The 60,948-nt window shown below is 40.2% G+C and overlaps 4 protein-coding genes and 1 long non-coding RNA gene across 5 annotated transcripts; 2 read left to right on the top strand and 3 right to left on the bottom strand.

Moving 5' to 3' along the window:
- Positions 1-2,212: 2,212 nt before the first annotated feature.
- Positions 2,213-6,482, bottom strand: LOC104444104 (probable lysophospholipase BODYGUARD 3). Its single transcript, XM_010057711.3, has 4 exons — positions 5,330-6,482; positions 3,801-4,138; positions 3,057-3,256; positions 2,213-2,727 (listed from the first exon to the last, which is right to left on the bottom strand). The coding sequence occupies exons 1-4, from the start codon at positions 5,910-5,912 to the stop codon at positions 2,403-2,405; spliced, it is 1,446 nt and encodes a 481-aa protein (XP_010056013.2). The 5' UTR covers positions 5,913-6,482; the 3' UTR covers positions 2,213-2,402.
- A 7,625-nt stretch (positions 6,483-14,107) lies between these two features.
- LOC104444105 (protein CANDIDATE G-PROTEIN COUPLED RECEPTOR 7) lies at positions 14,108-15,844 on the top strand. Its single transcript, XM_010057713.3, has one exon. It carries the CDS (start codon positions 14,251-14,253, stop codon positions 15,559-15,561), a length of 1,311 nt encoding a protein of 436 aa, XP_010056015.1. The 5' UTR covers positions 14,108-14,250; the 3' UTR covers positions 15,562-15,844.
- A 10,224-nt stretch (positions 15,845-26,068) lies between these two features.
- Positions 26,069-26,811, top strand: LOC104444107. The gene is made up of 2 exons (XR_005547575.1): positions 26,069-26,343; positions 26,438-26,811. It is a non-coding gene; the product is annotated as an uncharacterized LOC104444107 (long non-coding RNA).
- A 10,011-nt stretch (positions 26,812-36,822) lies between these two features.
- LOC104444108 (NAC domain-containing protein 43) lies at positions 36,823-39,349 on the bottom strand. Its single transcript, XM_010057715.3, has 3 exons — positions 38,944-39,349; positions 38,564-38,832; positions 36,823-37,838 (listed from the first exon to the last, which is right to left on the bottom strand). Exons 1-3 carry the CDS (start codon positions 39,113-39,115, stop codon positions 37,080-37,082), a joined length of 1,200 nt encoding a protein of 399 aa, XP_010056017.1. The 5' UTR covers positions 39,116-39,349; the 3' UTR covers positions 36,823-37,079.
- A 16,681-nt stretch (positions 39,350-56,030) lies between these two features.
- LOC104444109 lies at positions 56,031-56,925 on the bottom strand. Its single transcript, XM_010057716.3, has one exon. It carries the CDS (start codon positions 56,761-56,763, stop codon positions 56,131-56,133), a length of 633 nt encoding a protein of 210 aa, XP_010056018.1. The 5' UTR covers positions 56,764-56,925; the 3' UTR covers positions 56,031-56,130.
- Positions 56,926-60,948: the final 4,023 nt, after the last annotated feature.

The raw sequence follows: 60,948 nt of genomic DNA on the forward strand, positions 1-60,948 counted from the left end.
AATCGGTCCCTAGTGGAGTCATCAAGCTGTTGCAACCTACCCCTCGAAGAAAGAGAATAGGTTTAGGGCGTTGCCTAAAAGACGGGCGTATGGTCCATGATATGGGCTTGGGCTCTCCCAAGCCCATACCTCTAGCGACATTGGGGTATTGTGAAGGATTTCACAAGAAGTAGCTACTAACTTATTGGGATCGGCTAGAAACCAAGTGAGGTATGAGAATGTACCTCATTTCTTACGCAACCAAAGAATTTAGGGTTGGGGACTTGGTTACACTAATTAACCAATTAGTACCATTTCAATATCTAATCTTGTTCATTTTAAAAGAAAATATTTTTGTCCAGCAATTTTGATTGATTTTATACCTATCCACTAATATGTGAGGTGATCATGCATGTGTACAATCATTAAAATAATAATTATAGCCACCAATATCCTAATTATAGTAAAATTGAACATGTGCAATTAAACACTTGCAAACGTAATTAAATATACAAATTAAACATACGATATAATCAATATACAAGCAAATAAAAGCCTAATTACACTAAGAATGCAAGACATGGAAATTCCCAACCAAACCCTGTATTTTTTAGATTTTCGATTTTTTTTTTTAGCCGAGCTGGGTCGGGTCCAATTTGACCCAACCCGGGTCTAACCCGTTCGGGGCGAGTCAGGTCAGACTCGCTCGGGACTGAATTGGTTGGGACAAGCCAGATACTCACCTGAGAGGACCAAGCCTAACCAAGGGTGGTCGGGCCTTTGCCTAATTTGGGATTAGGCCCAACCGACGGGCCCAACCCCTTTCTTTGCAAAAGAGAAAGGCCCCTCCCGCAAACCCACGTGAAGAAGGCCAAGTGGGCCAGATTTGTGATCTAGCCCAACCTAGCTTGCACCCCTGTCTAGCAGCTAACCGGCCGCAACGGGAAGGACGAGGATGGCGGGATGCTCGGGCGGCTTCCAAGAGGGAAGGAGGCGGTGGCCAACATCGGACAGTCGGCTTGTCGAGGCAACAAGGGGTCGGTCAAGGGCGATGCTCTACCGGACCGCGACCCCTACACTACGACTACCTGGTCGCGGGGAAGGTGGGGACGGCGAACGGCGCGAGAGGTGCCCAACTAGGGCACAACGATTGTGCTTTGGGTTCGACAGGAGCATAGCCCGGCTTCCAACCAAACCACAACCCCACTCCTGTGTCTAATCATCCTGGCTAGGGATTAAATGACGAAGCTGAGCATGGGCATTGCATTACATCAAACAGGTGGAGGGTGTTCCGGGAAACGGGGGCTTTGAGCTTAGTCGAGGCCCGAGCGCAAGTCAAGACTGCCAAGGATGTGTGCCAAAGTAACAAAGAATGTAGCAGGGGATAGGTGGTGGCTGGAGCTCGCTCAAAAGGGTTGAGGTGAGCTCCGACCCACAAGGTTTCACCACACGCACACAGGCGCTCAACAGAATGCCTACTTGAAGCTCCGGAGGAAATGGAGGCGATCGACGTCAAATGGATAGCTCTCCGACGGTGGCAAGGCATCTCAGAGGCTCTCAACTCCTTGGCTTCCCTCTCCACCAGCTCCTATTTCACTTCCTCCCTCTCAGTTGCCCTCTCTCCTCCCTCCCTGTGTTCTCTTCTCTCTCTCTCTCGTTTCTCTTCTCTTCCCTTACCTTCTCTTCTCTTCTTGCTCTCATCTTGCTCTACTCTCCCATCTCTTGCTCTGCTCTCCCATCTCCTGCTTTGTTGCTATCTTTTCTATTGTTGTCTTTTCTGTTGCAGGTTCCGCGCGTGAAAATAGGCAGGAGGAGGAAGATAATTGGGGCACAGGTTGGGCCGAAGGGAGAGGGAAGCTGGGTCGGGCCACGGATGCGCAAGAGAGGAAAAGGGAGGGGCAGGTTGGACCGAGGCCGGATTTGGCCCAACCCGGCCCCCTTAGTGCGTTTTTTTCTTTCTTTGTTTTGTTTTGTTTTGTTTTTTTTTAAATAGTTGTCAACATTGGTCTAGTAAATCAATTTTGCAATACATATAAGAATCACGAATACTTATCCAGAGAACAAGATCGCTAAGCAAAAAGTAAGATAAAGAGTAGGACTTGCGTTTGCCACATTTGATTATTTCATGGCTGGCACAAATCCAACTGACCAAGAAAGAACATAGAGGAAGTGAGAAGAGAAGTTTGTGAGCGCAACATTTGGAAAATATGAAGATTTCGAATGCGACGTTTTGCTCAGATCTCATCAACTCCGTTAATATATGCAATTGATCGTATTTCACACATCAAACAATAGGGGCCTGAGGCCTATCCAATTTCGAGCAACTTCAGTTCCAATTTTGATTTTGGTAGAACATCTATCGGTAACGAATGATCATGTACTCCTCAGCTCCTCCGTGGCGACTAAAGACTTAGAGGATCGATTCAGCCGCTCGATTTCCTCCAAATCTCCTCGAGCTCCCGCGCAAACGCCCGCTGCCTCCCGACCACGATCGTGATGTGGTCCTTGTTCTCGATCACCTTCACATGGGCTCGGCGGACCCTCCTCTGGACGCTGTAGCTACACTCAACGGGGATGAGCTTGTCGTCCTTGCCGTGGAAGATGGTCACGTCGCACCTCAGGTGGTCCCGCACCGTGTCTAGGTAGCCGTCGAGTTTGCCGGCCATGCCGCAGATGACGTTGTGGAGCGTGTGCCACGCCGCGTTGTGGGTGTGGCAGAAGAACCCCTCAAACAAGAACGTCCTGATCCTGTTTCAAATGTTTTTCGGATGTTTACAAAATTTGGGTCTATTCAAATTAATCACAATTCATAAATTATCATTCATTCCTTTAGACAAGTCATTGTATATTGTACATTCAAACAGAAAAGACTTCTATAAAGAGCAACTCAACAATAAACAGATGAGGGTCGTTTAGCTCCCTTTCTATGGTCAGACCAGCATTGGCATTGCCAACAATTGAAAAAGGAAATGCCAGTGAAACACGCAATAGCAGCATGAATTTCGGTATTCCCAGTTTGAATTAGCATATGGTCGTGTGTTATGTAAGGTTGGTGAGAACGGACGAGAAGGACGCACCTGTTTCTGGTGATGATTTTGGTGAGGAGCTCCCAGAATCGGTGGTTCTTGCAGGCGAGCAGGCACCATGCCCGGGTGATGTGCTCGTACCAGCATGCGAGCGATGCGCCGAACGTGATGAGCGGCCACACCCGCCGCGGCGCCACCCTCCTCATCACATACTGTGCCGCCTGCACGCCTTTGGGCACCGGGTAATAGGGCTGCATCATGCGTCCATACACGACTCAGGCTCATCGAAGAAAGGAAAAAAGGCAACCTTCGAATGCAACATGCCATCATGTTTTTATGTCCAAAATAACGTTGTAACTCTAGATAATTCACAATGAAGAGCATATATACGCGATATAAGTGATTTTGAGTATATTCGCCGTCGATGAAAAGTGTTTTTTTATTCTTGTCTCCGGCTGTAGGCACACGCGTTGCCGAATAATATGCCAATAATCATTCATTAATTTTTCATTGACCATCTACAAAAGATAATTAGTAACAGATAATCACAGTTAGCCAAAGATAGTCTATGGTTAGCATTTCTGTATATAAACTAATAATTACGGAGGCAAACAAATAATATAGCCATTCGAAAATATGTTTCACAAAAGTAAGACATTACAACAGCACTGATTACTCTAATACCATGTTGAATTGAGTATGCAAGCTATCATATTTTAGAAGCATAATAAAATATCGTCAAGCAGCTCAATTCGAATTTTTTGTCATCTATACTGAGGCAAAGAAAGAACTGACCGGCGCGAGCAGGGTTAGGGACTTGACTGAGCCAGGGTGCTTGACGGCAAGCGCGAGGGCCAGGATGCAGCCCAAGGAGTGAGCCACGATGTGGAAGGACTTGACCTTGTAGGGCTCGAGCACCGACTGCTCGATCATGTCCAAGTGCTCCCTCAGCGTGTAGAGCGAGTCGCTTGGCTTCGGGCTCCGCCCAAACCCGAGCAAATCCACGGCGAAGAGCCGGTATGCGGACTTGGCCGAGTCGGAGAAGTTCGGGAACAGCGTCTCCGTCCAGAATGCAGAGGATGAGATGAAGCCATGAATGAAAAGCACGTCTTCACGGGGTTTTTCTGACATTCCTATAAACAGCAATGCATCAATCGATGATATTCGCATTTCATCAACTAAGATTTCATTACAAAATGTGGATGGCCAAAAGAATCAATTTCCCCTGTTTGCGCTAGAAGAAATTTTGCGGATCTACATTAGAAAATTTAAAATGCAATTTGCCCCAGGTTATAAAAAGATATGCAATTTCAACCTCGTGGTGGGGCCGTGCGCATTGCTCCCCGCCCTTTCTAATTTCTTACAATTAGATCCCGCCATGAACTCTTCTTGAGGCCAATGCAACAAAAGTACCATTGTCATTCCATATCAGCTATAGAATTTTGACGGGGGTAAAGACACGTTTGGAATGTTCGTTCACCATAAAGAATGACGTACCCAAGTGAAACACTCGATGTGATGGTTCGAGTTTGGTGGGGATCTCTTCCTAACTCATGATCTTCCATTTTTATCTTAAAATATGTAAGAAGCTTGCGATATGTCCCACGTTTTCCAAAGGGTACGTTGATTTCGGATGAACAAATAAATTCTTTATGGAGATTTGCAACAGCCCAAAGGGTTATGATGAGGACCCTCTTGTCTTCATTATAGCATCTTATTGGTATTTCAACAATCTTAATTGTTGATGCCTAATTTAGAATCAAACCCCAAAATATTTTTTCTCCGTATATTTAACTAGATTCATAGGATCATCATCTCCTAAGTTACCTCATTCTAGTGAAAAGAACGGGCATGCAAATTTGGAAACTCTTAGTATGGAAATGCGCTATGACCCGTAATTATAAGAGTTGAGATACACATAACAATTGATCCAACAAAAATATTAACTTAAGATAAACCTTGTGAGAAAATAAAATGAGATGCCCTAACATTGTAAGTCGAACATGTTCCAAAAACTGTCCACAACTTAATTCGATCTTCGACACCTCCTCAGGTCAAAACACATACTAGGGACTCTCTGAGTTTGCCCTCTGTGTAAAATCTGTCAAATTTTCTCTACAGCCTTTAGTAGAAATGCTTGGTTTTCATATGATTTTGTGCAAACATAACAATTACATCAGTCGATATAATTGACATTTTGTCTATATAAATTCAATATTTTCCACCCTGCAAATATGTTTAAACATAATATCCTTAAAAAAAATGATATATTAAAGATTGGTTTTAGTCCTTTTATTTGAACTCACGAAAAAAAAAAATCATACCTTTAGCTCCGGCGACTTTGACAAAGAGGCTCCTCCTCCTCCGCGATGCCCACGACGTGCAATCCTCGCAGTCGCAGTCTGACCACCGACGGATCGGATGCGGCTGCTTCCGCACCATCCTCCCCTGCAGCATCTCCACCACAGCGGAGTCCACCGCGAACATAGTCGCGGCCTTCGCCGCCCTTTCCTTCCCCCTCTTCTCGTACAACCGCTTTATGGACTCTGAGACCTCCTGGAGTTTCGAAGGCCTCGTGTAGAGCGTGTCGGATACCTGGTCGAGCCGGATCTTATTGACATTGCCACTGCCGCCCCCCGAGCTGAGGCACACGATATTGGACTCGCCGCGCTCGGAGACCAGGATCTCGCCACCAGCAGCGCCGTGGATGGCCTCCCTGGCGGAGGAGGCGGAGCAGTAGCAGGGCTTCCACTCGGCCTCGGCGAGAAAGTCGGAGACCTTGAAGGCGAGGCAGAGGGCAGCGTCCAGCAGGTCCAGGAGAGAGAAGACGAAGAAGCTCACCACCTCGTTCATGAGCCTCCCGCATAAAGAGAGCACCCTTCTCGATCTCGCTGCTACTCCGTCCATATCCTACGTGAAATCCCGCCACTGCCTCAGCGGTCACCTTCGCTGCAAAACGTCAGCGAAGGAGCATTCAGGGCTTCGTTCTTTCTACGGCGGCACTTCTTGCTTCTGGGAACTCTTTTTTTTTCCCCTAATGCTGAGTTTTAGAAATGCTATAAGGAGGAAAGGGAAAAGCGTTTGGGAAGTGGGGTTTCTTGTGGTTCTAAGGATTCTTTTGGTGGTTCTTGATAGTGTTGGGCGGGGGGATCAAACGGACCACCAGACCACCATGTACATTGAACCAACTTCTAAACTATGGATGTTCCGATGTTGTTTGGTGGTGGCTTTATTATTAGCAAAAGCGTGTGGGAAGAGTAATGTCCATGTTAGAGAGAGAGAGAGAGAGAGAGAGAGAGATGGAGCAGACTAAAAGGAGGAGCAGATAAATGAATTGATGGTATCCATTTAAGCATATGGGGAGATTTAGAGAGGTAGGTGGTGGTTGAACCCACTCAGAGATTCAAGAGAGGGAAAAAAAAAACATTGGACCTCTGCAATAGTCCTCCATGGACTCTCTAGTCTCTCTCCACATATGCACCGAAAGATGAGAACACATTGAGAGAGACTTAGTTTAAAGCTTCCATCGAACATCTTCTTCACCAATATAAGAAAACCTTGTACGGAACGGTTGTTGGCACTTTTAAATTTTTAGAGTCTCCAGAAATTCTGACGAGGCATTTTCTAAGGTTTTTGTCCATTTTTTTCATCTTCTTTTTTTCTTCTAAAAAGGTTAACAGCTCATCCTAAATGGGTCAAGGGAAAGTTGCCTATACTCATAAATGAGAAGAGTATTCAGGAACCCACCCCTCAAAGCCTCCCGTCCATTTATTGCAGGCTCTCTTCACCACATGACTCCCATTCCTCTCTTAGCTAGGGTTAGCAGCTGCATACCCCACCATATTACCACCGTCCTCGGATCCTGCCGATGTCTCTCAAGATCCATGTGCTCTCTTAGCCGTATAACGATTCAACTAAGGAGTACATAGCGCATGTAGTACATCTAAGCATCTGCTGTCGAAGTCTTTCAGGCTTTCAGATGGATTCCTTATGTATGGCGAGTGATGGACTAAGGTTCGAGCGCGATGCCAAAGAGTTCTAGAGCAATTGCCAATGCAGTAATTGTACAGTAATCAAAGATCAGAAAAACGTAGTGATATTGAAGGGTTTCATTGCCTTGTGCTGTGTAAGATGGTGCACTTTATTAGCTTGTTCATCACTATCGCATACAAACAACTTGTTAAATAAGATCTGTCTTTTTTCACATCACTCATTTGATATATATCTATGCATATGCTCTTACGACACATTTCTTCATTCTTCCTTACCGATGTTAAGGATCTTCCATCACTTTGTCTATGGAACTTAAATAAGTTTTATATTCATATAGTCTCTCTCTCCACTATAAACATAAGAATTGGGATTGGATCCTCCAACATGTTTCCAGAGTCAAGTTTCGCCCCAAGCTTACTTCCCTTGTGAGACCCCTCGCTATTCTCAATCTTGCACGTGAGTGGAGGAAGAGCAGGGAGGAGCCTCATTGCTAATGGATCGCGTTTACAAGAGGATATGTGTTTGTTGTCTTATATTCATTTGATCTCCCTCCATCTATGTATTTATGTTAGAATAATTAAATACTAAATCACACTTTCATCTAACAACTTAAATTTTTAAAACAGTTCACAATGACCTCACGAAAATTCACATGATAATAGAGTTGGAGATTCTGAGTTCAAATCTTTCTAGATCCCGTTTCTTTCCCTAATTAAATATGTCCACACTTAGTATTAGGTAAAAAGACCAAACTTAAGCGTGAAGGAGAGTATTTTTTTTTTTTTTTTGGTAAAGCGTGAAGGAGAATATTAGATAATTAAATATTAAACAATGTATTAATCTAATAGTTTAAATTTTTAGAACAATCAATAATGGTCCCACGAAATTTCACGATTCAAACTTTTGGATTTGATCGTTTGTCCAACGAAATCGCAGCATTAAGAAACCCTGCGCGTTCTCCTGGAGACAATGCTTTGCGAGGGAGACGTTTGATTCGTTGGGTTTCCATCGGCCCTCAAAGAGCTTTGGTACATCATCCCGTGGCTGTGGGGAGCTCTGATGGCTTGGACCGATTGGTGCAGAGCCCCTATTGCCAACCAAGAGGACACATGTCATTGATGGCCCACTTGAAGGTTCCTGAGGTCTACGCCTGCAGGATTAGAGATATGTGCATTTATTGTGACCATTTATGGACTTTCCCAAACCTCGTGTTTGGATTTATTTTTGGCAATAGCAAGCGACCGTCGCCCCCCGCGTAGAATTAATATTGCCCCATCGGCATCAAGCTATTTTTTTTTTTTTTTTTATGGTGCTGGAGGAACCGATTTACAACCGACAGCCGCGCCATAAACCCTAAGTGACACTTAAGTAGGATGACCCACCACCCCTGAGTCACACTTAATACACCTAGCGCCTCCCTGGGTTTTGAACCCTTCACCTTTTAGCTAAAGATCAGCAGGGCCTTGGCCGGTAGTTAGCATCAAGTTGTTGATATGCAATAAAATATTGTTCTTTGTTTTTAATTTTTGGTCATTCGAGTTTGCATAATGTTTGTTTAGATTGAAACTCGTTAACTTATCGTGAGGGCATGCATTTGGAAGATGAAGTGTTTTTTATACATGAGTGTCATTCTCTTGTATGGTACGAATTCGCTATATTTTTTTTCTAGAGAAAATGCAAATATTAATGTGGACTAACGCGTTAGTGTCACGTCAACATTGATGGAAGAATTCAATATTCATAAATTTCTTTAGAAAAATTAAACTCTAAGAATTTTTTTTTTTGTCAAAAACCCTAAGAGTTAGAGAAAGGAATGAGAAGGCGAGGCTATGGAGGCCGTCACTCCCCAGTCCCCAGCCATCACCTAGCAAAGCGAGGTTGTGCGACATTAGGCCTCACCAAAGCAAGTCACACAACCGGAAGCCAGATCTAGTATGAGGCAAGCCGCAGACCATCTCCCTCCCTTGTCATCTTTTTTTTCTTTTGCAAATTCCCTTATTTCTCATTTTTAAAAATTTTAATTTGTTTTGTGTATTTTTCAATTGATGTATTTTTTAGAAAAATACCACGTCAACATTCAACCATAATCTAATAGTAATTAACAACTTTGTTCATAATTTTGATGGAGAAGTCCATTTGAACCAAAAAGTGTATATATTTTAGACACCCAATTGCGCAAAAATAAATTGAAGGGATCAAATCAAACGATTTAAAAAATTCAGCGGCCTCTAATGTTGTTATCCCATTACTGATACAAAGTTGCATCTTCCTCCAACCGGAGAAAACCTTTTAATCAGTGAATCCCAAATATAAAAATTATTCATATTAATTTTTGGATTAATAGCATGAAAAATCCTAAATTAACACATGCGATAAATTTATTTGAAACTAATCTTTTAACCGCCAAAAACTCCAAAGTAGTACACCTATGATAATTTTATACTCTATTAGTTTTCATTAAATTTTATTATCAAATTACCGAATTGAATGATACATGACAATTAACGAGTATGCTAATTTGAATTTTATAATCAATTAACGAAAATTAATATAGGATAAATTTGTCATAAAAAAATTTTAGTGGTTAAAAAAATAGTTTATAATAAATTTATTATAAATATATTAGTTTGGAATTTTTCGTAATAATAATATTATTTTATATTCATATGTAAACCATCAATTAAAGGTAGAGATGCACGGAAACCTTAATCTTGCTAACATGCCCTCGAAAGTGCAAATTATCAAATTCAACGGTACTTTCAGATTTTCTTTCTTCTTTTTTATTGTGTTATCTTGCTTGCAGTCGTCTGGCAATGGTACGAAACATTGGGCCCAGGGATATTGACCAAGGGCGACAAAAATCATAAATGCACCTGATGATTATTAATTTTAAACGGTGGAAATTCACGAATGACTATTAAAGAAAAAAGAAAAAAAAAAGTGTTGGGGAACATCATGATACCGCGAGGGATCAAATTGAAGCAAAGTCCACGGGGGGAATTGAATGTTCTTCACAAAATCGGTGCTCGTAATTACGTACCGCAGCAATGAATTGCTTGCCGAGGCATCATGATACGATAGGCATTCAAAATTTTGCCATTCGATTGGTTATGTCATGAGTATGTGGTCGGGACTCATGATGATAAATCCTTAGATTTAATTGATCTAAGTACAAAGATATTTAGTAAGCTCGTGATCAGCGTATTGTCATTGAGCGTACATTCTCCCGAATCCAATGTGAATTGGACTGGAAGTGATGACCTATCTTGAATTCAAAATAGTTTAGGTTTTATTATTGTTTTATCAGAGTTAGGTTTGGCCTCTATTTAATTCCCGAATATATCCACCCATTTTCATTGAATTCCACGTGTAATTCCTAATTCAAATCGTACGTGAGGGGCGTTAAAATATGCCACTCTCCCCCTCCCTTCAACGACCTATCGTGGCTATTGCACCACCGCCATGTTCCCCTTGTCTCTCACGTCGGCCGACATCTCTAGTGCGTGCCCTGTTGCCACAATCCAAGCCAACACCATGCCGTAGGCTCAATGGAGAGAGAGAGGGGAACTAGGGTTTCTCCTGTTTGTAATTGTGGGGGCAAAAGTCTATCACTATAGATTCTTTTCAGAGTTTAAAAATCTCAGAGTTGGTTGGAGGAAATTATGAATCACCCGATCCAAAATATGTCAATACACTTGCAACACTAGATATGGACACAAACTATATCAAATCAAATCAAGTAAGTTCGCATGAAGAAGGAGGAGTGGACATTGAGTGACTGTTGAACAAACATAAATGAAATCCACAACCAGGATCCAACGTTGTGCGGCAGCAATCAAAGGTTTTTCTTCTATAAAATAATCAGCCATCTAGGTGGGAGAACAAAGGTTGGATGTTGAGGAAGGAGGTTCTCCCAAATTTTCACCACATTAAATCTCTGCAACCACAAATTTCAGAACCCACAAAAGTCAACGCTGCGTGTTTATTAGCTTCTGCTCAAGCAAAAACAGAAGTCAAACAAACAGCTAGCTCTCTCCCTGTAGATCTCTCTCTGCAATGAGCCCCTAGATTTCCTACCCAGTGACATTTCCTCTCTTCAGCGCCACAGCTTACCTTTCCCTCCGTTCGTGAACTCCACGTGTGACGTAGAAACTGAACCGATGGGAGTCTCGAGGTTTGACCTTCCCCCCCAAGACAGTCATCACTCCGTCAGAGTTTTCCCTCGCAAGGCATCATCATGGATAGCACAGTTAAAAACTGTTGAACTTTCCATTTGGATTTCGCCATATACGATGGGGTTTAACATTCAATGTCACTGGTTTCAAGAGCAACAAAAAGAAGAGAGAGAGAGAGAGAGAGAGAGAGAGAGAGAACTTCTTGAGGCGTTGACTCCCATTGAATGAAGCAGCAATACACGATGAGCTATGGCCGAAGCTATTGTTCAAGGCTCGGTTGTCTTTTTTCTGCTCTGCATCAACCAACAGGATGATGGGATTTCTTTTGTTCAGCATCATAAAATCTTATCTATTGAATATGTCAGAATTCAGAAGTAATGAAGACCCTTCGAGCATGAGCTGTGTTGTCATATGGACACGTTAGAGACAGAAGAGAGAGAGACTCCAGCATCTTCTTGAAACTCTGATCGCATCATGTGGTGGTTAGCAGTTGGTAATGGCAAACTGTCTGCAACTATAGTTTTCAAGCTTTGGTAAGAAAAAAATTTGGAAGAAGAAAAAATTCTCAACATACTACTTTGTGCTTCTTCTTCTTCTTTTTTTTGGTCATAATTGTCATAGATGATTTCTCAGATTCCATCATGCCACAAAATAACGACAACGAGATATGGAAAATTGAGCAGTTGAGAACCGACAATAAACTTTATACATGGTCCAAACCCAACTCAGTTTTGCTGCTAATTACTGATACAAGGTTTAAATCAGGAGAGAACAGAAACTTCGCTTAACCTTAGCTAAAAAGTATTATATTCATAAAATTTGCACCTAATGTACGCAATATTTGAGTGCACCTGATTGCTGTGAGCGGAATGCATATTGGCAATCCTATATGGAGCCTATCAAATTTGGCACCCCTGAGTCACCGTGCTGGGGTGAACCGGATGCATCTAATGGTTTCTCGTTCCGAAATAGCATACCTCGTTGAGCCCGCCTAGTGCTCGGGCTCCGCCGGGCTAGATCGGCTCAAACGACCTACTCGGGCAAGCTTCAGAAGGCCATTCTTTACGTAGAAAGCACGACCAGGCACGTCCAGGTTTGGAGCACGCCTCGGCCCGACTCGGCCGGTCGAATTAAGCCCCCAACGTATTTACTTCTCAACAAATTCCGGCACCTTATAACTTGGACATCTGCATTTGAAACTCTCATGGGGCTAACGAACGTCGGATCACTCTTAATAAAGGGACCCGATCAAAGGCCCAAAGTTGAAGAGTAAAGCCCAATCCAACCGGTCCTCCTTGAACACATGGGCCTCGGCCTCTTCACCAGGATGTATTGCGATGAGCCCAATGTATTGCAATTCAACTCGGTAGACTTTGAGGCCCATTTGTGCTCCATCTCGAATCTAATCTTGCTCCTAGATTAAGCTAGTGTAAAAGTTCGATTGTTCAAATCAGCGAAACTCCTGTTAAAAAAAAAAAAAATCAGCGAAACTGTTTTCTAAAAAAAAAGAAAAAAAATATAGAGAGAAATGATTCTGTGAGTATTTTTAATTTACTGTGAAAATAGCAATTTATTCAAAACTATGAAAACTAAGTAACAAATAATTATACCACCCACCTGGGTAGCGCTGCTGGCGGCGAGCTTCTCCCCCTAACGCAAGGGGAGGAGTTCGATTCCCGAGCGTCGCAGGGTGACTTATCCGGTGGCACGTGTGTGGTGGCTAGCACGTGTTGTCCCTAAGGTTTATTCCCCGTTACCTCAGGCATTTCGAACTGTCCGTGTTGGTATGGTGTGTGGGTTCTCTGGGTCACAAAAAAAAAAGCAACAAATAATTATAAATTATTATGGGGTTTACTCAAGAAATTTTTTGGTCAAAAACTTTTTCAAAAATTTGTGACTTAAAACAAACTATTATTCATATAGTTACTCAAAAATTATAATACTAGCAAACTCTAAAAAATAAAAATCAGTAAAACTAACCCGCGGGCTTGAGGGACAGGAAGAAGCACTGAAAAATGGTGGTCTAGACTCTAGCTAGCCTCGCCTTATGTGAAACAGGACATATTGAAGCCTTTTGCTCATGCACATCCCAGGCAACGCGCGACTTTGTCCTTGTCGGGATGATCACCATGTATTGTCCTCGACCTTGTTACAAAAGGTTTGCTGTATTCATCATTGGTTCTCGATCAAATGGAGTTCACCTCCATGCAAAAATATGATGGTGACCATGACGACGACGACGAAGAGTCCATCCTCACCAATATGTTTGATAAAAATATGTAAAAATCACAAGACTAGCGATAAATGCATACGCCACTCTCCAACAAAATGTCACTCAAACATTATCTTGTTACGACATATCTTTTATGAATGTATTATAGCTGTTGTCGTCGTCGTTTGTTCTTGTAATCATCCAAAATATAATTTCCTACCATTTATCATGATCTCACTTGTAAAAATATAATATTCAAGAAAAAAGAAAGAAATAATTATTGCGAGAACCGGACTAAACTAAATTCCCAATTAAATTAAAGCTGTCATTGACCTCATCTTGTTGCTTATGGTCAGGACGGTAATTAAAAGACAGAGACTAATGACCTAACTAAAACGTAAATCTTGTACCATAAAAACTCAGATTCTAATCCAAATCAAGCTCGGATTTCTTAACCTAAAAGGAACTCGAAGCCCCTCCCCCACGCCCCGCCAGCGTCGGTCGCCCGTCATTCCAGCGAAATCCCGAGACCGCCCTTCCCTCTGGCGGGGGCAAGGCCGCGATTCCGGCGAGCCACGTGCCCAGGAACGTAAATTCGCCCCTCCCCCAAGTCGTCGCCCCGCTCACTGAGAAAAGTCGTCACTAAATTGATTTTTAATTAATTTTAAATTATTTTCTCTCTTTTTTTTTGGGGGGGAGGAATAAATCCAGTCGTCTTCTTCCTTCCTTCTTCCTCCTCACGCCCTTCGCAGATCGAAAGAGAGAGAGAGAGAGAGCGTCGCCGTCTCCGATCCGAGATCCGATCTCTCTCTAGAATCCCCAGATCCGGCGTCGCCGCCGCCGCCGCCGCCGCCGCCGCCGCCGCATGGCGATCCCCGCCGCGCTCCGCCTCGCGGTCCTCCTCGGCGTCGTCCTATCGGCGGTGGTCGCCGAGATCCGGTTCTCCGAGATCCGATCCGACGGCCGGGGCATCATCCTGCTCGACGAGTTCGGGTTCACCCACCGGGGCCGGCTCGAGCTCAACGTCTCCGGCGTCGCGCTGTCGAAGACCGGGCTCGACCTCGCCGGCGTCGGGTTCTTCCTCTGCACCCGGGACTCGTGGTTCAACGTGCGGAAGCAGCTCGAGGACGGGGAGATCACCTGCGCCCTCCAGTCCGACTCCGTCAGGCAAGTCCTCACCTTCGACAAGCTGGGGCAGAAGACGAGGTACGATACGGAGTACAAGCAGGACGACGCGAACCAGTACGCGCTCGTCTTCGCCAACTGCCTGCAGGAGCAGCAGCTCCGGGTGTCCATGGACGTCCGGTCCGCGACGTACAACCTCGACGGGAAGAGCGGCCGGAGGGACTACCTCTCCGCAGGCAAGACCGTCCTCCCCCGGGTTTACTTCCTGTTCTCGTTGATTTACTTCGTGCTCGCTGGTCTCTGGGTCTACTTCTTGTATAAGAAACGGTTGACCGCGTTTAAGATCCATTTCTTCATGCTGGCGGTCCTGATACTGAAGGGTTTGAATTTGTTGTGTGAGGCGGAGGATAAGTCGTACATTAAGCGGACGGGGAGCGCGCATGGATGGGATGTGCTGTTCTATATATTCAGCTTCTTGAAGGGGATCTCCCTCTTCACTTTGATCGTGCTGATCGGCACTGGGTGGTCCTTTTTGAAGCCTTACTTGCAGGACAAGGAGAAGAAGGTTTTGATGATCGTTATCCCGCTCCAGGTTGTTGCGAATATCGCTCAGGTAGTGATCGATGAGACCGGGCCTTTCAGTCAGGACTGGTTCACTTGGAAGCAGGTGTTTTTGCTTGTCGATGTGGTTTGCTGTTGTGCGGTTTTGTTCCCGATTGTCTGGTCGATTAAGAACTTGCGTGAGGCTGCCAGAACTGATGGGAAGGCGGCAGTGAACTTGATGAAGTTGACTTTGTTTAGGCAGTATTACATTGTGGTTATATGCTATATCTACTTCACGCGCGTAGTGGTGTATGCGTTGGAGACCATTACTTCGTATAAGTATCTCTGGACGAGCGTAGTGGCTGCAGAGTTGGCGACACTGGCATTCTATGTGTTTACTGGGTACAAGTTCAGGCCCGAGGCTCATAATCCTTATTTTGCTATTGATGATGAGGAAGAAGAGGCAGCAGCTGAAGCTTTGAAGCTTGAAGACGAGTTTGAATTGTAAGCGACAAATTAAGGGCTTTCGAGCGGTGAAGCAGCTGGCATAGTGGTTGATTTGGGATATTTGAGGTAGACATTTAAGTGTTCTGAATATTTCATAGTCTAAATCATATTAGGCATGCTTGTGTATTAAAAATGCGTTTTTTTTCTGCTTTCCTGTTTCCATACTTGTAAGATGGTACATATTGTCAAATTTACATCTGCCCATTGGATGATATTGTAAGTCATGATACTAAATTTTGCAATAATTTTGTGGAGCAGTTATATGTGCATTTCTTCTTTGCTCATTACCTTCCATTTTCTTAACTTCTGTTTGGAAAATTGACTGTGATAATGGTTCGTGCATGAACTGAGCCCCTTCCTTTGTCATTAATAGTTTTTAAGTTCCGTTATCTGAACTAGTAGTCCTGGAAGTGGGAATTTATTTTGGGCTATTACCCTGGTTTACTCATCCTTGATATCTACAGAACATTTGAAATCAATAAAAACAGCCTATGTTCTATCTTAGAATATACAATTACTTATTCCCTATCTTAAGCTTAAGTTTATGGCAACATGAATTGTTTGTCTATTCATGCATATCTTACTTCCTTCAAAAGGTGTCTAACACTTGACTAGCACTTCTTTTAGGGGACTTTTCGAGCATACTTTTTTGGTGCTGCTTGGCTTTGCCAAGGGTCATCAGATCGTGGTTTAACTTAAACATATGATGAGGCTATAGTGCCAAAACAAATTAGTGTTCTTCTTTTTTTGCTACTATTGATAGCATAATTCCTACTTCACCTTGTTTAGTTAGATTTAGACATCCACGTGAAAAATCAACAGGGTGGTATCTTATTAGGTGTGGTATCTTATTGGTATTGAAAGCAGTGTCTTTGTTGCTGAAACCATAATACTGAAGCTTTTCTGTGGCTGTCGGAAAACACAGAAGCTTGAGTTGCATCCGGATATAGTCAGAAGTCAGAACTACTTGATTTAAGTAATATGTCAGTGTTATTGTTATAATGTCAGTCACAGACGATGGGCAAGTGGAACTTGGTTTTCGTAGAGGTTAGACTGAGTGGTTTATTTGTACTTTTCTGAGAAATTCATATCCTTGTGGTCATTACTCTGTACAGTAGGTTCTATTTAGTGCTTGGTGTGTGAGAACTCTTTATTAGATTGTTTTGTTTTTCAACAATGACCACTGAGGAGAATCCCTGAGGCAAACCGAAATCACCTCTAAACAATCTTATAGTTACAGTCTTTATCAATTGGATGATTAATTTATATCCTAAACCTTTTCTTTTGGACATCCTCAACCTATGCAGAAATTCTCGTTGTCTCTGAAGAACTAAACCTGATGGTGAGTGATGCTTTTTTTCCTGCTAGGAACAAGTGTAAATTTCATTTCTAAATAACAGGTGCATTATGGAGGTTTCATGTTCACATCAACAGCTTACAAAGTTTTGTCGTCAGTTTTTGGTTTTTACATGGTTTCTGTGTTAGAGTTTGGAATCTTATTTTCCTCTGGTCTCCGCATTAATAGGCACATATTCATGAGTTGATAACTTTTCATTTCATCAGTGGTAATTGCAACTCTCTCATTCTATCACTACGGGATCTTCCTTTCTATGATAAGCATATGAAGGTTGCAACTTGATTCCTTCCTCCTCTCCTTTTTGTATCTAAACCTAGACTTTGCATTGTTTTCCCCCTCCTATTGGTTGGGATGAGAGAGGGGAAGCGGTTTATTCTCCTTTAGTTTTTGGTGTTGTCAAGGATGATGTGCAGGTGATTAGGGAACTGTGATAAGTTCTGATATGTAGGAGAAGTTTTGTGAGAACTAGTTTTCACTTGGATTGTTAGTCTTAATTAGCGGGTGGTGGTCATGTTCACTGTTCAGGGATGGTGGGCATCAGTTTGGTTGTGTGTTCTCTCTATTGATTTCCTTTCCTTTTCGCCTTCCCAGAAGAAAAACAAACTAATCCTTATCTTATGTTGCTTAACGAATCATTTTCCCTTTCCTGGCCATCTGTCTCGGAATATTTCTCTATAGGGCTGAGCGTATAGAACCACCTGACCAGACTGATTTATTTTTTTATTTTTTATTTTTAATTTCCTAAAGAACAGCACAATCACCCTCGTATACACAATCCCCTCACCCATGTTCACTGGGGACAGAACCGGGAGCAGGGAGAGACAGAAACCCATCGCAAAGCCTTCGCTAAACCACTCACGGCCACTAGGAGTGTCAAAAACTGAACCAAACCGAAAAGTTCGGTTTTTTTCTTCGGTTTTCATTAAAAATCAAAAAAATATTAACCGGTTCGATTTTTGTCGATTTGGTTAAACGAACCAAATCAATAAAATCTAAAAAAAAAAAAAAAAAATTAAAAAAGATTTTTTTTTTTTTTTTTTTTCCTTTTCTTTCTTTTTCTTCTTCTTATTCATTGGCCGGTCACCGGCCAAGGTAGGCAAGTTTGAGCTTGCTTGATGCCAGTGTTGGGCAAGCTCAGCCTCGCCACAAGCCAGCAAGGCTCAACCTTGTCAGAATCTGGCGAGCTAGAGCCTCCTTGCCTTTTGGCTAATCGCCACCGGCTGCCACTGTGGCCGACGACAAGCCAATGTAGAAGGAGAAGAAAAGGAAAGAAAAGAATAAAGAAGAAAAATAATTAAATTTAAAAAATTAAGTTTTCAAAAAATTATTTTATTTTGAAAGGGTCGCATGTAGGAAAAAAAAAAAAGTAAAACCGAACCAAACTGAATTATTTTGGTTCGATTCAGTTTCGATTCAATAAATTAATTTATTGGTTCGGTTTTTTTTTTTTTAATTGAATTGAACCGAACCATTTACACCCCCAAAAGCCACTGCACATTCATCGTCAAAACCTAACCGAACCAAACCATTTACACTCTTTATGGCCACTGCACATCCATCGTCCCGCACCTACTGCCATTCATTATCCTCGGCCAACACTCCTACCGATGCGAGGAGCATCTGGTCCAATCTCTAGCCGCACTGCTTTGCGTCTCAAAGACTTAGTCTGTCGCTCCGCCTCCGCCAACGAAGCAGCTTAGCAGGTCCGGTGGTCCCGTAGTCCTGTGGACGTGCCCCTACAATGCAGCTACGTCCAGCCTTCCCCATCGCCGCCTGCATCTTGTCATCGTCGCCCATCATTACCAGCGTGTAGCTGCGTTTGCCCATCATTACCAGCGAGTAGCCTTCCCCATCGCGGCCCGCATCCTGCTCTCGTGCCCAAGTCTCCGTCCACTAGAAGCCTTCACCGCTGCCATTTTCAGTTTTCCTGAGCTGCCCTTGTTTTTCTGTCTTTTGGCCGGGACAGCCTGAAGTGCTTCATCGGTTCCAATGGACCGCCCAAGAACTGGACTGGATTGGTCGATCTGGTTCGAGGGATAGGTGGTCGTATTTCCAGTTTCAGAGAATGAGGAACCAGTTCCACCGGGGAACTGGTCACTCCAATTTAGATAGCCTCGACAGCTCGTTAATGATCTCAAGTATGTCCTCAATGATCGGACAGCGAGCGTGACCATATGGCCTTTTTAACATTCTGTTTTCCACTGTGCTGACGTTAAATTATTGGGCAGTCTTGGATTTCTAATGGTTGTTCGACAGAAAACCTCCAAAATCTCGAAGTTCCGATCGGGATCTTGAATTTTCTTTTGCTGGTGATGCTGTGTCTGAGCTTGGGGAGAAAGAAAGAGAAAAAAAGTGGGGGCGGATTGGTTGTTTGTTGGGATGCTGATCAAACCAGCTTTTCCCTCTTCCTTCTTTCCTCGAAAGTGGGTGCTCTCTTCCTTCGTTTCCATAGCGTTTCTATGCTTTGACGGCCGAGAGTCACAACCTTTTCAGTGGGAGCTGGCTTTGCCTTCTCTCATGATGGCTATTTTCTTCCTAAAGATTATCGAAGAACCTCCGTTGACTCGATAGAGGTCGTTTCTCGAATGTGGTGCAGTGCCGTAGCTTTCCCGATCAGGCTATGCCTTGGTAAAATACTGTGTGCGGATACTCCTGCTCTCTTTGGTTTTCCTCTTCATGTTCTGCATGCATGGTTGGTAGATCTGCTAAATAAACGGATGGGTTGGGTTTGGATCAGATCATAAACAGTCCCGATCCAAATTGGCCCATTAATCCATTTAAACTATGTTTATTCCATAGAAAACGAATGATTTTAAAAAATGTTTTCCTAAAGAGTCGTCACTTGTATCGCATGAAATAATTAACCGATGAAAGATATCTTTTTTGTTTATTCATTTTTCATAAGCAATACAAGTAATTACTTTTAGGAAAATGTTTTTCAAATTATTCATTTTCCGCGAAACAAACGGAGCTTTATTCATAAAACGAATTATCTAATCCATACTCAACCCAACATATATCATGAAACACTTCAATATTTAATCCAATTTAAGATAACTTGTCTTTCATATATATTGTCAAAACACTTCCATACAATACAAATATACTAATAATAAATTATAATTAAAAAATAATTTTTTTCCTTTTTTTTCCTTATTCATTCAATGAGGGTCATCGATCGACGAGGAAGCAAGGCCTGGCAACCCTTGTTAGCCATTGAGTAAGGGTCGTAAGGCCCTCGCCGTCCCTCACTAGTCATGAGATAAGGACATCATAAACGATCATGATTAATTTATGCGAGCCTTTCTCACCATCTTTAACGATCTTAAATGACCCTTCCTACCTTCGTATTGAATATCGATTGCGTCATCTTGTTTGCCATTTAGAATTCTAATCGTGTTTCCGTTTCACTCATCTTTACTAAGAAATCAATGGAATAAGAATTTCAGAAGTAACATAACTTTCATACAATACTCATTTAAGTATCATAACTTATCTTTTGACCACTTAAGTGCCATAGCCTAAAAGAAACATTCATTTGAGTACCTTTTAATCAATAACTAGAGTGTCATAATTTTTTAAGAACGTCAACCTAATCGCCGCATATCCGAAAGCCCATATCAATAGTTCAAACGACCTCTCATCGGTCGAAAGATGTATCCTCTATCCCCCAAATCGAAAATCTCTAGTAGCTGATTAATGCACTTTCTATTTCTTTATTTTTTTTTCCAACTCTACACGTGTTGAGGAAGTCACATGTTGGCGAAGTCACTATACTATGGTTTTTCCAATACGATGCTGGTCATGGGCATGTGGAAGCACATGATCCCCCTTTAATGTAAAGGACCTTAGGACATCGGATTCCTCCCCCTTTTTGTGGCGCCATCATGGGCATCCTCGAGGGAAAAAGCTCGAATCCGCATGTGAGCATGACAACTCTTTTTTTTTTTTTTTGGCTTGCGGTCGTTTAATTTTGCAACCCCTAACATTTGACACGATTTCTGAATCGCATGATCCTCCTCACCAGGGAAATTGCAAAAGAATGTAATTTACTTATATACATATATATTTATATACATTCTTAATATTTGTAAATAGGTTTTCTAATATTGTTGCGATTTTCTCTTAACATGGTCGAGACGATAATTTTCCTTCTTTTATTTCGAAGTAAAGTACTTTGTCATCCCGTCATCCTCATTTTATTGTCAGTTGATATTATAGATAGAATAAAAGGGAAGCTCTCAAGAACTCCTTAACCGAGATCAGTATATTGCTGGAGACAATAAAATGACGAATTTCGATGTATCGTCCCACCAAAAGCATACCTAAGTCAAGCTTAAATAATTGACCTAATAACTCTTGCAAGATAAGATACATAAAACTCAGCTAAGGTTCACCGGTCGGCCTATGCGACCGCTCTATTCATTTTCCCCCTAGAGTCCATTAGTAATTGCATAATTATTTCTATATGCCCCCCAAATTCGCTAAAAAAAATTGGAAATATAAATATGGATTTATATATAAGAAAAAGGAAAAGGAATAGAACAATAAAAAGGGCCATTTTAATATTATGGCGGGGGAATGTGGGAGCAGAAGATTGTAGGGTCCTCCATGTTCGCCTAGAGTGTCCTTCCTCTTGTCCACTTTTTTCCTTCTTTTTTGAGGAATTTTACACTTTTGAGTTGGATATTTAATGCACTCCTCCTTGGGCAACCTCTTCAAAAATATGGCTTGGATGGAGTGATTAGAAAGAAAACAAAATTCTTCGAATAGCCATGAGGGAAAAGAAGAGAATGAATTTGAAGGAAGTGAACTATAATGTTGTTTTGGACACTAGTGAAGGAAAAGAAAGAAATAAACGAATGCATTATGACGTATATATCATTTATGTACTAATGAATAATTGTAAAATAAAGGTATAAGCGAGAAATACGTAGAAATCTGTTTTTTAATACACAAATCCCTCCTAATCCCTTCAAATCCGGAGAAATTCATAAGGATTTAAAATATACATAAAATTGACTAGATTAGCCTACCTACTCTTTCCAAATTCCTTCTATCATTTTCCTGTCTCTTTCTCTTCATTCAAACGTCATCGTGTTTATAAATCCTTTCTCTTCCCTCTAATCTCTTCCAACGGACGTGGTGTTGGGATTGGAAATTACAGTGGTGACAATTGCACGACTTTTCATGAACAAGTTGATTACAACTCGTTGAAAGATCGTCCTGAATTTGAAAAAAAAAATCAAATAAATAACCAAAGTGTTGAACAACACATGATGAATCACATAGAAATAACGTATCAAATGAAAGTCATAGAACATTAAAAAAAAAAAAAAAATAGCTACATTGATGGGTGGCCCACGAACCAAACCGGACCTTTAAATTCGATTCGACTCAGTGATTTGAAATGCGAGTTGCTCACCCTTGACCAGCATCTAGCAACCCTTCTCATTCAACCAAAGACTAGGCTTAAATTCTCTGTTTACGACACGATATAATGCTTTGCTGAAGAGACCGGCACGTAATAATTTTGCTTTCTATGCAATAAATGATAGCCGGAGAAGGGAACCTCCAAACTTTAGTGTCGGTCCAGCAGGAAAAATTAGGTGCCCCCTATCCTATAAATGAAGTGTGGGGGCGGGACATTATTCTCCATTGATTTAACGACAGAGGACGTGGCGAATGCATGTGTTGGGATAATAAATATATTGCTCATCTCAAAAGGTTGGAAAATGTGGAAACCCCTAAATTGAGTAGAGAGAGAATCTAAGCAGATATCAAACCAAGATACAAGGTCATATTTATTTGCGTCTACTTAATTAAAATTTATTTTCTTGGGTTAATACCCTGAAAAACTCCAAACCGGTACACCTGTGATAAATTTACCATAAACTATATTTTTTATAAATCCCCCAAACTAGTACATTTGTGATAAATTTACCCTTTGTTAGTTTTTGTTAAATTTTACTGTCAAATTATCAAGTTAAATGACATGTGACAGTTGACTGGTATACCAATTTAGGATTTTACGCTCTATTTGTCACAGTTTACAATTTTTGTGATTTTTTTTGTGGTATTAATCCAATTTAGCGAAGAGTATATTTGTTACAAATTTATAAGTTTTGGATTTTTTCGGTCAAATAAATTAGTTTGAGATAAATTTATTATAAATGCACTAGTTTATGGTTTTTTTTGTCAGTCGGGGTAAATTTGTCACAGATGTACTAGTTTGGGGTTTTTCAGGATATTAACTCTATTTTCTTTGCTATGTATTCAATCTCATTTAATGGCCATAACTTACTTAGGTTAGCATCCTCATCGTCTACAAGATATAATATAGTTAAAAAAAAGGATCTTTATAGATGAGGTAGTCCTTATATAGAGATGAATTACGTTTTAATTATGTAATAACAAAGTTTTTTGTAGGTGCTGCGGAAACAGTACATGAGAATAGCTATTCAAATGAGAAAAAAGTACCCTCTTGGTACGCCAAGACCAATCTATAAAAGCCTTGTTGAAGGACATGATGGCATTTGTGAACGAGCATTTCACTTAGTAATCCATATCCCACATTGAATAAATTATCTATCAAATTACTTTGGTACATCAATTATGTAGTTCGATTTAGACACGACTACCATCATTCATATATTGATGGACCGGCGGGACGGGACGGGTACATTGGATAAAACGGCAGGGGAAGAAAGCGCACCTTCAAGGGCACCCCTACACACCATTAATAACCAAGAGGCAGCATGTGATCGTATCCTCCATTCCAACACCAACTTTTCTTTAAAAGTTACTTAGTTTTTTCTTACTAACACATGATTTTTCAATTCAAGCCAAGCCTCCCTAGTACAATCAAATTCCATGGCCCCTCCCTCCCTGCTGCTTTCATGATCCCCATCACCCCCAAAAATCACTCATCATAATTCTCAGCCCGAAGAAAGGGGAGACTGAAAGAGATCGACAGAGGGAAAAGAAAGACAGGGAGAAAAAGGCAGCAAAAGGGGAGGCGGCCCTACGAAAGGAAGCGGAAAAGGCTTCTCTAATTAGAAAAGAGGAGCTACCCAGAAGGAGGAAGGAGAGGAGTGAAGGAGAAGGTGGAGGAGGAGAAGGAAGGACCATGGAACGTGAGGAGGAAGAAGAAGAGGATCAGCTCCTAATGATGACGATCAGTCGCGGCATTAGCCCAGAAGATCAAGACCACCCCACATTCGAACCGAGCTGGAAACTTTACGAGAACCCGTTTTTTATTTCCCCGCACAATCATCAGCCTCATCACCAACACCATCACCATTCATCAGCTTATCATCATCGTCATCTTCTTCATCTCCCTCTGTCTAACTCTCGCAAGATTGCTTCTCCTTCTTCTTCGATCTTGGATCTCGCCTTCTTGAGAGCTTCCATGGACTCCGAACTCCAGCTCCTCCGCGCCCAGATCAAGGAGGTGAGGTCCGAGCTGGAGCACGAACGCAAGGCGCGCAAGAAGGTCGAGCACGCGAACAAGAAGCTGGGGAAGGAGCTGGCCGAGGAGAGGCGGGGGCGCGAGGCTCTCGAGCGGGTCTGCGAGAAGCTCGCGAGGGAGGTGTCCTCCGACAAGGCCGACATCGACCGGATGAAGCGCGAGATGGAGGAGGAGAGGAAGATGCTGCGGCTGGCCGAGGTCTTGAGGGAGGAGAGGGTCCAGATGAAGCTCGCCGAGGCTAGGGTTTTGCTGGAGGAGAAGATTCAAGAACTCGAGAGAGCTGGTCGTTCCACCAAGAACGGAGGGCCAAGCGATTACGAAGATGATCGCGTCGAGTTGGTGTCGAGGAAAATCGGCAGGATCTTGTTATTCGGAGAGCGGTCGAAGAGCCGGCTGGTTCTGAGCGAGAAGAAGTCGACTTGCAGCGACGACAGAGTCGTTGGTCATTATCCTAACCATGCGACTACGAGAGAGAATTCATCGTCGGGCCGCGGCGCGGCTTCGACGAGAGAAACATCGTCGGGCGACAACTGTGACCGTGGGTCCAACGCCAAAGAGCCTGGCAAGGCGGGCTCGATCAGCGGGAAAGCATGCGGCGATCACGACAAGAACGGGGCGGTTTCAGCGGCGGGAGCGGGTCACCGGAGGCCGTCGCCGGAGCCGGAGAACCCGCACATAAAGCGAGGGATCAAAGGGTTCGTCGAGTTCCCGAGGGTGGTGCGGGCGATCGGGTCGAAGAGCAGCCGGCATTGGGGGACGAAGCTGGAGTGCCAAAAGGCTCAGATCAGGATTCTGCTCAAGCAGAAGAGTGCACCAGCAGCTGCTGCTGCTAGATCCAATAGTCTCATCTGGAGTTAGACCATGATGATCAAAACGCATAATTGACCAGGGTCAGATGATTGGGGTAGATTTGATGAATTTTGTTTCATACTTTTTCTCTTTAAAATTATTTTTCCTTGTACAAGATTTGTTGTTTTGGGTCAGTTGATCTGCTGAAGGTGGGGTTACTCCCGCAACTGTTGAGAAGGCTGTGGTCAATGATGAATGTGAATACTGTTTTGCTTCGTTTCTTGGAATCTTGATCGAAAGCAGGCATTTATGTGGATCTGCATCGTATGGACCCAATTACAGGTTCTGTGGTCTATGATTGAAGGATGTGAAAATTTAAATAAGAGAGAATTCACTTTGGCCACCCCCAAAATTAAAAAAATGAAAAAGAGCCCTGAGAAATTAATTTGATGCAGTAGGTGTTGTGTTGGGTACCGTTCCTGAAACATGAAGACAGCTGCACATGATTGACTAGTTGACTTCAGAATTTCTCTTAGTTTTTTCTTCATAAGGACTTCATAATTTAGTTAGATTTCTTTTTGACGCCATAGACTTTTTTTTTTTCCCGAAAACATGATTGATATTAATTACTTAACCAAATTCGATGAGTAGAGATCAAGAGCATCAACACATAATAAGTCGAAAAAGAGCAGACAGGGGATTGATGACCCAATTACTAAGGAGACTATTCATCCATTGGGCTTTCTCTAACCAATTTGTTAATTTATTTGTTTCTTTGCTGCAATGGGCCAAAGTGAGACCTGAAAATTCTTCTATAATGCTCTTGGCCTAGTCCATCAAGGGTTGTACTTCCCGGATGAAAGCATTTAAAGTGAGAACGCTTCGCACAAATCTGCTATAGTCAGAGAGTACTTGCATCTTCGAGTTAGATTTAGGCAAGAGGAAAACTAGGGTTTCAACAAGTGCCAAGGCTTTTGGTTGTTCCGCCAAGTTGGCTACGATCGATTTGGAGAATCCGTCTATCAATTTGCCGAGGCAACCTCGACAGATGTAGGTGATCACTCCTCTATTTGAGTTGGTTGCAAAGGATGCGTCAATGCTACCTACGAAGGAGGCATCTATGTTCATCTTGAGCGTTCCAGGGTTCGGAGGTCACCATTTTTGAGGTGGCTCTTTGCATCTTGCCTTTCCTTTTGATTTCCGGTTCCAAGTCGCAAAATTTTTATGTAAAGCTAAGGTCCTAGACACTGTTTGGTGCAGGTTCAGGGGATGTTTCCCGAGATGGAATGGTTCTATCCTTCTAGATGCATCAAAGGGTCATCGCAATTTGGTTGAATTATTGTGAGCTTTATGGGTCTTCTTTCAAATTATGTAGCCACTCATCAAATTGAGTCAACCCCACTCTTCTTATTCTGATTTGCAAGGGATCCTCACTCCATATCTGGGATGTCCAAGGATAGAGTAGCAAGGTGTGCTCGATCATTTCCACTTTCTGATTGCATATAGGGCATATGGTTCAGGTGCTATCTTTCTCTTATACAAATTTTACAATGTAGGCAGGGCATTTTGACATGTGTTCCATAGGAAAATTTTGACTTTGGGGGTTGTTTCTAATTGCCATATACATTTCCAAAGTTCTAGTTTAGCCTGGTAGGATGATGTTGCTGTTGTTGTGTGTGAGCTGGCTGTTGTATCTATGTTGCTGAAGTTGGATTAAATTGGGTAAAATGGTCATGTTTTGGGAAGTTGGCCAAAATTAAACAATGCATTTTCAAATTGGGGACTTTAAGAAATTGCATTTCTAAACATTTGTATGTTGGCCAATTCAATACTAATCTTTTTTAAATTGGCCAATTTAGTCCAATTTTAACTTAAAATTGCTGGATTAGATGCTAACCATCCAATGCAACACGGTTGCCAATTTTTACAATTTTAAAAAAATTAAATTTTTTATTCTTTTTCCTTATTTTTTTTTTCTTTTCGCTAATGGCCAATCGTTAATCACAACCACATGCGAGGGTTACAACGTCCTCACCAAGATTTGGCCAAGGCATTGGGACCCTTGCTCTTGCCAAATGTGGGTGAGGGGTGGTTGGCGAGGGCCGCAACGCCTTTACTTTTGGCTAGTCGCCAATTATTATTGAGATCGGTCACAAACAAAAAGGAAAAAAATAAAAAAGAAATAAGTGAAAAGGAAAAAATATAAAATTTTTAAAAAATTAGCAAATGTCATCAATGTTAGCACCAGCCACACTAGACAAGCGGCCACTTAAGCTATTTTTGGCCAAAAATTGATCGAAAAGATTATATTAAAAAATTGCCAAAAAATTTAAACTAAATTAAAAAAATTATGATTGAATTGATTGTTGTACTATAGGTTTAAAATTTTTTAGACAATTAGATGGATTTTTTTTTTTTAAATTTAGAATAGACATTTTAGCTAGGTGATAAGAAGTCTAATTTCAACACATATATACTCTAAAATGCCTAAAATGCATTTTAGAGGTGAAGATAAAGTCATCAGTAGGGCAAGCTACATAAGTTGACCAAAAAATTAGTATGATACAATTTACAATCTTCTGTTGACATAATCCTTTCTCTCTCTTAAATTATGGTCACTCCATTTCATGGTCTAAACTATAATAAGAGTGATGTTAATAGAACTAACCGATAGTTAAGCATTAGAGCTGGACATTTCGAGCTCTCAATCGCATCAATGAACAGTAAATCTTTTAGAAATGGAATGATGAAGCATGCGTGCAAGTCTATGCTTGTTTTCATAGTATGTCTACAAGAGAACAAGCTCATTATTAGCTAAACATGATGATCATCTCCACAAATAAAGCAACTTTTAATGTTTTGGATCTGAACTCTCATTCTTTAATCAATGAAAATCCCGCTGGAAAGGAGTTAAATGTGTCATAAAGTATGATTAAGTATCATTAGCTAGATAATAAAAACGTAGCAACTTTTGGTTAAAAGAGTGTTCGGGATGTGTTCCGCAGCCTGGCAAACAAAACAGTCCTAGCCTTTGGCATTTACATATTATTCTTGCTTCCCTGATGGTTGTTCTTTTTAGATTCCAGGACTATTAAAGATGAGTAATCGGGCCGGTTCTATTCGGGAATCAAATAGAATTGGACTTACTTGACTGTTCACGTGACAATGGGGTAAGTCGCTGGATAAAAGTAGAAGAACCGACCTTGATTGGTTCAGTTCCTCATTTTATACCATAAACCGCCAAATCTAGATAAATTGGAGATGTGTTTCAAACATGTGAAGATTAGGAGATCCATCATTGCCTTAACTACCATGCCAAGGATTGTTCGCATGATTTGTTTTCCTAAAATAATGGTTGTATCACTTAAAATTAGGCTCAGTTCCAAAACCGATGCTTGAATATATTTGAAACCAGTCTATTCTAGGCCGGTTCGTATACAGCTCCAAAAATGAAAAACCAACTCTAACATTATAGGTTATAAGTTATTGGTTTGAAATATATTCTCTCTTGAACCGGTTAGCCCCAATCACTATGATCGGACAAGGCTTGTAAGTTTTTGTATGGTTAAAAGGAAGGAAAATTAAAAGAGGGTCCGCAAGGAAATGAAGCTATGACGGGTTGGCTGCAAGCTTTGCTAATTTTTAGAACCGCGCCATTACTGTAAGACAAAAATTATACTGTAGAGTACAATCAGCTAAAAGCTGGGAATGCTTCTTGACCCTGCACGGAAGTTCGACATTTCTTATGTTGGTTTGAGGTCGAAGCTACCTTAGTTCTTACACGAATTACACGGAAAGCCTCATGAAGAAGATGACCCTAAGAGTGTGTTTCGTGAATTCTTACATGGGCCAAGCCCAAGGGATCGACAAGGTCGAAAATTATCGGGCCTTATTGTGGTGTCTGGGCTTTCACCATTGAAAGCCCAACCTTTCAACTAGTTGTCTTGTCTGAATGCTGGGCTTTCTTTAGTTGTAGTACATGCTATAATCGGGCTCGGACTTTAATGAGGGAAACCTGCTAAAAATGGAGAGCGAATGGAACCAAAAGTTGAGCCGAAAGCCCATCCTAGTTGACCGTTTTGGGCGCGTTACTTGTAGACCTTTATATTCCTTTCCCCCCTTCATTTCAAGGGTTTTAGGTAAAACACAACGCCATCTCCCACGAGCTATAGTAGAGTTTCCAGGGCTCTTTGATTACCCGACTCTCGTGAGGTGCCGCGTCTCTGTTCTTTGGGAAGGAGGAATTCGAGGGTTCAAATGTCAAGTCTCAAGGTGGGGCGTGGAAACAAATGAATTCTAGTAAAATCATCGAGTCATTGCTTTGCTTGAGAAAAACGAAATGAGAAATTAGGATCTATTTAGTAACATGCCAAACAGTATCTATTTTGGTTCTTTTGTTCCTTGCAAAAAAGAGAATAGGAATTTGTTTGGTAACTTCTTATTCATGAGAACAAATTTGTTCCCAAAAATAGATTTGAAATAGAATTAACAAATAAAAAAAATATTAGTTTTTTTATTTCCGAAAACAATTCTAGAATCAAGCATTTTTTTTTTTCTCGTCTTTTCTTTTTCTTCTTCTTCTAGCCGCCGCGCCTCGACAATGGTAAGTGAACTCACCACAGCCTCATTCACCCAAGCCTTATCGGGGGTTGATTAGGCTCCCCTGAGGCTGGTGAGGTCGCCAGCCCTCATCTAGCTTATCACCGTCGATGCTAGTTGTCGACCATGGCCGAGGCCAGCGACTAGCAAAAGAAAGAAGTAGAAGAAGAAAACAAGTAAACAAGAGAAAAAAAATGTAATAAATTTATTTGAAAATTAAAAGAAATTAGAAATCACAAAAAAATTGAGGGTCGTAACAAATGCATTTCTATTCCGGAAATAGAAATTTTGTGTAGTTACCAAATGCTTCTAAATACTCAAAAACTTGTCTAGAAAACTGAATTAAAAAAAAAAACATTTCTAAGTAAAGTTTGTTCCCGAAAATAAAATGGTTATCAAATGCACTGTTATCAATGTGTCTCCTACACACCACATACGCTAAAATAAAATTGAAGAATTACCAATGCATATGTATGTCCATAGGTACAAATACACAATAGAACTAAATCTCATCAGAAATACTTCTGCATAGGTGCGTTACTTAAACAGCGGAACTTAATGTTTATATTGACTATAATAGATATAAATCATTATTATAAGTGGAGCAGGTCCAGACTTTTAAAAGTGCATGTAGATGCAGAAAATAATATTGCATATATTTATATTAAAGAAAAAGTGAGTTTTGTCTCACTTTTTGCTTTCTCATTTAATTCTCATCCGTGTATGATTTAATATTGTAATGCAATTTGACTTTGAAAAGGAAAAAAAGAAGGTATAATTGGCCAACGAAAAAGGCTAAAAGGACAAAAGATTCTCTGCCCCCTTTCCTTTTGAAAAATGCGTGTGAAATTCAATTATGTTTATAGTGCAACAACCGATTTCATCCTTCTTTCACATTCTTTTTATTATTATTATTTGAACAAAAATTTGGTTTCTAAATATTGAAGAAACGGTAAACTGTTCATTCAATGTTTGCTTTCCACACAAAAAAAAAAAAAAAGGGCATAGTGGTAAAAGAAAGATGATAATGCTTAATAATTTATTTCTCCATAGACTAGAGTAATTAATCAGATTATTATTTCTTCGAGTCATGAGATAAAAAATAAAAAATTAGTCGTGCGAGCATGTCACATACGCCAAAATTTTGCAACCGCTCGTATTTTCCTTGCTAAACAAATCCTCATGGTCCAAAAAACATTTGATGATAAAACAAATCCATGATGATAATTCATTATGATGAGGAGAATTCCATCTAGCTATAGCCATACTCCGAGAGAGAATATCTCTCGAGCTTCGCCTTTTACTCATGAAGAAAGTGTCTAACTAGTTCTAAACTTATTACATATGTCAATTCAGTCTTAAACTTTCCAACTTTGTCAATCCGAGCTTAAATTTTTGTGCGAAATTTCGATGTAGTCATTCTGATCAATTTTCATCGAAAAGCACTGACATGACAATGCGCCACATGATGGATTAGCAATGACAGGATCGTCACATCAACAATTCTTGGTGAAGATTGATCAAATGATTATATTGGAATTTTGTATAGAGGTTTAGGACTGTATTGTCATAATTATAATAAGATTAGGACCAATTGAATAATTTTCCATTAAAGTTAAAGGGATTTGCTAGCATAATAGTCCTTTGGGTACCGTAAGAATGACAGTCTATTATGAGTCACAAATTCTTGAAAAAGTGAATCCCACACCATTTAATAATTATTTGAAATTTGATATTTTATGGTTCATAATAGATTATTATTCTCACAATACATTAGATACTATCATGCAATTATTTCTTAAAGTAAATGGTAGGTTAGATTAAGTAGTCGAGAAGCACCGTTCAAGAGTCTTTATCCTTCCTTAAGGGATATAACTTGAGACTTATGGTGAGTCTATCACCAATGAGGCATGGAGCTTATGATAAAGCCTGTATTTTTTAACAAAGAATCGGGTGAGCCCACCAAATTAAAGGGGAGAAAGGAGAAAAATGCAAATGACTCGTGTGGAGCGGATGGACATTGCCAAAGGACAAAGATTTTGTTATCTGATTGCCGTGGATTAGGGTTAGCACTTTGGAGTTGCTATTGATGAGCCATCGAGTGGGTTTCGATATTAAAGCGGACCAAAGTGCTGCCTCAGTCAAAGAGAAGATCATGTGAGGCCAATAAAATCAGCAATTGCTGTCCCGAGTTGCCCCGACAAATCTGACCCTGTGCTTGGTCCGGCGGCCCCCTGTGTCTTGACGCCATAGAATATTATCGTTAGGTGCATAGAATATTATCGTTAGGTGTGTGTATATATGTAGACAATGTATGTACGTTGTTATGTGCATATTTATGTATTTATGTATGTATATGCGTGGATTTGTAAGACCCTCACTCCATAGTTTTCTTCTTCTGTTTCGCGCTTGGCCAAAAGAAAAATCTTTCGGGTGCACTTGCGATAATAAGCGGTCAATAAAACAGTATAACCTCCATGCTGCAATTTTTTTTTTTTTTTTTTTTTGCAAAAGATAAAATTTGTATTCTCTTGACAATTCAGAAGCAAAGACAAATTCAAAGATAAGTATTCCCAAAAAAAGAATATCGCTATTTTCTTGTTAAAAATAACAAATGTCATCCAGGTACTCATTCATAACATCCTTATATAGGTAGATTCACCAACCCCCATCTTCGTCGAAAAATAGACCCATTAAACGGGTTTGGGTTGGATTGGATTTTGGTCGGATCGGGTTTTGGTCCCATTCAAATGAACTCATTTGATTCATTTTGACCAATTTTCGTGCAAACCAAATCTAGTGACTCATATTACTAAAACACTTACATATTCAACAAAATTTACAAAAATGCATACCCAAATTGAGGTGAGAGTGTTGACTAAGCAAGAGCGAGGTCAAATGAGGGCAAGAGAGATTGAGAAGAGAGTAATAGAGATGTGTTGTGTTTAAGTTGTAAATCCATCTACGATTTATTTATAACTCAATTAACACCCATATTATGCTTAAACTTATTTATGATTTTTTATTGTATATAACTAATTTATATAACAATTCAGCCCATCATATTAAGTTAAGATATGTGCCTATGACTCCTTTTAATAGGTCTACCAACGATAAAAGTCGGGGGCGAGGGCATGTGAGTGAAGACCAATTTTCAGATTTTTCCATGGGCGACGAATTATAAGGTAGCTTATTTTTGTTGTGGTGTCATTTGGAAAATGGGTATTTTGACGCTCTCAATTTTCACTATTTAAAGTTGACACTCCTTTTTGCCTAATCAATCTCAAGCTGCAATCGACATCGTGAGAAAGAAACGGGTCGTGCAATGATTCTATACAAATCGTGTCAAGATACGGGGGTCGGCAGGGTAAGGCGCATAAAAAATGTCTCTCTACTCTCCATGTTTTTCATAATTTCCATATTTTCTCTCTTAAAAATAAATTCATTAATCGACTATTGTCGAGACTGTCTATTCTAATTATAATACCCACTTAAATAAGGTCATTAGTCTTAAATATGTGCGATTTTTTTTTTAATGGTCGTATTAGAAATGTCGCATGATGTGCCAATCGTGTCCCATATGCATGATACACTTAAAATATTGTAATACTACTGTGGAAAGTGAGTCTAACATATAATCATTAAAAGAAAGACCGACGTCCTTATCTTGACCCGCAATTTCCTCATTCAACAGGATATGAGAGACTCGATTTATTATTTGGCCTAATACCCTAAAAAACCTTTACCTTTAACTTTAACTTTTGTCCCAAGAATACATTTTGTCTAAAAAAACCTCCAACTTTAGGTCTAGTCCTAGTTCTACAGTAAACTTATTTTTATCCCATAAAAAAACCCTCAATTTTAAGTCATGTCCCAATTTTACTCCTCTTTTTTTTTACCATGAAAAACTCACAACTTTAGGTATTATTCCAATTTTATCTTCTAGTCCCAATTTTATCCGAAATTTTTTACAATCTCATAAAAACCTATACATTGAGTCACAAATCTGCCACAATTAACCAATTGTCCAAAAATTCTTGCCAACAATTGAGAAATGGAAAGCTTACAAGCACGAGCTGTTGAGAGTCCCTAGCATGAGCTCTTTGATCACGAGATATGAAACATTCCCAAACATGAGATATTGAAGACCGAGCATAAAATCACGAAGAGCGATTTTGAAAGAGGGTTAATGGCAATGACTCAAGTAAAAGTTGGTGACCTTCCATGAGACACAAAAGAAAAAAAAAATTGAGTATGAGACCAAAAAAAAAAAAAAATTAGGGTATAATTAGTATTGGACCTAAAGTTGAGGGTTTTTTTTCAAACAAAAAAAAAAAAAAAGGGTAAAATTGAGACTTGACTTTATGGAATAATTTATTTTTTTTGGGTAGAATTAAGATTAAACCTAAAGTTGAAAGTTTTTTATGAGATAAAAGGTAGAATTGGGACAAAAGTTAAAGTTAGAAGTTTTTTAGGATATGAAGCCTTTGGCCCTTATTATATACACTAACATATAAGATAAAATAGAATAATAAAAATGGTGATTCGTATTGAAGCTTATGCAAGTTGTACTTATTCATAGTTTTAATTTTTAAGCAGAATCGCTATGCGCACACGACGTCCCGCTTTCGACATTAACTTGATAGATCCGCGTCCATTGATGATCGGTCGATATGTCAGCATCAATCGAAGACACCAGCGTGCATGGCGATCATAGTAAATTGGCCCCTTCGTCGCTTGTTAACGAACATAGTAGTAACGTATTGCCAATCACGTAGAAAAAGTCAATTCAAGATCGTGCATGGAGTTAGGCGAGAGCCCATGGATTCATTGCGAAAGCGATTTCTTCATTTTGCAATCCCATGTCGTTATTCGAATCCACGTAACAAGCTACGATATAAAATTGATCATAACGCTGGACGTAGAGGTTTTTATCTTTTTTATTTTGTTGTTATTTCTTTAATGTCTTCTTTGTTTTGTGCGTCTCGCCCGTGAAAAATCCCAACTTACGTACGCAAGTGTCGTTCTCAAGCATGGGGAAGACGTGGCTTTCAAGTATGGAGGCAAATAGCCAGTAGTTATGATATCTATATAATCATTAATCTCCCTCAAGATGTGAAATCTCAAGCGTGCTTCATGGGGGGAGTTCGGTTCAGTGATCGGAACGTCTCGCAAATACGAACAGTTCATGTTCATTTTTGCATGCTAAAGAAAAATGTAGAGTTCTTGTCAAACTCGAGTTATTATAATAATGTATCTGTAGATTACGGTAATTGTTGACCTACTCTCAAATTGGAACCTAGTGTACCTAGTTGTTTTTATTAAAGGTTTCGATTGAGGACTGAGACGTCTAAAGTTAAAGATATGAATCTATAATAGTAACGTACCTATTCAAAGATAAACACATCAGATTAAGAAAAGACTTAAGGGTCTATATCCATCCTTATTATCGAGATATCCACACTATACCCAACACCCTGGATTTTGAAAGAACGCCGTGTACACAAATGCTAATCTTCTTCTCTTGGCTATTATACTAGGAACTATAATTGGTCGCAGCAATTTGTGCACACGTGTGCATGTGTGATGTCGAAGCCTTGATCCAAAACAGTTTGCATGTAGTTAGTAGTATTTAAATATGCAATATCCAATGCTTGAGTTGAAAATCTCTCAACACCCAATCAATTGCCTGATCCTAGGGTTCTTGTTAAGCTTATTCAATATGGGATCACCAAAGATATAGATAACGCATAAAATGGTGAAAAGGCTAGCCCATCAAAAATCGCAAAACTTCCTTAATTGATTACTTAAAGAGTGTCTTTGAGGCACTCTTACTGAAAAAAAATGTATGTAGGGGAACCCATTAAGGTCATTGTTTTGTAGCTGATATTTCCTTGGCCAAGGTGGATGGTGAAAAGGCTAGCCCATCAAAAATCGCAAAACTTCCTTAATTGATTACTTAAAGACTTTTATGAAGGATCATAGTTTCCCCAGTTCTGCAATAATGGAATAGTTCCAAATTATTTAATTGTTAATCGAATACTTTATGCACAAATTTCACTGACAATTATGTAAAGAAGCCATCACCCTGACCCATAGACAAGGGGAAGGAATCTTGAATTCCAACCCCAGGATCAAGACAAAAGATGATAAAGTTTTTTGCTTTGTGATACTCGTGCTGCTAAAATGGCGAAAACTATTCGCAATTTTTTCCGAGAAGGGTATACTCATGAATCGTCTCTATACACATATTTTTTTTTATAGATATAGAAAGGAAAAGTTAGGTGAGATATCTCTCTCTCTCTCTCTCTCTCCCTCCCTCCTTCTTCTAGAAAAAATTAACGGATTGATACTCCTCGAATGACATCTTACCAATTGGCGTTTGGACCATGTCAAGTGGGTATCATGTTAAATGCCAGTGGGGGATGTCTTGAGACCCAGCTTCTGCTTCAAAGTCAATTTAGCGCCATGATTAGGCTTTGTCAAGCTTTTCGATGGGTTAATCTGAGGGGAAAAAAAAGGCCCACAACAACGGACAAAAGAGAGACAAATAATGAAGCTTATAATCATAATGATTGATATTAGGAAAAGGAACGTGGTACGCAACTCAAGCTCATGTACACGAACTTATCGAGAAACTTGTTGGCTTTTTCTCTTTTTTCTTTTTTGCTGCTAATTTGACACTCAATAAGTGAGGAAACCGGATGAATTTTTGTAACACGACATATATTCCGACATATTTGCAAAAAATCAATAATCACTTAATCAGTTGATTGTGACTACATATATGTCAATTTTCTATCAATCGTATTATTGTTTTTTTTTCGTACTAATCGTATTGGACAGAAATTTAGTTCGTGATGTTTTCTTGGGAAGGGTTTTTATTGAAGAAAAACCTTATGTGGTCGCTAGATAGGTGATTTACGGACACCACTGACCCTTAGGCAATAATTTCTCATTATTGCTCGTGGAAAGATAATGTTAGCTTGAAAAGAGGCACCATGTGCAAAATCGTTATCGGTTGGTGAGTGGAAGATATTTGGTCATTGGGGAAAGAGATGGGCTTGACAAAGCCCCACCATCTCTATTTACAAATACGTACAAAGATATATAAATATGTATGTCTATATATCGCAAAGAATTGTTCTCTTTTTTTTTTTTTTTATTCACTACATGCATGTACTTAACCTGTATATATCATGAACCTAGGCGGTTCCTTCTTCTCTTTGTTGTTACAACATATCAAACCCTAGGTTTTAGGAAGCAACTAGGTTTTAATATGACAAATCTCAAGGCACTCCCGTTATACCGACAAATGACGTAATGGGTCAGACGACGACGTCGACGTCTTCGTGAAGCTCCACAAGTCGTTGCTCTCGCAGCCGTACATCTCCAGACTTTGCTGACCCGAAGGCTTGTTACTTAATTTGGTGTGTGAAAACTGCACCTCATCATCCATGCTCAGGCCGCCGACATCGGAACCAGGGTCATCGCTGAAGCAGCTCGAGAGTTGCTTTGGTGTCTCGGCAACTTGGCCATTGAGCTGAGACGCCACTAGCCGGTCCATGGCGACCCAATCCGGGGTGGGAGACCTACCGATCCCTTGGTGTCCCGAGGTCTCAGCGAGCATCTCGTCAAGCGAATGGTAAGACAGCTTGAAAGAGCAGTCTTGGTGGTCGAACGGCGGGCTCGCTACAGGGATTAAAGGGAGGATCGGGCTCTCGAGCCTCGGGAGATGCATGAACTTCCCGTGGAGGAGATCGGTGTTTGAAACGGGGTACTTGATGTTGTTGTTGTGGTTGTAATTGTTGTGGGAGAGATTGAGTTTGGTGGGAGTCTCGCTTTCAACCTTGCAAGTTCTTCCCATGTAGGAGAGTATCTGGTCCAATACACCATCATTGGCAGTGGCGGCGAGCATCTGTTGCATGGCCTTCGAGTCCATGGAGGTCGAAGACGACGGGCTCTTGGGGCTGTCTAGGGTTTTCTGATAGTTCTTCTTCTTGAACACTCGGCACACCACCCACCCTTCTTCTGGGGATGCATCTCCAGCTGGACTCAGAGCCTGGTTTTTTAGAAATACAAGGGATTATAACGTTTGGCCGAATCGTTTTGATTTTCCACGGTGCGTTTGACTACATTAGAGTAGAGAGTGACTGATTTATGTGAGGACATTTTATTCTCTACACGTGATGTGATGTTTTTCTGTCAACAAGTTGATGAAGAAAAAGTCATGTTTTCATTTGGTGGACAAAGCAAAAAACAGGTTAATTGATTATGCCAAGTGCACGCGTACCATCCTCTATGTCGAATTACTTTAAGGTTTTGGGTTGGATTTCTTTAACATATATGGTGTCGTTCTCTATCCAAGATCAATCTTCCAAAAGAGTTTTACGAACAGTTCATACAAATAATGCTTCAGAAGACCAATTTGGATTTCTAAACATCTTTCTGGTATCTTCTAATTATATGTACAAGCTCCATTAATATGTCGTTCCAAACGGAAAGTGGACAGACAATATAAATGTTTTGAGTGGTATGTTAAGCTTTTAAGTTATATTTTAAAAGCACATGTAACTCAATAAAAAGTAAATCATCTACTGGTCAAGTAATTTCTTCGGCCGGATTCGACTAATTGATATCATGGAGACCAATACCGACCAAAACAAATATCATGGAGACCAATAAAGAGCGTAGGTCTGAAGATTAATTTTCAGAGATGGGTTCATTTACTTGGTACCAATTAATGCTAATAATTCACCCCAGGCGCGGGACTTCGAAAGGACTTACATTCGGGTCATGTGTGCTCTCATCCAGCCGATACTCATGCATGATCCAATCCGACTTCTGCCCGTGCGGAGCTCGTCCCTTGTAAAACACTAACGTCTTCCTCAAACCTATGCGCTTGAACCCACTGTAGATGATCTTGTCCCGTCCTGTGGCCTTCCAGAACCCTGCAGCTGTCGCCCGGTTCGTCCTCGTTCCAGTAGGGTACTTCTTGTCCTTGTGGCTGAAGAAGTACCAGTCGTTTTGGGGGGTCGATCCAATCCTGCACTTCTCTGCAGGACCAAAAGAAAGAAAAATCAGTTAATTTGGTCGTAGGGGAGAGGGAGGGAGGGGGAGAGGGAGGGAGGGAGGAGAGAGAGAGAGAGGATGTGGTATGTGTGTACCTTGGATGTCCCATGGTTCAAGCTTATTGAGATCAACCTCACGAATCACGTCCAAGTCGATCTTCTCATAGGCAACTTTCTTTCTCAGGTAGTAATGCAAGAGTTCTTCTTCGGTGGGATGGAATCTGAAACCTGGCGGCACCTGAGACTGGCCGTTTATGGACAGGTTCATTTTCTCTTACAACAGAGGACCGAATTAACGAGCTGTATGCTCAGCGTGTCGAGTGGAAAGCGTTGTGTGTGTGTGTGTGTGGAGATTTTTGATCTATATGAGGAACTCCATAGGAAAAGACCTGAAGGAAGATAAAAACCGAAAAACTCGTCCTTTGAGATGGAAGAGAGATGAACCGCCGGAGAGAGAGAGAGAGAGAGAGAGAGAGAGAGGAGGCGGGGGGCTGTGCGTAAAGGGTAATGCAGCCATGATAATTTATAATGGTGGTAGGACACATGTAGGTCCAAAGTTGCATGAAAAGTTAGAATATGATTGTTCACTACTGTGTACTTAAGGTGGGGTCTGAGCTCCTGCAATAGCCAACCACCTAGCGAGAGAGAGGGTGGGGAGGGGGGTGGGGGAGGAGATTTTTGCAAGTTAGATTAGGTCAATCACATTTAAAGAAAATCAGTAGAATCGTATGTATTAGCTTTTGGTATTGTTGGACGCGATCCTTGTCTTTTTAAGTTCGAATGGTTAAGTCTATTAAAAGGAATGCCCCTAATAATAATTTGCATAAGAAGACTTATCTTTTGCATAGCTATCATGACTAAATTGATCGAGTGAGGAGCCTCTTTTGATGACTTAATTAAATGTTGCGAATCTAAATATTTAGTCATTAGCATTCTAACAAGATCAAATCCATTTGTTAACATTAATTAGTTTTGACTCAAGGTTAAGTCAAAATAACACTTATAGTGTCAAATGTTTGGTTTGCTCCTCATTTTGCTCAGGAAAACATTCAAAAATAGAAAATCAATAGTCATGTTTGGTAAGATGCGATTCTTTCTATTTTCAACACCATTTAGTAATACATAAAATGTATAGTTTTAGTTCTTTACACGTTTACTTAAGGGTCATTGCTTATAGATCATTTGTTTAAAAGGCCATTTTTTTTTTTGGTAAAGTTGTTTAAAAGGCCATTTTTTTTTTTGGTAAAGTTGTTTAAAAGGCCATTTGCTGTCTGACAATTTTATAAATCAATTTTGTAAACTAGTCTTAATAAGTTCAGCATTGTTATATTGAGTAAGCCATGAAGCATCTAATTAGAATATGTTGACTAAGTTATAGTTCCTGTTGATTGGTATTGACAAGTTGGCCACTTATTTTTTTCTTTTTAAAAAAGCTCAAATATGACCTTATGATATGACCTTTTGTAAGTTACAAAAATAAGGAATTTACCCTTACCCTTCCGTAATGAAAAATATTCAACTCTTCAAAGAATTGAAACTCAAATATACCTAATTGAGATTTATCGCTATCAAAATAAAAGTTATATCGCCAACCAATTTATTACGTAAAATGATTAAAATGGAAAACTGATAAGCGAACATATTCACTACCTAAATATTATTGCCGCACAAAATCCAATCTTTTCCGTTATTGATCAACACCAAAAAATTTTAAAACTAATTTTTTTTTTTTTTTTTTTTTTGTGCTAGGTAAGCGAGTGGGTATCGCAATCAAAAGGCAGGACGAATCTGCTATAGTATCCGTACACTGTCGATCTCCAGCTCCTCCGCATTTTCCATCCGCTGTTGGACAAAAGGTCGTATCGAGAGGACCTGTTTATATGGTACTGCTGTATTTAGCGACCTGAAGCCCCCACAACTTTTCCAAAAGAAAAGCGAATTCATCAACCCGCTGGATCAACTTGCTCGTGGTTATCTGGTGTATCCCAGCTTCCTCCTCAGTAGCAAACGTGATTATATGATGGTAATCCTGAACAGAGAGGCCGGGGAAGATGGGGTCCCACGATCTTTCTGGATTACCCAAAAAATGCGTTACAAGAAGCAACAAATAACCATAGCCGAAAGAGGAGGGCAGGGCTCCATCGAAAAACTATGACCCTCGACCTTAAAATCTATATGAAAAGCACCCCCGAAACTACCACACTGTCCCCTACTCTCTCTCTCTCTCTCTCTCTCTCTCTCTCTCTCTCAAACGCACACATGAAAAACCTTGGCTCGTTTTGCTTGTGCAACAAACCCTCAACGACACCGAGAACGGAGAGAGAGAGAGAGAGAGAGAGAAAGGATGATGATGACGGGGTCGGAAAAAACTGAGCTTTCAAGGTCGCCATGGGGAAGGAAGGCATGATGGGCTTTGTGGAGACTCCCTCTCCTCTCTCTCTCTGTCTACCCCACACTTTTGTCGCCCCTGACATTATTGGAGTTGCCGATTTTACCCTACCGCATAATGACATGTATATAAATACTACGAAAATAAAAAAGGAAGATTCAATGAACCGATGAGCCGTACAGTGGCTTTGTAGTTAAGGAACGGACTTGTGATTGTAGATTAAACGCATGATGCCAGTTCGATTCCCTAAATTATGGGATCTTTAAGATGTCTTGTAGTTGCAATTTGCATCTTATTTGATATGCGAGGTTAGTAAATATTTTATGCATGTGGAATTAAAAAGGCATTGAGACAAGGTAAAGGTATTATAAGCAGATAATGAGAGTGTGGGTGCAATGGTGACATTTCTGAGTATAGAGATAGAGAAAGTAAAGATTGCTAGAATGTTGCGAGTGACTTAAAAGAGTTATGTGAGGAAAGCCTCAAAGTGCTTTATCATAGAGTTGAGAATTTTTATAAGTAACCCAACTTGCCGTGCATTATAAATTGTTTAGATTATCATGATGACATTGGATGGAAGTGGAGCATTTGTCCCATGTTTTAAATGCTATTGATGATGGTTGTTTAAATTGTGTCATGGATAGTATTACACCTAATTAATCAAGTGTAGTCAGGATAATGCAAACGGTTAATGTAGGTGTACATTGGGATGCTTTGAAGTGGATCCTTTTGGTTTTGGTAGGGATGATGAATATTGAGGTATGTCTCAAAAGATAGTGTGGAAATAACTGGGTTTGCAAACCTGGGTCACACAAGAACCGGACGAATGGTCAAATTCTAAGTATTTCAGCCTTCACTTCTATGAATTGTGTTGTTAGTTCAAAAAGTTGTTGAGAGACACGGTGGTTTCAGTGATACAAAGACATGATAACAATGGAAGGGTTTGAAGAGGCGGTGTGGTCTAATGACTTGATTTGTCATGTTGGCAGGGGACATCGAGTTGATGCGGTTTTTAGTGAAAGCCAAAGATGTCCCTAGAGAATTAAGATCATCAATGACCAATATTTATGTGTCAGAAATAACATGTCGAGAGAAGATGTGACCGTGAAGAACTTCTTGCGTAGGAAAACTCGATGAACATGTGGATTGAATTCGTTCATTCATTCCTCCGGACAAGTACAACCTCAATTTGGGCTTGGTAGATGTCTATGATAATTGAACACCGGTCAAGGCATCTAGAGAGTCAGTATAGATTATGAGCACTATGACTTGGTTACATGCATTGAGCTAAGCTAAATAATTGTTAAATTATGTCTCAAGTTTGAATTTATATACAAAATCCGAATTGGTGGAAGTCAGGCTGATAGTTTATTTCACAGCAACTTGTGTGTCAGGACACTCCTTTTGCTTTCTCCTATATTAAAAGCTAGTAGGATCCACGTCATTTCATGATTTATGAGGACATAAAATGCGTGCATTCCATCTATAGAAGATTGTGTCCTAAACTTTCTCTCACTGACTAATAACCACTAGTGTCTAGGACTAGGATGAACTAAAATAAGCAGTCTTGGCGTTTCTCAAGAAACTAAAAAGGACTAGTGGTGGCCTGAGGCACAAATTGAGAGTAGTGACGCGATTCTCCGTTCCGTCTCTCTCTCTCTCTCTCTCTCTCTCTTCTTTTTTAAGATTGCTCCTTTCTGCCACTAGAGATTAAAGTATTTGCATGAATGTCCGGCTGAACCCATCATTGAAATGAAGAGTTGCATTAAAAAAGAAAAAGAAACACTAAGAAAGTTTTTGGCAGATACGGTCTAAAAATGCAAAGACGCATCTATTGATGGAAGGGATTGAACCTGCTTGTGCAATGACAAAAGCCAGTACACCTTTCAAGAATCCAAATAAATGCACTGAATGGTATCAGGAGCAGAGCTCATACGGCGTAAACGAAGTTATCCTTCTTTCCAGTGGGTGTACCGAAATTCCCAGACCTTATTTGAAGATTGCATCCAGGTCTTGACCTTTTGATCTCGGTTCAAGACCTTTCGTGCATGGAATCTTCGGGGTTAGGTTGGAATGCTTTCTAACGCTCCCGGATTTGCAGACGAATTTCAAAGAAGATGGTTTCTCCTTTACGTTTGTCTTTAGCGTCGGTGTAGGCCGTGGTGCAAGATGGTGCAACGCCATCTCCCCTTTCTTTCCCTCGTAACCCCCGGTCGTGCATGAGGGAAGGTGCTCGATTTTTGCTTATTTTTACCGCCATAACACGGAAACAATTTCAACGCATTGCTCCAATTAGTCAACACGACCTACCTGTTCCCATGTCAACATTGTTATCATTGGACAAAGGGTACCAAAAAATTACACCAAAGGACTCTTTTTCCTCCTTTTTTCTGTCGCTAAAATCCCCACGACACCGAACGTGTCATCGATCGCTCGATCCGAAGCCTTCTTAGCCTTAGGATCTGCTCATCTAAGTTTGTTATATCTCGACTTGATGTCGCACTTGCACCTTATTAATGTCGTATTTGCTCCTAACATGTGTGGAATATTTAATTGATCTCGACGTCAGCTGATACGAACCCTGCCCACTCGACGAAGTCAAAGACAGTGTGATGAATGGGGCATTTATACGACTATCGAGGCAAGCAACCAGCTTGGAATTTGTCGCTCGCTAGGGTCTCGTCAACGTTTTTAAGCTGAAGCCACCGCAGTTAAACGAGTGTGTAGTAGAAGAGTACCATTCGACGTCTCCATCGAAGCTGCTTCACGTCCGTAGCAATCTCCAGCAGAAATTACGTCGCTTTCCATTATATACTCATTTCTCCTTCGGCGTCTTGCATCTGGTAGCTGACTTTGACGGGATTAACGTTACTCTACTCTCCTCTTCTTTATTTCCCCCCCGCGTTGGATCGTCTACAATCGCCGAACGTCTTTTCATTTGGTAATAACACTTACAAAATATTGAGGGAAAGGTCAGTCTAGTTCACATCAAGATTTGGATGTGTAGAAATAAACCGTAACGTGCTTAATAAGCCTTGAATTTACCGGGATCACTAGGGACTGCGTTAGGAAATTATCGCGCAAATTACGAGGGCAGCCTGCATTAGGAAGTTGTCGTATTCCCTTGTTTAGTTGCTTAACGAGTGTTATTGTGGTGCTTCTTAATAAAATCCTTTCTTGTTCATTTTTAACCGAGGAGCTCAGTTTCGAGAATTATCTCAAATTGGGTTAGTCAAGGTAAGTTGCACGAACTGCAAGAATTCCCCAAGTAAATATAAACCGCGAAAACAGGTATGTTTGTTTATTGTTAAGTAAAATTAAACATTGCCACGACTTTTATTATATAGGAAAAAAAATTCCCGGGAGTAGAGTTGTTTTTTTGTGCTTTGCTAAGCAAGCAAGCAAGATATTAATAAATCAAAAAGACAAAGATAGAGTTGTTTCTATTTGTCTCGTACCTGGTATATAAATTAGTGGAGACATTTCATGGATCAAAGGTTTTTTTATTTAAATTGTCTTTCTCATCATAAAAACAAAAAATTCTCTCCATAAATAACATTAGGACCCGGCCACGCGTGTGGTGGAGATGTAGTTTGGCATAAATAGCTTTCATTGTGCACATGCTCAAATCTTGATACTCTACCTGAATATCGTTTCCCATGATATAAGAGGTACATTAAAAGAATTTCACAGGAAACACATCGGTAATGCAAGGGATGCTTGCATAAATGTTTCCATCAACATAAATTAAAGAACCAGTTTACGTATAGCAGTGGCCAGCTGAAAATCCAAAATCTTTATTTGATACTTTCCTATTCTTTCTCCAGAGATCCCACTATAGAGATCTACAAGCAGGCAGAGTCGCCGGCCCCGCCCATAGGTGAGCTTGCATAATACTCTTATGCGAGAAAACCTGAGTCCGCCGATCTTTGGCTAGGCCGGAAAGTTCGTATATGCATTTTTTTGATGTAGGCGGGGTTTGGGAAACACAGTAGATCCGACCCCACCCGATGATCTCCTCTACTCACATTTTCTTCACCGTATAAGTTGAACTAAATTTCCCCCACTTTTTTTTTTTGATCGGGGAGCGAGTTGGAAGATGAGTGGATGCCATCCTAAAACCAATGAAGTCTCCAATGCAATGACAAAATCCGTGATCACCCTTAGAGAATTCTCGACAGATGCTCGCTCTCTTGAATTCTCGAATTTGGAATTATGTAAAAGCGGTTGCGTGGCATATGACGCATTGAGCAAACCCTATGTTTATTTGACTAATACACCTCTCTTTTTAACTAACCTCGTCACTACAACAACTGCGCACCACATGTTTATGGCCATGATGATGGTTTTTTGCATAGGGGAAGACACATGATGCTTGCCGACATGTACTTCGAGCCCACTTGCCAACAAATGGCGATGCTTATGATGACGACGATGATAATTCTATTTTCCTGAGAAAATTTCAAAGTATTTTGAAAGCACGGCTTTTCAATCCGCCCAAATCATTCACACCATATCGAGCAATACGAATTTCTTTATTTTTCTCATGGGATCCTATTATTTGGCATGTAGTGATTGGTTTGGGTGGGTAAAATCGTCAAGTTTCAAGAGCATCAGATGATCTCTAATAATTTTATGTTTTGTTTTTTCATTTTAGGGTTTTCTTTCCCTTCTTTCTTTTTTCCTTTTTTGCTCCTTTTGAATATCAGGGAAGCACTGCGAAGTTCGTTACGTTGTTGTTGGTCTTTTCTGTGTCCAAGCCCTAATCATTATCATTACTTCACAAAATTCCATGCTGAATGATGATCTTTCAGCTGACAATTGACGGAGCAACTAACTTTTACTCACCTGACGCACTTGACATCTCACCACCCATCCCCACATTCCCCTTTATCATTTCGTTATCAATTGCAAAAAATAAATAGTAATAATAATAATAATCAAAACGTGTCTAGATTTTTTAGTGTGTTTTTTTTTTTTTTTTGGGGGGTTATTGAGAAGGGTTCTTATTTCTTAGTTATAAAATAAATGGGGGTTTTGGCTGTTAGGGCTTAAAAGTTATGACATTTGCGCAATTGAGCCTTTTTACTCTCGTGATTATGCAATTGAGCCTTTCATGGTCATTCTTTTAGAGTAGCAAGAGGGAAAAAAGAAGTAAAACAAGAAACTATACAAATGCATGTTCCAGAATTTGACAATAAAGATAAATGTGCTTTTTATTTCGTCATTAATTTGGGAATGATATCATCATAAATTATGAAAACTTATTACGGATTTAACGGTTGTACAATGTGAAGATGAAGTGAAATTAATGAATTTACCTAGTGGTTAATGGTGAAGTAAAACTTGTTATATGATTATTCCTATATAAAATCATTGAATTGCGTATTTTTCTTGGCACACAATATATTATAATATCAGTAACGTAAGGAAATTTGAGGAAGAGGCTTGTGTTTTTTGTGCAATATAATTGCCCAATATCTCGCAAGTTGGCTTAGTGACAACCAAAAAATTCAATAGTTCGAGAATGAAGTATTCAAAAAACTTATTGAATCACAAGGTCCTTTTTATTATTATTATTATTATTATTATTATTATTATTATAGAGAATGAAGTGTTCAAGATCTATTAGCAGCGCGGATGGTATGGAGGATGTACTAGACGAATTAGAGATTCGCTAGGAGAAGACAGTCCATGAAATGGTAGGTCACGAGATCAGTATTAAGATGCAATATCTTATTGAACTTCTATTTCTTTATGGTAGTTAGGAGGGAGCTACGTAATTTGAATGAGAAGCAATCTTTTTTGAGGTCATGCCGACGTCAATAGTGGTCGGATTTGGGATGCATGTCGCCATCGTTCGTGGGCAACAACAAAGAGATCTTGCTAATTTTCTCCGGATACCCTCAACAAGAAATTAGACTTGGAGGCCAAAAAACAATTATTAGCTAAAGAAACAAGAGCTTGGCCCCTAACAACCTCCAATCTCTTGGAAACAAGTATAGAATGTCCATGCGAGAGTGACGTATCCGCTTGGTTGTGATCGAAAAAAAGCACTTCTTCAGAGAGTACGTCCTCGTCGCTACTTCTTGTTGGAATTACCTAGGTTTTGTCGATTAGCGGCGGCAGTGGATTCGTTATTATCTCTTTGTTCCGGGCAGTGTTGGATTGTCAGCGACTGAAACAAAGTGGAGTGCGCGTCCCCCCTTATTCGATGTGCACAAAGATTGGACAGTGAGATTAAAGTTGTCTGGGCGTTCCGAACTCGAGGCGGTCGACTGACTCACCTTTTGCGTCGTCCAGTCGTGTTGCTTTCGTACGTTTCAATGCAGATTTCATGAATCGGTCTGTCTTTTGTAGAATAATAAGTGGGGTTTCTGTTTTTGTGGAGGAGATGCTTTCTGAGTTCCATCCATTGAGAAGCATTGCAGTTTTGAAGGATAAAGACGTTGTTTTTCGTATTATTGCAATTTGTGCAATGTCGTTCCCGATTTTTAAACAGAACGACATCTTCCATGTCAGTAACACCTCATCGGCAAACTTAGACCTCCACGCCATAAGTGCCGTGGAGGAAAAGGAAAGAGAAAGGAAGGGAGACAGAGGGCTCTGAGCTAGTCGGAGGGGGTTCGGTTGGTTGGCGACGCAGTCACGTCGCCAAAACATGGGCATCAATGAGGCCAACCATCGCCGGCTTCAAGAATACCTAAACGATCTGCGAACTCCGTTGTGGAACATGAAGACACAATCTCGTTGTCTGCTTCAAAATAGTTTTCCACATAGCAGAAATTTTCAGAAAACGTGATAAGTAAAACTCATCGTGTGAAGATAAGCACTGACTTAAGGATCTAATTAATCCTTAAATGATATTTCATTGATTTTGGCGTCTGTTTTGGATGGACATCAGTGGAGTAATCAATCGTAAGAATAAGCCCTATTCCTTTCATTTTCACACCGGCTGCACCGTAGACTTCAATTGTGTGCACTGCAATCTCCTCGCAGGCAGCAAGGGGAAGCAGCGGTGAGTTCTCCATTAAGATCTAGGTTGGCCGTCGTATGCAAGGGGGAGGAGCAGTGGTGAGGATCGTAATTCTTATCACTGATCTTGATGAGGGTCGTGACTAGATCTGTCAAAATGGATCATAAATCTATTTCTTAAGCCATATTCGATAAGTTGACTCATTATATAGGTTAGCTATACTTGTTAAATGAGTTTAGAATGGCAAAATGCAATATATATATATGAGTGCTAAATGAGTTCACACCTTAAAATGAGTTCACACCTTACAAAAACTCAACTCATTTTTGTGACTTCTTTTTACCCTCCGTGAGAAATTAATGAATCTCCTTAGACCGTTCCAAGTTCAAAAAAGTCTTGGTAGGCTCGCAAGATGAGACCGACTTCACCCTTATTAAAAACATCAAGACAGCTTCTTTTTTTCTACATATATTTTATTAATCTTGTAAGTTTCATATGTTACTTTCTTGAGTATATCTTTCCTTGGTTGCATTTGGTATTGTCACTTTACACAATATTTTAATCTAAGTTTTTGTCATTACAATGCATGATCAACATTAATCATCTTCTTTACATTCCATTTAAATAAATTTCAATTCCTCCACGTTATTTGTTGCTGTAATTTTATAAATTCACTACCAAGTACTAACTTCTCTTTTTCTTCATTGTAAATCAATACAAAAATTGAAAATTCTATGCAATATTGAAAACCAACTCTTTAGCATCATATAGTCTTAATAGCAATTTTATCCAAATAACATACACACATGAAGAACTTAAAGTGAGTTAACAAGATAAAAACAATTTTTCATAGGTTATATTAATATGAAAATATTTAGTAAATGGGTTGAATCAAGTATAGATCAGGCATGGATCTGGTCAATTACAAGTCACTAAATTTATATAGCATATAAATGGATCAATTTGAGTCGGACTATTTTTGACCCAATCCAAATAAAACTTAATCTACCCATTTGATGGCCCTAGTTGTGACCCCCACTGCTGTCAATAGCATGGGTTGCTGTCCCCAATAAGTGGCGATGATCCCAACCCTCTTCAATGAGGGTGGCAACCTCATTGGAGATCAACAATACACCACAACACTTCCCAAATCTCGGCTTGTAAATTTATTGTCTTCGAATTTTAGTAGTTCATTTGAAATTTTTCTATGTTCTCAAAATGCCACATCATATGTCATCTTTGCATTTAACGGCGGTCTAAAAAATTTTCGGTTCATGCCAGTATTTCTGTTTATTTTTTATTTTATTTTTTTGGGCAAATGACCAACATGGAGAATGCTTAAGAATCACATTGAACAAAAGGAGAAACTCAATTACAATAGTGTGCAAATTGTAAAAGCTTATGAAGTAGTGACATCCTCATCTTCTTTAAGTTCTTCATTTGCAAATAATCAAAAGATAAAAAAGGAAAAGTTAATTCATGACAGTTATCATGTAAATAGTATTCTAAAATATCATTTTGCTCACATTGTTCTAATTACAATCCATCTAATTATAGGAAAATTAGCAACTCCCCAACATTGCTAACTTTGCTATTGAATTCGAATGTAGTGACAATAAAAGAATTCAAAAACAAAGGAAGCAACATCGTGGACAAAAAAATATGTGGCCTAGGTTTCTTGGTAATAAAAAACTTTCATATATGCAACAATCATAATAATCGAGAGTACTTGTAAAGAGCTTCTTACACAGAAAACTAGGAGGAATATTTACTGCTGCATAAAGCGGAAATTCTCTTCCCTTTTTGCGCACATCCACATTCCATCAAAAGAAGGAATATTTACTGTTGCATGACAAGCAAGTCTTTGCCCCAGCTTAAAGTGAGATTATCTTGCTCCTTTGCACACATTCCATCGAAGCAGAGGAATATTCACTGCTGCGTGACAAGCAAGTCTTTCCTAGAGTTAAAGTGAATTTTATCTTTACTCTTTTGCACACATTCCGACCACACGAGGAATATTTACTGCTGCATGACAATTAAGTCTCGCCCAAAGCTAAAGTGAAATTATTCCCCTCTTTTTGCACACATTCCATCGATATTGGGACCAATAATTACAAAGGAATACTTTTACCGCCCCAAAAGTTTGAGTATAGCCACTTCTCTCCTTTTTCTTTTACGTCATCGGATGTTCGGCATTTATTGACTGCCGACTAATCTCGTATTAAATGTGTCGGTCCTTTATATATATCTAGTAATTGTTGGAGCACATGGGTTCGAGCTGAATTAACCCAACAAAGTCTCAAACTTGAGCTTTACTCAACCAACATATTCGATGTTTGAAACTTAACTTGAACACATCGAGTGGCAAGCTTGTCGAACTTGGTATCGAAATATATATATCTAGTAATTGTTGGAGCACATGGATTTAGGAATGTGATCGAGCTGAATTGACCCAACAAAGCCTCAAACTTGAGCTTTACTCAACTAACATATTCGATGTTTGAAACTTAACTTGAACACATCGAGTGGCAAGCTTGTCGAACTTGGTATCGAAATATATATATCTAGTAATTGTTGGAGCACATGGATTTAGGAATGTGATCGAGCTGAATTGACCCAACAAAGCCTCAAACTTGAGCTTTACTCAACCAACATGTTCGATGTTTGAAACTTAACTTGAAAACATCGAGTGGCAAGCTTGTCGAACTTGGTATCGAAGAGCTTGAGCTCAATTTAGCTCAACTTGACATGATAACCGCTTGAGTAGCTTCAAGACCGCTCTGAATTAGTTTACTCAGCTCTCGACTAATGATCGAGCCTTGCCTGAATTGCATGCAAGTACCATGAAAGAAGGTGGCCGAGTATGGTAACCACTTAAGCATCCCTTGAGGGTTGTACAAGGACTTCAGTCGCCTTTCCCAAGGTTAAGTTCACAAGAAAGGGAGTGCAAATTTTTCTCGAATTCACAACTCAGTGCATGATCTAGGGAAAACCATTTCCAACTTTTACAATACTTCTCCACTGCCATCATTTCTCAAAGATTTCGTGCTCCCACCCACTCGGACAATAATGATCTACATTTCAAAAGAATCTATTAATCTTGCTACTGTAGCTGCCTTGTTCTGAATCAATCACTCCAAAGTTTCGACTAAATAATTGAACTCGGAAGCTTTTCACATCAAATGAGACCGCGTGCCAGCACAAAGAAAGAAACTCCGAATCTGGCAACAGACGAAAAAGCTTTCTTTATGTCTGACTTTGGACGATGAAAGGAATCTCTCGTGCGGAATTCTTGATAATTGCGCTGGATATTAGAATAATCAACAACCCTCGGTCGAATGAGTTTGCATGCCGATTCTCCTACGATTTGAAAACTTCGTCGTGACTTCTCTCTGTGTACTGTTTTGAGCATGAAAATCATGGGCCATGTTGTCGACTGAGATTGCTCGGCAATCCGATATTCTCTGTACCGGAGGAACAATGACGTCTTGCTTTACAGCTCACGCATGCATGAATTGATAGAACCCTAATTTTCGTTTCTTTTTTCTTTTATAGGGCAAGGACAAGGCCGTAAGTTTTTCAACGTAGATTAGCTTTGTGTAGCGACAAGTTTTATAAATTTAATATTCTGGTTGGCCAGCAAAGTCGGATAATGTAGCTCTGGGATAAAGACATTGTAGCTAGAAATGGTGGAATAATAGAACAGAACATACTCCGCTTCTAGTAAGGAAGATTACAAAGTGCCCTTAATATGACCATCTTATCCTTACATGGGCTTTAAGTAGAACGTCACCAAGCGAGCCTTCCTTTGGTTTCTAAGCACGGAACGCACGTTCTTGAAGTGCTTCCAAAATACTGTTCGATGAAAATCGAGTCTAAGATACTTTGAACAAAGCAGTATTTCCGAATATTGTTTTAATGTCCGATGTACTTAAGTGTCTTCTTAGTTTCTATTTTATCAAATATAATATCCGTGCTTAGACACGCGTGGAGCCGAGTGTACCATTAGAGGACGATTCCCTCATATTATAGTTAAAATGCTTTCGTGCGCAAATCTCGTGTGATCGTACAAAATAAATAACTAGGCCAATTGCAAAACAGAAACTCTGTTAAGCTAAATATCAAAAATAAGAGCGCCAATGATGACTGGGGCAAAGCCATCTATTTCTCTTCAGGGCCATCCCTCTTTACTACAGATCATGGGATGGGGGATGAGCTTCATGGTACAGACAGAAGCAAACAACCTTTACAGTATCGGGCGGAAACCGAACGAGACACGCAGAGTTTTGTTGCTAGGCATCTGCCCAAGTAGTGTTAAGGTGCACGTGTGAGGGTGGTAAGTGAAAGAAGTCCTTACACTGAGGATGCGGTATAATGTGGAGTAGTTAATACATCATGGCCATTGGCTTGAGTTTTCAAGCCAAGGCAGGTCGAACCGGATACTTTGGTGGGTTCGGGCTCAGGCTCTCTCGGCAATCACGCGTAAATTGGGAAACCATTTTCACTCCCGCTGTTGAAGAAATTCTCTCCATGGTACTATCTGGATGTGTCCAAAGACCAGACCCAATCATCCCTGCTAAAGCTGGCCAGAATAGAAAGAAAGGGTCCGCTCGGTACGTCCAAGAATTTCAGTGTCCATAGATAAGGGTGAGGACAGGCCCCATCTTTACCAACCAAGAGAATCAATTAAAGATGATTTAACCGCAAATAAATCAGGTGAAGCTTCTGCTGTCCATCCGACTCTGGTTTTTTCCCAAACAGAATCTCCACAAAGCCGCTTTATCGGGGGAGAGGAGGGAGGAGGGAGGGAACGAAAGGTGCCTGTCCAACGGGCAATTATTAGTCAATCATTTACTTTTGCCTTGTGCGTGTTGTTTTCTTCAGATTGTTTAATAAAAGATGGGGGGCGAATCAAAACGTGGGGTGAGATACATGCTGGTGATGGTGTTATCGCAGTGTGAAAACGTCCTGTTTCGAGATTGACATCGCTGCGAGCAGTAGTTACCAGATCCCCGTCGTCGTCGCTGTATGGCTGGAGATGGAACGGACGCATAGGCCCTGCGCTTTTGACTTTGTTGTCTCTCGATAGTGCGGTTCTTTCCGTCTTAGGTACATCCGCTGTGTAGATCTAGAAGCCAAGCGATCGGAAACGTCGGTGGTGATGGTTTTTACGAGGACTAGCAGAACAATTTCCTCCGTCCTTTTCGCCCCTCTCAGCACGGGACGTTGACAAGACAGCGTGCGCGTATTGACGCCATGAAACGCGAGAAGAATCTTATCTTTTGTACGTGTCACGTGATCGGCCGTGCTGAATGCGGAAAAGTTTTTCCCTTCACGGACCGAGAAAAGCCCAGTGCACATGATCCTTGTGGGCGGAGTAGGACAAAGCACGCTTGAGAGAGAGATTAGGTTGATGCGTGTTTACGGAGAGGAGAAATAAGAGCGCCACAACCGGTCAGCTAATTATACCTCACGTCGTTTAGATTTGACATGCATCGCAGCCGGTCTCCCTCGAGATATAATTCCAAATTCCACGGGATTGAATGTAATTCGGATGTGTGCGGATATTCCACGACCAAGACCGTAATGTCGACTCCTACGGCCTCATAATCAGTGCTAAGCGCAGCTACACCCTAAATCAACACAGTCAATTGCCCCCAGCATCCCTACTGGGTCTCCCCTCGGACAGGGAGGGTTGGATAGCTGGAGGATGCGATGGCTGTCGTGACAGAAACCATAGGTTGCGAAAAGAGTGAAGAGGCCTTCCGAAAAGAGACCGCGGTCAGGGTTTTCAGGGCTTTGTTAGATGTTGCAACGAGCTCGAGTAGGGGATTGCGCATCAACCACATGATGGATTTTTTCAGAATCCAAAGAATTTCTAATCTCACTTTATCTTATCCTATATTAGAATCCTTTCTGCACAATCAAACACTGCCTTTGGAGATCAAATGAGTATGTTTATATTACGAACGCTGTTTTGTAATTTAGGCAGGCCTCAATCAAACATCGAGCGGTGAACCTGAAATCATCCAGATTCCATTACTCAAGTAAAGTTAGCTGTAGCGATAAGCCTGTTGGGCTGAGGTGTAGCTTGCAACCTCAACTCAACAAGTCCATGCTGCACCGGGCTTTCCCATAATCATGAGCCCAATATACAACGAGAAATCCGAGGAATGGGAGAGGGCTATAAAAACGAGGATATAATCGATGACCCAATACGCTGGGCTATCTTATCAATTTGAGACTCTCCCAATTTAACTCAAATACCCCGCTTGATCCATGTCTTGAGTTCCACTGCACATCATTTCGCATAATAGAAGACCACCTTCCTTGTTTTTGTTTCTTAACAATCTAAGGGCTTAGCTGAATTTTCAAGGTCAGTTCAGAGACACCATAGAATCACCAAGTCCTAGAACCAAAATTACAACCATCTTGTAAATTTGCCTTTGGTTCAATTACAAAACCCGATAATTATTGAGTGCATAACATCCGAGAACATTACATGTGTTAGATTTGACTAGAGGTGATTGGTTTTAGGGTGGTCAATTCCCACCTTGAAATCAAGAACGGCCCACTAAAGATTAGTTCCAAAAAATTGAAATCAGAAAATGCTTTTTAGATTTATGGACTCACCTGGCAACGTCAGTTCGATTCTAGGATGGATCCTCAAAACCAGTTGAAATGTCCCCAATAAATTCATGCAATTCATCTATCCAAAGCGGAGAATTCACATCCTTTTTTGTGATCTTTTCCATTGGCATACTTGACCCTCTTAGATCATCAAATATGAGGTTTGATCTAGAAGAGACATCTGAATTGCGAGAATTTGGCCAGTGCTCCTGTTAATAACTGTTAGAAAGTAAAACTAAATAGCGAAATTGTCCCCTTAGGATGTTTAATGACAAGGGCCACAGGGAATGTGAGGGAAGGAGAAAAATTGGATAAACCAACCATGGGAAAATGTCGTGGGATGTTGACAAAAAACATAGTGACGGTGGTAAATCTCTTTTTTACCTATTCATGTATGTTTCAAGTTGCCAAGTGAACAAGCTTCGAAAGAGACGATTAATCATCAAACTGAAGGACTTACAATTGCGACTGCAAGAAAGGAAGAGGTGTGACACTTTGAGAGCAAGCGACGAGGTCAAACACTGGAGGCGACCAAGAGCAAGAGTGACAAAGCGAGCGATGAGGTCGAAGACGATTGAGAGCAAATGAGAGTAAGAGAGGGAGGTAAGGCCACAAGATAAGTGAGGTGAGAGATGGAGAGAGACGAAAAGAAAACTAAGATTGTGATCTGAAAACATAAAAATAAAATAAAAATATATATATATATGTACCAATCTAGTCTAAAATGAAGAATGGACAATTCCACATGTGTAACCGCGAATCGGGCCAATACTCACCAGTTCGGTAAATTGAAGCTCGGAATCGGACCGATTGCCATGAGAACAGCTAGTTTTGGGACAATCAGTCTAGTTCTTAGTAATTTTTATTCTTTTGCACACCTCTAGATCCTACTTATTGTGTTTTGAAGCGCCTCCTTGCCCTCGGTATACTGGAAAAAGAAAGATTTCTTCGATTAAACTTACGATAGAGTACAAGCAAGACCTAAATGAAGAATGGACAGTTCCACACATGTAACTGGGAATCGGGCTAATACTCACCAGTTCAGTAAATTGAAGCTCGAAATCGGACCGATCGCCATGAGAACAGCTGGTTTTGGGACAATCCGGTCCGGTTCTGAGTAATTTTTATTTTTTTGCACACCTCTAGATCCTACTTATTGTGTTTTGAAGCGCCTCCTTGCCCTCGGTATACCAGAAAAAGAAAGATTTCTTCAATTAAACTTACAACAGAGTACAAGCAAGACCTAAAAGAAATAAATAAAAAAGCAGTTTGAGAACTACAATTCCTACTAAATATCCACCACGCCTTCAGTCTTAGAGAAACCACTCCTACTGGCACTGCTTGGGAGGCTCCACTGGTCGGAGAACCCGCCGGGTGCCGGGCTGTTCCCACACTTCACGACGGCTCGAACGCTCTCGATCAGCTCCTGCGTCCGGCATTCTTGTGATAATATCTCGAGCAGCTGCTCCGGACAAATCACAAGCTTCACCTTCCAAACCCCATTGTTGCTCTTGCCGCTGTCCCTAGAGAAGACCTCGGTGTACGACCTCTTCAGCGCGCCTTGGTAATCCAGCGACATCCGGTACGGCGCGACGAGCGACGACGGTATGCTAGTGGAGCGGACATGGCCTTCTCTCACGACCTCGTTACCTAATAACAGCTTTTGATCTCGCGATTTGCTGCGGTCGCCAACGTTGTAAGGGAGCAAGTAGTACGACTCTCCTGCCACCAGCTCCTCGTGGAGAGGGAGCGGATTCCAGAAGAGGTCGTGCGCACGGAAGACGCCGTGGCCCGGGAACTCGTCGGCGATGGTTCGAACGGCAATCGGGGCGTAGAACTCCATGACCCCGCCGTTGGGCGCTGCCACCTTGACGATCTCTTGATTAGCCTCTCCGAAGCCTCCAAAGAGGCAATTCCCCATATTGCAATGGTGTTCTTCTTTTCTCCTTATGTGTGCATAATACACACTACGGTTTTGGAGGATGGTAGGAAAGAGGGGGCAAATTTCTGGAGGGAGAGGGAAACAAAAGATGTCGTCGGTGGGATTCTTCTTGAAAGCTTTCTTGCTCTCACCTAGCCCACATAAATAAATAAATAAGCCAAATTAGGATAGGGAAGGGAAAAGAAAATTGCTAATATGGCCAACTTTTGCTAGAGCATATATAATATTTACGTCGGCAGAAAATTTTATGGTCCACTCACACTGTGGGAAGTGGCCCAACTGTTCATGACGTGATGGTGATGTTTTTCATTTGGTGTGAGAAAGTGATGGTTGCATTCTTAAAAAAATAATAATAAATAATGGAGCACTAAAGTTTTATATTTTGATTCCGTAATGTCGGGGCCAAATATGAATGGGAATGACTAAAGACTTCGGCTTGAAGTGGAGTACTTTATGGAGGGGTCCAGTTAAAGAAAATTGGACCAGTCAAGGAATTGAGAAACATCACTTTTCTCTTTAGTTCTTTAAACACACTTTGGTCCCTTTTGTGGGGCTGTGGCGTGGAAACTTGTGAGTTGTGACACATCATGATGATTCTCTAATTTTGGATCTGTCTTGTTCTTTAGGTCTTGTTCGAGGGTTCCATATATTACTTACAAAAAAAGGAAAATAAAATTTCACAATAATGAAAATTAGGGGAGAGCAATCAGATCAATTTTCTAACTTGAGAACTAGCCCAAACTTACCTAATCTAGCCGGTTTAAGGTTGGTTCATAAGGGGACTTATCCAGTTTTTTATTTCAAAAATGGGAAAGCAGTAAGTTATACCCGAGAACTTGAAACATGGAAATTGCAAGGCCGAAATTTAGGATAGAACTTGGAACAAAACCGATTTTGAATCGGTTTACTCCTACCTCTAAAACATATCCCCATTGGAACCGATCATTCCTAATAAGAAACCTAAGCATACATATAATGATTCTCAAATCATGTTAATTTGAGTGCATGAGCAATGAATTTGAAAGATTAAATATTAATGAACAGCAGCACAAACCATATTTTATCCATCATGCCAAATGAATTCATCATCAAAATTTTACATCGTCCACTTAGAGTAACTATAGGAGGCCACACTTGCCATCAAATGGGCAGAGTTCGTTAAGTGACACATAAGAGCAGGGGTGATTTGCATACATTTATAAAGACGTGATTACATGTATCGATGAATAATTAAAGAGCATAAGGTCAATTACATTAAAGTACACTGAAAAAAGAAATATAAGATGATCATGGCATGGTGTTAGTGACTTACCTAATCAATGGTGGGAAACCGCATGAAACATGGGAGTGGTCGCTTGCCTTGCTTTTGTGTCCTATTTAATAGGGGACTGATTGGCCTTATTGCTTGCAATCGCTCATGTCGTAAGCATATTCAATTCCACACTTCTTATTTGGTATGTGTATATATATTGCTTGCAATCGCTCATGTCATAAGCATATTTAATTCCACACTTCTTATTTTGTATGTGTATAAGAAGTGTGGAATTGAATATGCAAATGCAACTGATAATTTCAAAAGCTTAGATTTATAGTTAGAGAATAGATGGATATTTCTTTTCTTTTCTTTTCTTTTCTTTTCTTTTCTTTTTTTTTCTTTTTTCTGGAATCCCATCGAAGATTGTTCATCATACAAATAATGGCAATAAATCTCTTTCCTTGAATAAAGTGCTTGCACCGACCAGTATAACGCATCCTCCGCAGTTGCTAATAATACGGGATCGACTTATATTGGCTACTACTAAATTTCGTTACTTTCATCTCAATTCAAGATCAAAGTTTGGGTACCCTAACGCATGAATCGGATTTTCCAATTACCATTCAAAATGGAAAATTTCCTCAGGCCATTTCAGCTCTTGATGATGAATTTTGTCCAAGACGAACAGACCCAAGCCTCGCGTCGACTAGAGTGCAACGGGTGAGCAACAAACGAGAGACGGGGAGGGAGAGAGAGAGAGAGAGAGAGAGAGAGAGAGAGTCGTGAGGTGATCAACTGAGCAGCGAATGCCTTTTTTTTTTTTTTTTTAAACTGTTTTGTTTTTTAAATCAATTTTAACTTTTCTTTTCTAATTTTTAAATCTAATTTAAATATATATAAAAAGCCACGTGGAAAATAAAAATTAATTTTAAATACAACGTCAGCATTTTCTGTTAAAAAAGTCGACGGTGTTAATTTTAGGGCTCGATTGAAACAATTTGACAAGTTTTATGATGTAATTGCACTTTTTACAAATTTTAGGACTCAATTGCATTTTCGTAACAAGTTTTAGAACTTCTATAGCACTTATCCATTTTTTAAACCAAAAGTTAATTGTTCAATGTTGTAGTTAGTTTTGAAATAAAAAAGAAAGGTGTGACTGCCATCTCCATTTTGACCGAAAAAAGCATTCCACCAAGCTTCCTAATCCCCATAAGTGAAGGTTGGAAGATATGATAATTTAGATGTTCATATGACTTCAAATCATAATTTGGTATGACGATAAGGATCGTGGCTATTGAATGAGTAATATTATTTGGATTTTCAGATGATGCAAAATTTTTAAATGTCACGGACTTGGTTTCAATAACGATTTGTTCATGGCTTTTGACAAATCGATTAGTGGGTGATACCAATTTTCTAGGAAAACATGTTTTGCATAAACTTTTTGATTTTCTTGATGATATTCTCTTTCAACTATCATGAGGTCTTGATATTGACTTTTAGTGATAAATTGTAATTTAACTGAGGATTGTAATGTTATCACAAAGGTAGTGGAGGTAAAGAGTTTAACTATTGTAGAGGAATGTAGTTTTATGACTATTTCACTGATTATTCTTTTAAGTAATTGTGATTTTTTTGGATTGCGAGAGGCTAATGGTGATGGATTTAAAGTGATCTCCATTTACCTTTATGGGTTTTTTTGAGTAATGTCTATCAAAATTTTGATAAAAACATACGGTGATAGTGATTTTTAAGTTTGTGATCTTGCTTGGGGCTTGTATGATTGTAATGAGGTAGTTTCTGATTTTACTTGCGAGAGTAGTGGAGATAAAAATGGGGTAAAATTGGGTAATATTGATTATGGTAATGGTATGTAGTGGGCTTTGATTAAGTCTAACCATATCAAAGGCAAGGGTGCAAAAGCTATGGATAAGGGCCTTTGCACTCTCGCTTATTGAAGGCAAGGGTGCAGAGGCCCTTGGCCAAGTCAGGGGAGGGTGTCACAACTCTCACCCATGGCTAGTGACCTCACTAACCTAAGGTTAGGAAAAAAAAAAGGAAAGAAAGAATATTAAAATATTATTCAAAAATGTCCATGTTAGAATCAAGTGGTGTCACATAGGATTACTGATGTCCATATCAGCATTTTCCAGTTAAAATTAATTTGTTGACTCAATTGATAAAATTAAAAAGTTTAGAACTGAATTTGTAAAAATGCAATAGATTTTAAACTTTTTGGACAATTTTTTTAAAGATTTCCTATTTTTCAATTCAAATTTTTTTTTTTTTTTGCATCCTCTAATTTTCTATCCGCATATCTATTTAATATCATAGGAATATGGACTAGCTCTTTTTTCTTGAACAAATTAACCTCTGCTAAATTTCCTTAAATTTATTACCACACAACCCTCTATATTTTCTAATTGTCTTTAACCATGTAGTAGAGGGTAGACTGGTAAGGGAAAATGAGTTACTTCATTTTTATGCGACGCCTAACAGTTATGCAAATGGGAAAACTAGCGGTTTCAACAAAAATAGTAATTCAAAAGGATAACTGTCATTTTGCAAAGTATAAAAGCTGTTGGGAAATAATGCTTAAGTTGAAAGGGTGTGCTTTCCGTCCAAATCAGTTAAAATTATATGACTATATGTTGAAACCTTTCATTTGCTAGAAATCGCCCTGAATTTTTTCTTATTATGACTAATTATGACTTGTATTAATGCCACCATTCGCTCAGATTTTTACTTATTTCTTATCTGGTCCATGAGATTAGTTGGATATTTTATTGGTGGCATATCTATCCTTGTAAGATAGACGTTTGCATTATTAAAATGGTTAATACTCTGATAAACCATAAACCAATACACTTGTAACAAATGTACTCTAAATTAAAATTACAAATTAG

Source organism: Eucalyptus grandis, chromosome 11, assembly GCF_016545825.1.
Source record: "Eucalyptus grandis isolate ANBG69807.140 chromosome 11, ASM1654582v1, whole genome shotgun sequence".
Classification (NCBI taxonomy): domain Eukaryota; kingdom Viridiplantae; phylum Streptophyta; class Magnoliopsida; order Myrtales; family Myrtaceae; genus Eucalyptus; species Eucalyptus grandis.

Coding starts and splice junctions, on each gene's coding strand:
- LOC104444104 (XM_010057711.3), bottom strand. CDS start 5,912: ATGGACGGAGTAGCAGCGAGATCGAGAAGGGTGCTCTCTTTATGCGGG. Junction 3,257..3,800: donor CCCTAACCCTGCTCGCGCCG/GTCAGTTCTTTC, acceptor CGCATGATGCAG/CCCTATTACCCGGTGCCCAA. Junction 2,728..3,056: donor AAAATCATCACCAGAAACAG/GTGCGTCCTTCT, acceptor CATTTGAAACAG/GATCAGGACGTTCTTGTTTG.
- LOC104444105 (XM_010057713.3), top strand. CDS start 14,251: ATGGCGATCCCCGCCGCGCTCCGCCTCGCGGTCCTCCTCGGCGTCGTC.
- LOC104444108 (XM_010057715.3), bottom strand. CDS start 39,115: ATGAACCTGTCCATAAACGGCCAGTCTCAGGTGCCGCCAGGTTTCAGA. Junction 38,833..38,943: donor TGAACCATGGGACATCCAAG/GTACACACATAC, acceptor TTGGTCCTGCAG/AGAAGTGCAGGATTGGATCG. Junction 37,839..38,563: donor AGAGCACACATGACCCGAAT/GTAAGTCCTTTC, acceptor CTAAAAAACCAG/GCTCTGAGTCCAGCTGGAGA.
- LOC104444109 (XM_010057716.3), bottom strand. CDS start 56,763: ATGGGGAATTGCCTCTTTGGAGGCTTCGGAGAGGCTAATCAAGAGATC.